This window comes from Rhopalosiphum padi, chromosome 3 (genome assembly GCF_020882245.1).
Source record: "Rhopalosiphum padi isolate XX-2018 chromosome 3, ASM2088224v1, whole genome shotgun sequence".
In the NCBI taxonomy this organism is placed as follows: Eukaryota; Metazoa; Arthropoda; class Insecta; order Hemiptera; family Aphididae; genus Rhopalosiphum; species Rhopalosiphum padi.
The window spans coordinates 18,249,603-18,321,691 of record NC_083599.1 but is presented as its reverse complement, the minus strand read 5'-3'; the positions used below and the strand labels follow the sequence as shown (position 1 = coordinate 18,321,691).

The 72,089-nt window shown below is 32.8% G+C and overlaps 3 protein-coding genes and 1 long non-coding RNA gene across 4 annotated transcripts; 1 reads left to right on the top strand and 3 right to left on the bottom strand.

The window, feature by feature from the left end:
* The first annotated feature begins 4,063 nt into the window (after positions 1-4,063).
* Positions 4,064-5,221, top strand: LOC132924211 (uncharacterized). The gene is made up of 3 exons (XR_009661301.1): positions 4,064-4,100; positions 4,474-4,530; positions 5,027-5,221. It is a non-coding gene; the product is annotated as an uncharacterized LOC132924211 (long non-coding RNA).
* A 14,401-nt stretch (positions 5,222-19,622) lies between these two features.
* Positions 19,623-23,436, bottom strand: LOC132924851 (tigger transposable element-derived protein 4-like). Its single transcript, XM_060989292.1, has 2 exons — positions 23,254-23,436; positions 19,623-20,255 (listed from the first exon to the last, which is right to left on the bottom strand). Exons 1-2 carry the CDS (start codon positions 23,434-23,436, stop codon positions 19,623-19,625), a joined length of 816 nt encoding a protein of 271 aa, XP_060845275.1.
* Positions 23,437-24,292: 856 nt separating this feature from the next.
* LOC132924850 (uncharacterized) lies at positions 24,293-25,057 on the bottom strand. The gene has a single exon (XM_060989290.1). It carries the CDS (start codon positions 25,055-25,057, stop codon positions 24,293-24,295), a length of 765 nt encoding a protein of 254 aa, XP_060845273.1.
* Positions 25,058-25,087: 30 nt separating this feature from the next.
* On the bottom strand, positions 25,088-26,108 carry LOC132924849 (uncharacterized). Its single transcript, XM_060989289.1, has 2 exons — positions 26,053-26,108; positions 25,088-25,895 (listed from the first exon to the last, which is right to left on the bottom strand). The coding sequence occupies exons 1-2, from the start codon at positions 26,106-26,108 to the stop codon at positions 25,088-25,090; spliced, it is 864 nt and encodes a 287-aa protein (XP_060845272.1).
* Positions 26,109-72,089: the final 45,981 nt, after the last annotated feature.

Genomic DNA, 72,089 nt, shown 5'->3' with positions numbered 1-72,089 from the left:
ATTATACAAAAAGATCAAAAACATTTTTTGTTATTCGTTTGAATAGTGTAATTTTGTTTAAATAAATACATAAATGCCTTATACAATTTCATCATACCTAAATCGAGTATGATTGATATTTTTTATGAATATCATTTGAGTAGTTAAAATATTTTTAAAATTATATCATCTCAACAAAAAACTTGTTTGAAAGATGAAAGAATGAAGATTTTAATAACGTTAATCAACTTTAAAATATACCATCTATATTTAATTTCTTACCAGAAATCGCTTTCATAGTTGAGTATCAAAATATTTTTTCTTGTTTTAAGTGTTATTGTATATATTTGTACCCCAAAAAATTAGATAATTGTAAATATATAATTCGTTCTACTTAAAATCTACAAAAATCGATAACACACACAAAAAAGACAATTTTTTTTTTATTGTAGAATTTTAATAACTATTAAACAATAAATATATTTTTTTTAAATTATTATATTTATCAAATATTTATGTTTATAAATTAACAGATTTGACGAGTAAGTTTACTAATATAGTATTTTTTTTTTTTTTTTATTAAGGCCTTTGAGACCATCTTGCCCATTCTTCTTTGTTCTCCGCTACCTCCTTCCAATCCATGTGATCATATTCCACTCCACCAGCACTTAGGAAATCTTTTTTAATTCCATCTTCCCAGCGTAGCCTTGGTCTACCCAGTGGTCTTTTTCTCTTTGGGTTTTCTTGGAGTACTCTTTGAACCATTGAATCTTGCTTCCTAACTGCGTGTCCTGCCCATTCCAACTTACTCCGTTTGATCTCGTTTATTATATTTGGTCTATTGAAAAGCTCCGTCAGTTCTTGATTATGCCTTTTTCTCCATCCTTGAAAATCTTGATCATATATAGGTCCATATATTTTGCGAAGTACCTTCCTCTCAAAAACCACTAATCTGTCCTCCTCAGTCTTTCGTAACGTCCAACATTGTGAACCATACATGACTATTGGTCGTATGATTGTCAAGTACAGCTGAGTTTTAACCTCTTTTGACAGGACTTTCGAGCTTAGTAGTTTGCCTAGTGCATAGAAGTATTTATTTCCCATTTTTTATTCTTTGTTGAATTACAATTTGACATTCATTCTTCTGCGTTACAATCTTGCACAGGTATTTGAAATCTTCCACTCTTTTGAACTCGTACTGACCAACTGTTATGGTTTCGGTTTCCTGAAGGTTGTCTAGTTCCCTACTAACTTTCATGTACTGTGTTTTCTCTATGTTGAGATGTAGCCCTACCTTCTTTGCCGATTCTATTAACCTGCTGCATAAATCTACCACTTTTTGTTCCTCTTCTCCTAGCAAGACTATTGGGAATCGACACCGCCGCGCGGTAGATTAAAAATGGCGGACGGAACTGGGCATGTAGTCCATCCAGCGCGGTGGCAACAAGCTGTAGTTCAGCGGACTCAGGGTCGTATAAAGCAGTTAAAGCACAAGACAGAGTATTGAATGTCTCAAATCTCAATATATCTTACAATTAAATAATTAAATATAATAATACCATCATTGGTTATAAATTCTAGTATTTATAATCAATTATACTATTAATAATATTATTAGTATTATAAGATGGGTACCATTAAAATTTCGTAAAATGGTAATCCATCAAGTTTTATTTTAATATTTTGACGTTATATTATACGCATATAATACCAATTGAAAATTAAATTCTCATCAATGAGGCCTAATACAAATTTAGCGTAAAATAGTTAAAAATAAACTATTATCGTCATACACTTTGGATATTATTCTATTATATAAAAATAGATATCATTATACAATTTTATTATACTATTTTACAAGTCTATGTTTATTGTCAATTAGTTGGTTGTTTTCATTTTTCATTTTGTTTTTCATTAAAAACTTTTGTCAGTACTATATTTTAAGTACTTATATCATAGATTCATAATATAAATTACTGTATCTATGCTTAAAAGCAAAACGGACACAATTACTCTTTAAACTCACAATTACGTTTATACATTTACAGTTCCTAAAAGTAAGTTCATAATATTACCTTTAGTATATGCTATTTTACATATTATAAAAATGTATGTATTTCAATTATATAGTTATATTTTATTTAATATTGTCCAGTCGACACAGATATATACCTAAATATATTCACTTTACAAGTATATTTTTGTACAAAATCTTATGAATTAAATAACTGTATTTTTTGTTATATAATTTAACATAAAATATCGAATTATATTGTATATTACCTAATATTTTAATTATATAAAATATTTTGTTTTTAACACTCATTAACTAATTACGTTTGTTCATTCACAGAAATTGAAGGTAAGCTCTTAATATTACCTTTAGTATGCATTTTTACATATTGTAACAATTTATAAAAAATTATTTACCTATTTCAATTATATAGTTATATTTAATTTAATATTGTTCAGTTGATACTTAAAGAATAAGTTATAAGTTTATAACCACAAATATTGAAAAAAAAAATAATAATTTAATTTATTCATACTGTGATTAATTTGATTTAATATATTGTTTATTATTTTTAGAATGCATAAGTACAATTTACGATTTATTTTATATTAAATATTTTTCAACTTTACGAGCAATGATGTGAAAGTTTTTTTTATTATTTTTAATGAATCATATTATGGATCTTTTGAAATTTGTTTTAAATTAGCTATTGTTAAAATAGGAACATTATCTAAAGAATATTTATATACATAATGGGTACAATATGTATTACTATATTAGTTTACTATATACCGTACTATAGTTGATGGGCAACCATACTATCTTAAATCACGATTGACATACGTTCATAGATAATACAATTTTAATGAAAATCGACTGCAGTCATTAACAGTTCGCATATAATGAAAGCATTCTTTCACACCAATGCTTAAGAAAGATCGTATGGTATCTTTCACACTTATTATAAAATAATAATCAAATCAATTTTCAACAGAATCGATACGTAAATCATTTTTTTGGCGTAAGTATAACATAATTAGTTTACTAATTTCTTATACAAATTTCAAATTTAATACAACTTAACTACCTATTATATACTACTGAAAATTAATAACTGTATGTAACCATATACAGTGTCAGACATTTTATAATATTATGTTTAAATTGTTTCTCACAAATTTACAAATTTCAGTTTTACCCTCATTTTTTTAAACTATTTTGAGCTAAAAATGCGGTGTTTACTAGTTATAGACTAAAAATGGTTTTGTTATTATTATCTTTGAATACATTTTTACTTTATAAAATCCTTCAAAAATATTACATAAAATTATCCATGCATTATCGATAGTAAAAAAAATGTATTACCTTTGTTAATTTAATTATAGGTTATTATAAAATGCAAACATTTTAGGTACCTATACAATAAATATCGGAATAATATTAAAATCGAATTAAATATTTTAAAGAAAAAAAAATACAGTTGTATTAGCAATTGTAAGAGCATGAAAATGGATAATACCCAGCGGAAAGCATAGTATACTACTTTTGGAAAAATTATTATTAACCTTGCCATTTACACAAAGCAGTCACTGAATTACCTCACTTAACTAGGTTAAAATAAAATGTCTGAGCCAGTCATCTTAATCTAATATTCAATTTAAAATCAAATAGATTCTATTAGACTTTTATAGGACAATTATTAATTCTTTTGTATTTTTTAGCAATATCATACAAGAATATCGTGAGAGTATTTGATTTCGGTAAAAAATAATAATTATATCATTTTATACTTTTATAGTGCATAATATAATTTTGTTAAATACAATCGTACTTACAACTTTAAATCCTAAGCAACAATTTGCTGAATCATAGCAAAACAGTTAATTAAATTTATTTTAATTTAATTTATTAGAGAATAAAGCTGAATGGAGGACAGGTATTTATAAAAAATTTAAATTAAAGTAATAATAACCTTATGTTTAGTATAATGGCGAATTGATAACATTAGAAATAAAAAAAATATTTAGTTCTAAGCAGTAGGTACATTTATTAAAGTATATTTTCTTTGTTACAGATATCTTTAAGGAGACCGTTGATGGATTTTCAAGTAAGTTTTATTTTAATATAATTTTTTTTGTGTATTGTGTTCTACTACATTTTGATAATCAGTACTGCATTATATAAAATTTAAGGTCTTACATCGATTTTCCTAATATTGGAAAAGTTAATTAATTAAAACTATAAATAAAACACACATTCACCTCGTAAATATATAATATAATATAAATATATATTATATATAATCACTATATTGTAGTGTAGTTCATAAACAAAAAATTGACGTCTATTTTATTGAACATAATAATATTTTTAATAACAAATATTTAATCTAAAAAAAAAATTAAAAATGGAATATAAATAAATGTAATTTCACTATTCAAAGTACGTACCTAATTATTATATATGATGCTTTGTTTTAGAGTTTCAAAGGATGTACTATGATTATCTCAATGATCATTTAAAAAAAAAGAAGGATGGTACGTATTCTTTTGAAAAATAATTGATAATTTTTATTTGTTTACTATTAAATAAAAAAATAATGGTACAATATATCTGTTTATAATTATTAATTTAAAACTGCCTATAATAAATAATTAATAATTAATAATCTCTATGGAAGTATATATAATTATTGTTTTTACGTAAAGTTGGTATATCGTAAATATAATATATTATATGACAAAATATTAATTTGAATTTTCTTAAAAAGTACCCAATGTAATTTTAGTGAAATTTAAGTTTCTGTGACAAGCATGTGATTTAGAAACTCGCCGGAAAAATGTTTCAAAATTATGTTTTTCATAATTGAATAGAAAACTATAAGATATACTTAATGCTTTCAACATTAAAAAAATAAGGTCTACTCAAATCTTATTGGTTAATTTCTAAGTTATTTTTAGCTCAATAACTAAAACATATTAATAATTATAGAGGCTATAAAATTTAATCTTGTTTTTTTATTATTATTTGCAGTAGCAAAAGATTTAGGTATTAGAGAATGGTGTAAAGTTCGATGCAAACCCACCGAACAGTTATTTAAAACATTTAAAATAAAAGAATATAATGTTTTACCACAGAAAATTGTCAATAACTAGTTATATTGTAATTGTATTAATCTATTACCTTTTATTGTATTTTAAAATATATAACATTAAGAAAAAAATTAGTGAATTCAATCCTAGTGTGTATTAAGTATGCTTCAATTATAATAAATGGTTAAAATAAATTATACATTTACTATGAGTATTCAATTCAAATATAATATAATATTTAGAATAGGAATTAAACAATTTTTATAACCATTCATTTATTAAAATAGCTTGTTTTAATTTAAAAAATATAGATTATACACATGTCTTATAACATAACTCGTTTTTTATAAACTTTTAAATAAACTTATACAAAATTAAATGATTAAAATAATACGTCCTTAAAAATAAAAATAAATCCTAGAAACCCACTGGTGTGTATTCAACAACTTTGTTTCTGTAGTGTTAAAATTAAAGTTTTTTGAATAATAATAAAAGAACTGTTTATATATTATAGCCTATTTGATGTGACGTTTATCGGTTCGTTATAATATCTTCACTCTACACATCGTTAGATATAATACTCTACTCTTACAATATTATAAAATATAATATAGCCAACCGTAAAACGATTTTTAAATAGTAATATTATTGTCTTGTGCTTTATAAATAAATATCTTTAAATTAATATCAGTGTTTATAAACGTGAAAAAATACTTTACACTAATATCTATAATATTGTGTATCAACGTATTTCCTTTTAATATCACCAATTAGCAGCTGCATGCAGTTGTATCGCCATTAATGCTAAAGTGTTATAAATCGAATACCCAAATATGATAATATTGATATAATAATATTATGTTAATAAAATATAAAATATAGACATAGAGTATATTATTTTTTCGAACGCGGTCATGTTTCCCGCGACATGAGGAACCTAACCTAACCTAACCGGTTCCCCCAAGATGGTGTGACTGTGAGACGAAAGTTCGCGAAGTTGTCAACGCCGCCGCTTCGTTACGCGTCGCAGCCAACACTACTTACCGGTTGATCGTCGCTTTTCACTTTTTTTCCGGCGTTCGGACTTTGCGGAACCTTTTCCGCCCGTCCGTATTCGTCGTGCCTATTGCACAGTGCAGGGTGCGCATTTTATTTGTGTCACATATCATACAAACCGTGTGGTTTGAGTGCCGGTGGCCCATCGTCATAGATATAATATACGTGAACAGTTATATACGCGCGTGACCCGACGGCAATATTGTACGTCTCTCGCCGTAATCTGTCGGAGTGCCGCCGACGTCCTTACACGTGAAGTCGCTGTCGCATTAGCAGCGTGTAGGACCGCGGTAACAACTCAGCCGCAGTCACCGTTTGTTATATATTTGTTTATAAGAAATATAATTAAATTGATGTATTTCTACTTTGAACATTATACTATTGACTATAAATACTTAGTATTTTATTAATTAGTATTAATTAATTTATTGATTATACTAATGACAGGAAATGGCGTCGGGAAAGTGGCGTCCCCATCGCCCAGGGCACTTTTGTTTAGTTCTCTGCAGTAGCCCTACCCTGATCTTAATTGGTTGGGGTAGTCTGGTCCTCCAGGTCGGGGGTTGGTTGAGCGTAGGGTTAACAACCCTACCCCGTAAAAAGTATACTGTTATGATACCATCACTAAATCAGCCTCGGACACAGAGAAACGGATTACAGACTGGACACGGAAAACGGACAACGGACAACGGAGTTTAAGATAGCGACCTGGAATGTAATGAGTCTTTTTAGAACTGGAGCGTGTCAAAATCTAGTGGAAGTATAAGATGTATATAAAATCAAAGTAGCAGGTATTCAAGAAGTAAGGTGGGCTGGAAAAGGACAGCTAAAAGTAGGAAAGTATATTATATACTTTTCAGGAATGGAAGAGAGACACCAGTTTGGGTGTGGATTTGCCGTACACGAAACCATAGAACCGCACATAAAGGAATTCAACCCTATATCAAAGAGATTAGCGGTATTAAGAATTGACACTAAGCCTATAAATATTTCCTTGATATGCACATATGCACCAACGGAAGCAGCTGATGAGGATATAAAGGACACCTTCTATGAGGACCTGATCCAAGTATATGACAAATTGCCAGGGAATGCAATTAAGATAGTACTGGGCGACTTCAACGCTAAATGTGGAAGAGAAATTCAGTTTTCCCATACGTTAGGGAAAGAAAGTCTTCATGATATAAGCAATGGGAATGGGCTTAGGCTAATATCATTCGCAACAGGAAAATATATGATGATAAGTAGCACAATGTTCCCACATAAAAAAATCTATAAAGGTACACGGAAGTCACCAGATGGCGTTACAATTAACCAGATAGATCTCGTTCTCATCCAAAAAAGGTTCCGCTCATGCATTAGAGACGTACGTAGTTATAGGGGAGCGGACTGTGATACGGACCATTTTCTAGTCGTAGCGAATTTTAAACTAAAATTACAAAGTCAGAAACGACTGGAGAGCAAAAATAATGTACCGTATAATTTGGAGCTCTTGAAGGATGACAAAATACAACAAGAATTTTCAATTAAGATGAGAGAACATGTTGAGAATATTGAAGAAGAGGATATAGAAGAGGAATTGAGTAAGATAAGTAACGCTATTAAAAAAGTTGCAGAACAAGTAATTGGTAGACTAAAAAATGGGAAGAAAAAATGGTATAACGAGAAATGCAGGGAAGCGATAGAGAAACGACGTATGGCTCGGGATAAATACGTAAAATTTAATGACGCGAACACGAAAATTATATATGAAGTAGAGAGAAAAAATTGCAAGGAGTTATACAAAGAGAAAAAAGAAACTTCTTAAATGGTATACTACAGGAAGCTGAAAAAGACCGTTCGAAAGGTAGTATAAGGAACTTCTTTAGAACCATCAGGCAATACAAATCATTCAACCCAAGCTTTAAAGCTATTAAAAATCGTGATGGAGAAATAATTATGGAACCAGAGCTAAAAGCTATAAGGTGGGAAGAATACTTTAAAGAACTATTGATTGTGGAGGTACCAGTAAATCCATTAGTAGGTAAAACCTTCCAAAAAGCCGAACCAATGCTGAATGAAGTAACTCAAGATGAAACTGATAAAGCGATAGCTAGCCTAAAAAACTGGAAGGCACCTGCATACCTGTTCGGACAGCATACCATCAGAGCTAATCAAATATGGGGGCAAACAGCTACATTATGCCATTTTCAAAATATGCCAGAAGATTTGGAGAGATAAACGTGTGCCATCAAGTTGGAACGAAGCGATACTTATACCATTACATAAAAAAGGGGACAAAACAATTTGCGAAAATTACAGAGGTATCTCATTACTAAATTCAGCTTACAAAATATTCTCGAAGATACTGTTGAACCGGCTAGAGCCTTACGTGGAAGAGAACCTAGGAGAATACCAGTGCGGTTTTCGGAAAGGGAGATCAACGATCGAGCAGTTATCAGTAATTGGTCAAATAATTGAGAAAAAATACGAATACAGGCAAAACATTTGGCAGTTATTTATTGACTTCAAGAAAGCCTATGACAGTGTACATTGGGAAAGTCTGTACAATATAATGGATGAAGTTGGAATCCCAAGGAAGTTAATAGGTTTAACCAAAATGTGTATGGAGAATACACAATATCAAATAAGAGTAGACAATACATTGTCGGAAGCATTTGAAGTAAACACTGGCTTAAAACAAGGAGATGCACTGTCTCCAATGTTATTTAATTTAGCGTTGGAGAAAACAATTAGAGAAATGCAGAAAGAGTCAACAGGCATAACAATAGGGGAGCGAAAAATTCAGGTGCTTGGGTTTGTGGACGACGTAAACATTTTGGGAAAGTCGTTAAACGACACCATAAGAGCAGCCCAAGTCTTGGAACAAGCAGCCGGTAAAATAGGATTAAAAATTAATAGGGAAAAAACGAAGATAATGAAATTATTAGAGAATGAAGAGAATACGGGCGATGATGATGAAGCCGTAGTGTTTGAAAAAGTTAACGAGTTTCAGTATTTAGGAATCATGCTGAGTGTCAAAAATAATCGGTCAAGAGAGATCGGAATAAGAATTACAAAGGCTGAAAGGGCAGCATTCCCACTAAGTAAGTTTCTGAAATCCAAATTATTCTCAAAGAAAACAAAGGCAAGGTTGTACACGGCTATAATAAGGCCCACGTTAACCTATGGATGCGAAACCTGGACAACCACTAGTAACACAGAACGGAGACTAAGGACGTTTGAAAATAAAATATGGAGAATAATTTGTGGTCCTGTCTATGATAACAGAACAGGTTTGTGGAGTAGAAAATTCAATCGGGAACTACAGGATGAGTTAGAACTGGCACCAGTCACTAGTTTCATAAGTGGCCAGCGAATACAATGGCTTGGTCACGTAATGCGCAGAAATGAAGAAGAGACGGTTAGAAAGGTGCTGGAATGGAGGCCTACGGGAAAGAGGCCTCGCGGACGGCCTAGGAAAAGATGGTTGGATACAGTAGAAGAAGACCTCAAGAAAATAGGAGTACGGGAGTGGAGGACATCAGTTCAGAACAGGGAAGAATGGAGGCAGATCGTGATGGCGGCAAAAACTCTCCAAAAGTATTAAATGCCAGCAGAAGAAGAAGAAGAATGACAGGAAGTCATTACGGTCGGTATCATATATTTAATTTATATTGTAATAATAAGATGTCCCATACGCATCAACTATATTTAAACTGGTGTGTTAGTAAAATATTCAGTGTGATAAATTGTACAAATAAATTTAATGGTTTAAAAATTAAACAACCAATCATATTCATATAATCTAATTTCAAAAAGAAAGAAAAAGTACGAAAAAGTCACACATTCCGCATACGTTTCATTAACTATATTGACTGCTTCTAGTTTGGATCATAGACCGCCGTGAAGTTGGCCCTTACACTTAATTAAAACAATTTTTGCATAGTGCCAAAATTTTGCAAGTAATTAACAAGAATTTGCAAGTCCACTCCCGGAATTTGTAAGTCAAAACCTCACCCCTACGAATTTTCAAAGTTTTCACCCCAGCCCTTATTTGTTGTCCGAAACCTTCGAAACCGGTATCAAAAAACTCGTTATAATTAGCAAGAATTTGCAAGTCCACTCCCGGAATTTGCAAGTCAAAAACCTCACCCCTACGAATTTTAAAAGTTTTTACCATTGCCCAATGTTAAGTAATTTTAATTGAATTTTTTAAATCGAACCGAATTTTAAATTATTTTTTCGAGCTCGAACCGAACCGAACCTTCATATTTTCTACCGAACCAAGCCGAACTGAACCTAGAATCATTTTAAGTCGAACTCAATACTTTTTATCATTATTATTATAAATGGTACATAAAGTGCCCATTAAAGCTTATAACTTTCTATCACCAATAGTCTAATTATTTCTCAATAATGATTATCAATTTTTATTTTTTTTTTTTATAACTTTTGAAAAATTGTACAGATATTTGTTTTTGAACTATCGTGGCCAGTAAGTCTGGTTTGACAAATATATTCAAGTTCGATTTTTGAACAGTAAAAGATGTTTGATAGTTCGGTTCGAATTTTGAACCGAACCGAACATCAAGAATTCGGTTCGGTTCGGTTCGTGATTCGAATAGTTCGACCCATCATTATTATTTACCAATATTATCTCCGTGGAAAATAAATATATCCAAATGCGATTTTTACAATAATAAATATGGAAATTCTGATTGAATAGCATTCAATTTTTTTTTTCAAAAATTTTAAAATTATTAAAATATTTTTTATGTAATTAGGTGTATATATAAATTATCAAATTAGCTATTTTGTTGATCGTATTTTTTTAAAACATTTCAAAATAAAAAAAAATATTGAATAAAAATCGACTTTTTACTAATTAGACAATTATTCTGAGAATAATAGTTTTATTATTATGTTTACATAGCAAAATAATTGCATAATTTAATCAATCTCGATTGGAATGCTGATTTTATTTTTATGATAATCTGTAAATATCTAATTATTAGTAAAGCTTTCAGTTAAGATTAAAATCTGCAATGATTGTATTCACATTTGCTACTATCACTTATCAAATATGAAAATATTTTTGTCCGATACAATTCCATCATCATCAACATCATAAACAATTTACATACTAAAATGCTTGTAAGCTAAAAACTTATTTATTATTAAATGTTTAGAGTTTAGTTAATTGGTGTATATAAAAAAAAGTAATTATAAACGCAATTGGTTAACTTCCGTAATAATTGTGTATCCCGATCGTATACAACCATCGTTTAATGTTATCAACAGATTAATGTCTCCAGGCACGTACACAGAATAAAATTTCGGGGGGGGGGGGGGGTTTACAAAATATAGCAATACAAATTGTACAGCAACATAATAAAACAATGTCTTCCTACTTAGGTACTCATTATTTTTAATTTTTTAATTATTATGCTACATTTTCAAACTTTATTATGTATGTCATTTGTTCAGTGTTCAGAAGTAAGTATATTTAGGAAATAGGAATATTAGGAATAATAATAGTAATAAAAATAAATAAAACTTTAAATAATATGTACCTATTATGAACAGAACAGAAATGTATTTGATTATTATATGCACATACAATTACCTAGGTATATTAACATTTTAAGTATAGATAGAAGAAAAAAAATCAAACAATTTATATATTTTATATAAAAAAAAAATACAAACTAAAGTATAAAATCCCATTTTCGTGGTAACATTGCAAATCTATCGATAATTTCTTCTACATTTAAATCAACATTTCGGTATATGTTTAGTAAAGCCAATCCAGTAAGTCTCGTTTCTCCCATATTGTTTCGTAAGTATGTTTTAAGTCTCCGTAGAGTTGAGAATGACCGTTCAGCAGTAGCAGTTTTTTAACAGGTAATGTGGCCAAAATTGTCAAAAGACTGTGAATGTTTGGGAAAAAATCATAAGACATTGCAGACAAAGTAGTCAATGATGTAGTTGGACGGTCTCTATCAGATACATTTTTCCATTTAGCTAGCCATATTTTAATTTCTGCGTCAAATGTTTCATAATTAGGTAAAATATCTTTATAAAAAAGCGCTACCTCTTGAAAATCTTTTATATCAGTTGTATTTTTAAGAAAATTTGGAATAAGTGATTGTAGTTTGGCCATTACATGATGATGATTAGTAAATCTATCTTGTAATTGACAAATAAAATGATCCAAAAACGGTAAAAATATTGATCTTTTGTAATACTGTTCCGGAGAATCAGATGGAATATTGTTACGTGCAGTTTGTCGACCTACAGTTCTTGGTACCTCAATAATTCCTTCTAACATAGACTCTTCTACATTAGAAAATATTTGTTTAAACTCATCATCGCCATTTTCTCGAATTTCTTTAAATATTTGACATACATCTGTTACTCGCTCATAACAATATGACAAATCAATATTTACTTTTTGTAGTGCTATAGATAGTGGTAAAGTTAAAGAAAAAAACTTCTCAATCACATGTAAAGCTATGATAAAAACTGAGTTATTAATGGAAGTTGAAAGCTGAAAAGCTGTACGTGATGTTTCTATATTTGAACACTCTTCTAATTTTTTTAATGCATAATAAATAGCTTTATATAATTCTTTAAATCTAATTAAGCTTTCATGTCGATCTACCCATCGCGTTTCACACATTTTTATTAGAGTTTTTGTTCGACTTTGTGGGACATATTCATTAATACATTCAATCAGTGTTTTTGTTCTTTGCGATGAAGCTCGGAAAAATGTTATTACTGAAGATACAGTTCCAATACAGTTTCTAATTGATACGATTTTACATGAACTTCCTACATCCAAATTCAAAGAATGAGAAGCGCAATGCACATAAAGCGCATGTGGAACAGCCTCTAAAATATAAAAATTAAATTATAAAATTGTGTAGGTAGGTATCTAGTGTTACCTCAGAGTGTTATTTTACCTCTGATGTATTGTTGGACGCCATTGAACTGCCCACTCTTCGATGCAGCACCATCATAACCTTGTCCTACAAGAAATTTTTTTTCGAGTCCGAATTTCTCTAGCAACTGAAGTATAGAAGTAGATAATCCTTTACCAGTCATATCATGAACAATTGAAAATTCAAGAAAATCTTCCATAATACAGTTTGACACACCGTCAACGTATCGTACACAAAAAGACATTTGTTCTAACCGAGATACGTCTTGTGTTTCGTCTACTAAAATAGAAAAATATTTTGTATTTCTGATATTTTTTAATATATTTTCTTGTATTAAATTGCCACAAATAGTAATGATTTCATTTTGAACATTAGGACTCGTGTAAGATGCAAAAGAAGTTGCGTTTTTTAAATGTTTGTCTAAAATAGGATCAGTCAATGATTTAAATCTTAATAAAGATCTAAAATTCCCGTCATTTGTTTCTATACTTTCATCATGTTTTCCATTACTTTAATAAATTCTTCAGAGCGAATGATTGAAAGCTTATGATACTCAAAGTTTGAATGACGATTAAAACGTTCAATGGCATCCTTCCATTTTGTAAAAGGTTTTATAATCAAAACACCTAATTTTTGATGGATCCCTTTACCAACACTGTTATTGGAAAATAGTACACAGCATTTACACAGGGCACCTTGCACTTTTTCTGAGTAAACAAGCCAAGGAAAACGGATTAACCAATCGAATTGAAATTTCAGCCGCCTTTGTTGTTCGATGGGAAATTGGTAATTTTTGGGCGGTGTCCATGGACTTTTTAATAACTCGTACTTTTTTGCATCATTTATATTATTAGAAGCTGATAAAAATAATCCAATATCCAGAGAATAATTTTTTAACGATTCATTATCTATATTTGTATCAAGTTGGGTCTGCAAAGCGTTTGGTACATCAACTTCGGTTGCAATATTTTCAATACTACTCGATTCACTTTCAGTTTCTTCATTATTTTTAATTTTTTTTACACCAAAATTGAATAAAGATGGTTGATCACTATTTCTTTTCATTGTAAAAAAATAATAATAAAATATATAATATTTAATAAATTTGGTTAATCAGTTTTCATAAGTTAGAACTCGCAAAAATAACCAAAACACTATCGCACTCGTTACCGTTCTAATACCGAACACAGACTAAAACTAAACGATCGTCATCGTTTAATGATTTTATTATTGTAGACTGTAGTTTAGAAATTCAATAGAAATTTTTGTTTCGATCGAGTAGGTACGGAAATAAGATAAGATAAGATTATCCTAAAAGTATGAGTTTTCTAGGTATATCGCAAATCGCAACTATACAGTTCTGTGTTCGAACGTAGTTCTCAGTAATCACCTCGATCATTCAACTATAATACTCTAATATAGGTATAAACGTGTATTTCATACCCGACTAATAAACAGAGAAAACTAGTCACAAACAGCTAATTATAAAAATATTTTATAATAATAGGAATATAATAAATTTGACTTAATTTTTAAAGAAATTATTTCGGGGGGGGGGGGGGGGGGGGTGAACCCCAAACCCCCCCCTGTATACGTGCCTGAATGTCTCGATTTTTGAAAACAGGTAAAATTGCGTTATCCTCAATTTATAAAAATGTTGAAACACTTTTTGTCTTCTTTTTGCATAGTTCATCGAATAATGAATATTTAATACATTTTTTTGAATGCTGGAGCCTGTGATTTTATTTCTGAAATTTTTTCCCAATAAGTAAATTTTACAAAATTAAGTTATTTAATTTATTTTCTGATTTTATTAATTGAAATTACATAATAACAAATAATAATTAAAGTCAGTTATAAAAAAAATGTAATGAATCTTTCCTAAAAGCTTACTTTAATATGGCTTTTTTAATCCAGATTGATTAAATCATGCAATATTCGTATTTTTTCAGGTAACATAACTATTATTGTTAGAAGTTCAAAAAATAATTTGCTCTTACTAATTTTTTATTCAATTTTAATTTATTTTTTTTTATTTTGAACTATTTTAAAATTTATAAATAACAAAATAGTTACGTAAAAATTTAAAAAATTTAATTACATACATTTTTTTTTATAATTTTATAATTTTTGAAAAAAAAAGTTGAATGTTATGCCATTCAATTAATATGTCCATACTTATAAATGTAAAAAAATGGATTTAAATATCTATTTAAATTTCTACTGAATTACTAAGGATGATATGGGACTTTTGGGACATATTCTATACAAAAAAATAATAATGTTTACGAAATATTTAATACAACATTTATTTTGAAATGTTACGAGTATATTATGTTAGGTATGTATTTTTTTTTTTTTGTAATAATATTTAGGATTTGTGATTTATTATTTAAAATTTAACATTTTTTATTATGCATAACAATATTCTACTTCTAAAAATGTATATTGTCGTTCATAAATTAGTTAGGGGCATTTTAAATATTAAAATAATTAAATAATTATAAATTTTGTATAGCAATCCCGACGTGGAAAAAAACCTAACGTTAATTATGATTCAGTGTTTGAAATCCTTAGTAAAAAAGCAAAACATATCTTGGATTCTAATGGAGTTCATTCACCATACTCAAGTACAATTCGAAATAAAATTAGTGATGAACTAAAACAAAAAATGTCAGCTGAATCAACGTTTTACAAGATCGCCATTCTTGGAAAACTAAACTATTAAATATTCTCGGTATAACAATTCATCAAAGTCCCCCTGAAATTGAAGAAGATGTGCTTGAAAGTTCTACAAATTTGGATATTAAAAGTGATTCTGTTTCGGACAACAAGTAAGGGCTGAGGTGAAAACTTTTAAAATTCGTAGGGGTGAGGTTTTTGACTTGCAAATTCCGGGAGTGGACTTGCAAATTCTTGCTAATTATAACGAGTTTTTTGATACCGGTTTTGAAGGTTTCGGACAACAAGTAAGGGCTGCGTGAAGTTAGCCCTTCTTTGGTTCCACCCCTAATAAATTCTTTGTTATAGACTTGCAAATTCTGGGACTGGACTTGCAAATTCTTGCTAATTACTTGCAAAATTTTGGCACTATGCAAAATTTGTTTTAATTAAGTGTAAGGGCTAACTTCACGAACGTGGATCATAGCATCATACAAGATTTTCAAGGAAGAAAATAATACGTTAAATAATAAAAAATTGTATGTATAATATCTTCAAAATCAAATACTTTTATTATATACCTTTATAATATATTATTAAATACAACTTAATGAACAAAATAACAAATAAAAAAAAATTAAAATAGTTAGGTTCTTTCACAGTTTTGATTTATTGTACTATTCAGTCTCAAAAGTTATGTCATCATCATCAACAGTATTATTTATAAAATCATACATATTTGGTGTCATAGAGTTAAGCATTTCTTTGGATAGTTTAAACTTATAACACTAATATAGTTTTATACACTCACTAGAATTAATAAGACCATTTAATATATCAGTCATTAATTTATTCATTTAGTTTTGTTTTAATCAAATTAACTTTAGAAAATAAACGCTCACAGGCATAATTTGATTGTGGTAAAGATAATATTGTTAAAATAAACTCAGATAAATTAATAAAAAGCTGTTCATATGGTTTCAAGTAAATCCAAAAATTATCCACATGTTTAGTTTTAATAATGTCTAATATATTTAATTCAAATGTGTAACTTATAAGTTTCCTCCATTCATCATCAATGAGTTGTATCTGATTGGTTTCATTTACAATTCTGGGAAATAATGAAATGAAGGGCAATAAAGAATTTTCATGTACATTGCCCAATACATTTTTTGGTGAAATCTGTGGTAAGGATTTTAAAATTAAATCATTAAAATTATACCTTTTTTTATCTCAACACATGCGGTTATTATAAATGACTTACAGCGATTCAATGTGTCCAAAACCATATCATTATTATTAGACATCTCTGGTTTCTGTTATAAAATATATACACCAACGCCCAAATAAATGTCTTTCAATGGCTTGAAAAAAGAAGTATTGTTGGGATCTACATCAAAGGGATTAATCACTTGTCTATAATATGAATAAAGTAATTCTTTGTATAACTCTGATATTCTACCATGAAGTGTATCTTAGGTTTATCACTTTGAAAAATCTTATTTAGTATTGTAAATTTTGGAAGAAAATAATTTAAAAATGTATAGTATATTAACATAGATGGATCATGCAAAGATTTATAAATATGTTCAGCTGCCTTTAATCTATCATTTACCCAATGAGAAGTAAAAAAAGTTTCAATGCTTGCCATTGCTCCAGTATCCTATTAACTACCATTGCCAATGACAACCACTGTGTTTGTGATGGTTTAAGTATTCTGTGTGGTTCAAATTCACAAAACTCTTGAAACTCTCGAAATTGTGACACTCGTTTGTAGCTTGACTTGAAATAGTTGTAAATATCACGACAGAGGTCTTCGCATTGCCTTGGTAATGCTTTACAGGCAGAACTAGCGCACAAGTGTAAACTGTGGCATATGCACTTTTGGATAAATATTCAAGAAGAAACATACAAGAACATACAAGTAGATAAACAGATATTTTTCAATCTAAAATTCAAAAATCTTACCTGGGTACAACTCTTTGAATCTACTTGAAACAGAGTTCCATTGTCCCATCATGGAGCTACAGCCATCTGCAGCAAATCCTAAATCAAATATTTAAACTTTAATATAATTGTATTAACCACCTAACTAGGGTAATTATAATAATTATAATGCACAGTAATTGTAAATATTATGTATGGTTGTTTAAAAAAATACTATACCTGTAATATTCTCAAGTGGTACATTGTCAACAACAAATGATGCTGTTAGTTCGTTAAATATCGTTTCCGCTGTTGCACCAATATTAGCACTTTCGGAGTCCGTGAATAGCTGTATTAATTTCCCAAATTTTGTTTCAAGTTTATCTAATTTTGAATCAAAGTATTTTACACAAATGCATAGACTTTTAACTGTACCAATATCTGTACTTTCATCTATGATGACGCTAAATTTGCATGTTTTTAATTTGTCTGTGAGTGCTTCGTGATGATATTTTTTACAATTGCAGCTGTTTTAGTACGACCCATGCTTAAGTTTGAGGCAATTTTAGAATCAACGAAAATTTCTTTGCAAAGAGCAGTTAAATGATCCATGATATTAAAAGACAAATTATGCTCAGAAATGAAACCACTTACTAATATCTCGGCTTTCTTTGTGTCGTCAATCAGTTTTTTTTTTGAACTGTCATTAAAATAACACGGTATTGGTTTTTCACATTTTTCAGTTGATCGAATTATAACTTGGTGGTTTTTAGATGTCATATGTTTTTTTATTACTGTTAATTCAGTATTACACAATTTACATTTACCTTTATAATTATCGTTTTGTACTTACACCAACCAATTTTTAAATTCGGTTTTTTGAATCCATTCGTTGCGAAACTTTTGCTTTTTGTGACTTAGTTTGACTGAACCTTCATTTCTCGATCGCTTAACTTTATATTAATATATTATTTATAATAAATTACATATTATATAGGTATATACTAGCTAAAATACCCGGCTTTGTCCGTGTGTAGTTTTTGCTTTCTCAAAATAAAATTCTTAAATCAACATACATTGTTGTGTTTTAAAGAAGAAAAAAATGTATTTTATAATTTATACAATTTAGCGATTTAGCTAGTAGGTGTTTACGCCTCGGAACAATTCAAATACACACACAAAAAAAAAGTAAGGTTGCAAGTACAGTAGAAATCGGTTATAACGAGTTTCAAGGGCCAACTAGTTTTTCTCGTTATAACCGGTAACTCGTTATATGCGGTTAGAACGAACATTCGTTGAAACCGATTAAAAGCGGAAATACAAAAATAAAACCGACTTTTTTTATTTTAGATAAAAAATTTTTATTTGAGATTAATTTATACATGCACGTACATACATTATTTATACATTTATTATTAACTATTATAATTGGAGATTTAATACATACATAATTATAAAACACTAGAATTGATTTAATTTTTATTTAATTTCTTAAAATAATCTTTGATCGAACTTTGCTTCGTGTTAGAGTTGATCGATGTTTCTAAAAAAGACAACGCTTTTCTTTCAGCATCTGTACCTTCATATTTTGTGTAATAAAATCTTTCTAGTGTCCTCAATGCAGCACGAGCTTCGGATATTGACGGCACAGTTTCAAACTCATCATCAAGCTCTTCAATATCAGTATCATTATCTAGCTCAACTTGTTGGTTGGCTATGACATTGTCGACTATATCTTCATCTGTTTGAATTTCTGACGTTATTAGGTCGTCATTAATCTGTAAGTAGTCCTCGTCGATGTTATTAATCAATCCACTGTCTGCTTGTAGCTGTATAGTATCGGTCGTAACGTCACAAAAACCTGCATGCCGAAAACAATTAGCAATCCCGGTCGATGTTACATTACGCCAAGCTTTATCCAGCATTATTATGGCATCCAAAACAGTTACTTTTGATTCAATTTGATTTTCAATATTCAATATCCTCAATCATTTTCAGTACCAACTGATTCCGGTAATGAGCTTTAATGTTCCTTATAACGCTCTGGTTCATCGGTTGAAGTACAGCAGTAGTGTTGGCGGGCAAAAATACGAGTTTAATAAATTTCAAATGCTGCAATGATGGGTGTGCTGGACAGTTGTCCACCAACAGTAGAATTTTTTTTTTCTTACGGCGTAATTCATCATCCCAATAATTAAGAGCCTTTTCAAAAATTGCTGAGGTCATCCAAGCTTTGGTGATATTTTCATAAAATACGGGAAGTGATGAAACTCCTTTAAAACACCTAGGACTTTTCGATTTTCCAATAACAAGGAGTTTTCTTTTATCAGTTCCGGTCATATTGGCTGCCACTAAAACTGTTATTCTGTCTTTGGATAATTTTCCACCCGAGCATTTTTCCCCCTTGAAGCGAAGAGTTTTACCACGAGTTAATTTGAAAAAAAGGCCCGCTTCATCGGCATTATAAATTTCATCATCACAGTAACCTGCTCGAAGGGACGGCCAAACGTTAGCCAACCAGTTAGAGCAGATATCAGTATTAACTGCAGATGACTCACCTGAGATCTTGCCGAAACCAATGTTGTGCCGCTGTCGGAAACGCTGAATCCAAGATGCAGAGCATTTGCTCTAGCTGTTCATGCAGTAGCTGGAAACCCTCGGGCCGCCGTGCCGTACCGTATTCTTGTTATCGGCCGACTGCTATTGTTATTAATATATGAATTTAGATATATAAATTACACCGATTTCAACCCTTTAAAATCAAAATTTTGAAAATCGGGCGATGTGGTGACACTCAGGAAGGTATTTGGAACAACTCTGTGAAAAAAGTTAAATAGCGTCGTCACAAAATGGGAACATAAAAAAGGACTGTTCTTTTATATATAGATTATTATTTTCTATTTAATGTAGTAAAAAATGTATAATAAATTATAATTGAATCTGGGTATGTATGAATAATAATAAGTATTATAAAAAAAATAAAATAATGATAATAAATAAAAAAAACCTATAGTTTATATGTTCATTAATACGTATCAAACATAATTGTGGGAGCAGCGGGTTACATAATAATCCATATAAATAAAAAAAAAATTGTACAAAAGATAAAACTTGTTATTTAATACAGTAGAATAAAAATCTAGAAAAATTGTACCCTGAAATTGTATAACTAGAAACAAACAAAAAGCTAAGAATTGAAACCAGTTTAAAAAAAACCGGGTTCTTTTGTTTTAACAACTGGTCATATAATACAGTTTCAAAGTCTTTACAAGAACTATTACTTTCCCACCATTATTTTACACTAATTTTTATAACATAGTATTCCAAAAGGTAATAAAAATATTTAATTAATATTAATTTAAACATTACAAATATATATGATACACATAATTATAATTTAATTAAAAAATGATTTTTAAAATTTAAAAATAAATATTTGTAAGGGATTTTTCAACATAGGATGTGTGGTCAGTGTTATTTATATTGGAGTAAGGAGTGAAATTGCTTTCTAACTGCGAGGAGGCAAACAGGTTTGATTTTTCGGAGTTAGTATTGGCGAAGGTTCTATCCGGATATCTATTAGGCGGGATTGCATTTTTTTGGTTAAAAATTCTTTTAGTAGCTTTCCAAATACAGTTGTTTGAGTTGGTTAAATTGTGTATGTATTGATGATATGTTTCTGTATTGTGTCTGCGTAGAAAGTTTTTAAATGAACATGTCATAGAATTGTAGTGGGTTTTTTCAAAGGTAAGGTGCCAACGATTTCTAGCTCGACGTTTTTCGGAATAGAACTTAGAGATGTAATCAAGGAGAATATTCATATTGCGAGTGGTAGACAGAGAAGTTGAAGAGTCGAGTGCGGTCTGTATTAAATATTTTCTTTACATAGTAGGTACTTGCAAAAGTTTTCTAAAATGTCAGAACTACATCAAAAACAAGAAAAAAGAACAACATTAAGGCTTCTGTTGACTGTTACCAAGGTTTGTATTATATTATAATATATTTATATGATGGCTGTCGCCACCGCTACTTACGGTACTTCTTTGAAGTGGATTTCATTGATTTCTTTTTCTGCTATCTGTACGTATAATACTCAATATTATTAGTTCAAAATATTAGCTGATATTAGAATTTCCACAGCTATTTCTGGTAGATATGGAATTTTTGGAATTTGAATTTTACAATCTGGGGTAGATATTTTATAGTTATATTTATTGACCATCAGTTGTTAATTATTATAATACTATATTATTATGTTAGCCCTGGTCGTGACTACAACAATTTAAAGTAGAAGAATTTTTTTGTTTGATATACTTGATTTTAAATATAATGATCTTCCATTCTAAATACTCGTAACAAAAATTAAAGTAGGCAGTAAAAGAAGTTGAAAATTATGTAGTCTTTAATTAATATAATAAATTTAGTATTATAAATACAATCGTTAATTTATATTTTTAGAAGTAGATGGTTTTGGTTCTTCTATTTCAACGAGTACCATTCATAGGAACTGAAAATTTTTAGCAATAATTACACGAGGAACGCCGGCTGACCAAATTGATGAATGCTTGAAAAATTCTTATCATTTAAAACTACAGAAATTATAATGCTAAAAAAAATATGAGGGTATTTTTAACGCATAATCCTACATTGAAAGCTTTTTCAGAACAATTAATACTCCTAGGTAATGGAAAATGGCCTGAAAATTCAGATGGAACAATTGAATTCCCAACTAATTTCTACAATATTGTCAATATCAATAGAATCTTTGATAAAAAACATATTCCCTGATATACAAAAATATTATACCAATCATGAATGGTCTTGTGAAAGAGCCATTCTTGCCCTAACAAATACTAAAGTAAATATTATTAATAAAGATATATTGAACTCTCTCCCGGAAAAATTCAAACATACAAATCAATCGATACTGTATGGAATCCCGATGATACAGTACACTACCCTATGGAATTCTTAAATTCCTTGGAAATATCGGGTTTGCCTACTCATATTTTAACTTTGAAAATTGGAGCATCTATTATGCTTTTAAGAAATATTAATCCGCCACAATTATGCAATGGAACGCGATTATTTGTAAAAGCTTCAAATAACAATATGATAGAAGCTAGAAAATCTTTACATATATATAACCTAACCTAACCTTTTTTTTTTTTACGACGGTATCGTAAGGGGGCCGGAGACACCCTGAGGCATTTCGTCAGCTCCCCCCACATCGTTTATTAACAATAAATTACAATTATAATATATACATGACAATGATATTATAGTTTATTTACAAGTAGTAGTTGGCCCTACGCCAACTAAGAAACGGCCTTCGGCTCACAACAAAGCGGCTTAACTAGAGAGTTAATCTTGACGTTGCCGCTCCCTCTCCTCGGCTTCCCTCTTCGTCAGCACCTCCTTCACGAACTACTCTACCGCCGTCCAGTTGCTCCTTGACTCCAGCATCTTCCCCACAACGGTCTCGGGAATGAATGGGTCGTTGATTTCAGCCTTCAGCTCCATTCTCCGACGTCACCACCTGTCACACAGGAAGAACGCGTGCTCCACGTCGTCCACTGGCGCGAGACAGTCCACACACATAGGGTTGTCCAGCTTCCGAATCCGGTGCAGGTACTGGCCGAAGCATCCGTGTCCCGACAGGAACTGCGTCAGGTGGAAGTTCGTCGTCAGCCCGTGGCTCCTGGCGCACCAGGCACGGACGTCCGGGATCAACCGCCTGGTTCAGCTTCCTTTTTCCTCCGTCGACCATCTCTCCTGCCATGCCTCAATGGTGACGGTTCTCGGATCGTTGCCTCCTGTGGGGGCCAAGGGAGCCCGTCTCCGGTCGAACACTCTGCCTCTCTCTCCCTTGCCAGGAGGTCTGCGGGTGGCGTTGATGCGATCACGTTTGTGGCCGCCTCGGAGACGGTGCGGTACGCGCAGACGCAACGAAAAATAACTCTCCGTTGAGCTCTGTTCAGGGCCCTGACGTTCCCTGGCACGAGCTCCAGCGTATGCGCCCAGCTAGGGGCTCTGTACAGGAGCACGGAGTGCACCACCGACGACAGGAGCCGCCGTCGGTCCTCTCGGGGTCCGCCCACATTCGGCATGATCCTGGCCAGCTGGTTCCCGATCTCCGCTGCTCTGGCTGCCGCTTTCTTCACCTGGCCCTTGAACAGCATCGACTTGTCCACCACCATCCAGAAATAGGTTATCGAGAGTCGAGAGTCGAACGTCTCTGCCGCACAGTCTGATCGCGGGCTGGGTGTACTTGTACCTCGACGTGAAGAGGACGGCTTCCGTCTTCCCCACCGCGATCTGAAGGCCGAGGTCGGTGATCCGCTGCTCCACCAAGGACAGTGCCTCGTTCGTCACGGATTCCAACTCCTGGGTCGACTTGGCCCTGGTGACCAACATCGTGTCATCTGCGAATCCCAGCAGCTTGGCTCCGCTGGGCAGCTCGGTTCTCAGGACGGCGTCAAATGTAGCGTTCCATAGGAGGGGGCCCACGACGGAACCCTGGGGCACGCCTCCGGAAATCACGATCTCCAGCGTACCGCCCTCCGCGCAGTTTGCGTGCACCGTTCCCGTTCTCCCGGGAGGCCCCGCGCTCTGCGTCCTGCCAGTCCTGGGAGCCGTCATGTTCGAGCCACTCGGCCAGGAACAGTCCAGCGAGGAAGGTGTCGTTGGCGACATCGCCCGCGGTGTTCCAGACGCGTGGGGCGACGGTGGTCGCGGGAGTGGCTCTGTCTTGGTCGCGTCCAGGAGTCAGGGAGAACCTGATGTGATGTGATGTGATGGTGGTCGCTGTTATTGAACACCAACTCCAGTACTCTCCAGTCTGTGATGTGAGCTGCCAAGGAGTCGCAGGACAGGGTGACGTCGACGATGGATCCGGCGCCTCTCGAGAAGGTCGGAGTTGAGCCCGAGTTCGCGATGACCAGACCGAGGGACTCGATCAGCAGCTCCAGTTCTTCTCCTTTTCTGTTGTCGACCCAGTCGCCCCACGCAGCAGATCTCGCGTTGAGATCCCCGGTGACGAGGACGGGGACTTCCTGTTGAACGGTCCTGATGCTGTCCTTGAGACGGCGGAGCAGGTCCTGGAAGTCTTCGATGGGCTTGTTGGGCGACGCGTAGCAGCTGTACACCTGGACGCCGTTTAGTCGAGCTGACACAAACTCAGGGTCGCTGATGACGTTAGCCACTGTTACTCCCGTGTTCGCGACATAGATGGCTGCCTTCCGTTGTCCGGCGCTCGCGTGCCAGGCACTGGAGTTTGGATCCGCCTTGTAAGGGTCGCTGATCAGGGCGACGTCGACTTTCTCTTCAACCATATACTGCGTGACGAGGTCTTGTGCCACGCGACAATGGTTGAGGTTGCACTGTACGAAGTTGAGTCCCATCACACCGCTCTGCTCGCTTCTGCAGGCGTCTCACGTCTTGAGGTCTTGAGGCTGCTGCGTCTGCTTCTGTTGGGCGCAGTCCTTCACCAGGTGGTCTTCCTTCTTGCACCTGTGACAGCGACGGGGTTTGGCCTCGCCCCGGCACTCGGCAGCTAGGTGTCCTTTGCCTTGGCAGCGGAAGTAGGTTGGTTGGTTGTTAGTCAACAGCTTGACCCTGCACCTGGTCCACTCCACGGTGACCGCTTTCTTCTCCGCCAGCGTGATGACGTCCTTGAGCGGCAAGTGCAGGCTCGCGACGAACTCCCCTCTTCCTCCGGAGTTCTTGCGGATGGTCACGTTCTCGGAGGTGACTCCGGTGACTCCCGCCTGCGTGACACCAGCAACGACGTTCTCTGCCTCTGCCCATTCTGGAACTCCCAGCAGTAGAACGGGCGTACAGGGCTCGGGTAACCTGACCCTGGCCGCGTCTTCTACCACCTCACGGATCTTCCCGGCTAGCAGCGTGGCTTTTTCATTCCCCTCGACCTCGAGGAGAATACTGCCCGCCCTGGTCTTTCTTGTCGTCAGGACCTTGACGCCAAGAGACTGAAGGTTGATCAAGCCCGATACCTTCTTCATCACGGAGGCTAGAGAGCCTCCTTCAGCCGGGCGGTCAATGGTGACCGCCATGGATCGCGAAGCCCGCTTCCGCAGGAGAGCCACTAGGTCGGTGGCCGAGTGTGGTTGTCGGGCCGGCTTCGGTGGCCTCTTCTTTTTCACGACCTCGCTCCAGGTCTGCTGCTGCTGGGGCTGCATCTGCATCTGCTGCTTCTGTTGCCGCTGCCGTTTCTGATCCAACCTGACCTAACCTAACCTTTTTTTTTTTTTTTTAGACAATCGCTAAACAGGGAGGGAATTAGATTTCCCCATTACTGCCTCCCTACCAGCATCATTTATTCAATGAAAAACACTACAATTTATACAATATTATAAAAAAGTATAACAAATTTATTTACATCAGACTGGGAGCCGCCAACTGCCTCTCCCTTTCTAGCTCTTCTTTAACACTCATGATGTCTTCGACCATATGGTTGAACAGTTCCCTTTTCTTAGCAGCTGATGCGAGGATCCTCCTCCTGGGTTCTCTTTCCACTGGCAACTCGGCTGCAGCTGGTCCGCACAGTAAGTCGGCGACGTCCGATCGACAGCGCCAGCTCGCGTCGCTGGAGGTTCCAAAACATGCATACAAATAGTGTATACTCGACGTCGTCCACCTCCGCCGGGCAGTGATAGCAGGCCGGACTTTGCGCCTTGCCCATCGACCACAGATATTTCTGAAAACACCCGTGGCCGGTGAGGGCCTGGGCCATGTGATAACTCACAGTCTTCGGTCCTCGGTACCACCACCTTGACGAGTCGAAAATGAGCCTCTTTGACCACTCCGCCTTGGGGGTCGCCACCCAGAGTTCCTGCCATCACTGTACTATATCCGCCGTGATTTCCCACTTGGTCGGGGAAGCACCGGCACTCTTCGTCAACGCAATTCTTCTTCTACTGTCAGCCTGTAGAGTGACAGGGGGTATTCTGGCCAGCACGAGGGAAGCCATGTCCGAAACCGTTCGATAACACACGCGACCCTCAGTGCAGCCACCCTCTGTGCTTGCAGAAGGAGATTCTTGCTCTTCTGCGTCTCCGAAAACCGCTCCGACCAGATTACTGCTCCGTAGAGCAGCCGGCTATGAATCACGCTTATTAACAAACTCCTTTTCGATTGGGATGGGCCACCGACGTTAGGCATAAGCCTCGACAGGGCAATCGCTGCCTTCCTCGCTCCCGCTGCCACCGTACCGATGTGTTCCACGAACGATAGTCTGGTGTCCAGCCGTTTTCCCAAGTACCTTATCGAGCGTTTGACCGGGACTTGGCATCCTTGGATGTACAGGTCGGGCTAGCGGAAGGAGTGCTTGTTCGTCAGAACGACGCACTCTGACTTCTCGGGTGCCAGGTGCAGACCGTTGGAGGACATCCAACCGGCGATGTCTTCTAATGTCGGATTCACGATTTGCTCGATGAGCTCGGCGTTATGGGCGACTGCCACTACTGCCACATCATCCGCAAACGCAATTATGCGTACGCCATCTCGTACCGGTAGTCGCAGAACGCCGTCATAAAAAATATTCCATAAGAACGGTCCCATGACCGATCCTTGAGGAACGCCACATGTAACGGGCATGCGCAGGTCCTCGTACACCACCAAACTCCTATCGTGCATGTAGGATCTTATGATCTTAATCAAATACTCCGGGGTAGCAGATCTCCGCAGAGCCTCGTCGATCAGGTGCCACGGAGCCGAGTTAAAAGCGTTTTTAACGTCCAGGGATACGAGTACGCACAGGTGCCTGTCCTGCACTGGGCCGCGTTTAGCACTTTGCGCCACTTTCAGGACGTCTTCGACCGCGTCTGTGGTAGACTTTGCCCGTCTGAATCCGTACTGCGTGCCGCTTATTGCTCCGACGTTAGCGACGTGCGACTCGAGTCTGTTAAGCAGCACCCTCTCAAAGACTTTGCCAGCCCCGTCTAGAAGGCTAATAGGCCGGTGGCTGGATGGAAGGTCCGGCGGTTTGCCTTGCCCTTTATGCAGCAGAACCAACTTTGCGCGTTTCCATCTCGACGGGAAGTCACCGTTTGTGAGACACGCGTTGTAGCAGTCTACATAGGTCTCTGGAAATCTGGCGAATGCGAACCGAATTATCTCGTTCGGCACAAGGTCTGGATCCGGCGCCTTACCTGATGGTAGTCTTTTAACCGCGCGACCCACTTCCTCAGTAGTGATCGGAGGGATCGGTATAGATTCGTCAGAAGGGTCGACTAGGAAAGCGGTAACCTCCGCAACCAAGGGGACGTCCCTCCAAACCGGAGGGGAGGGTGACGGAAACAGGCCGCGGGCCACGTTGATGGTCACTTCCCTGTCCAAAGCTGGGGAACGACGTCCAAGTCTTTTGGTTACGAGCCTATACGGGACGCCCCATGGATCGTTTTCAACAGATAGGCACAGTTCTGTCCAACACTTCTCCTGCGCACTCCGTATAGCGCGCATTAGCTCCGCTCTAGCGCTAAAGTAGGACTCCCTTTCAGCCTCGCGTGATGTCTGTGACGACCTGCGCCCAGAACGTTGGTATATCCTGCGGTCCGCTATAGCGGTCTTGCGTAAGCCCGCAATCTCGCTATTCCACCAGTGGACTGGCCTCCTCGTTCAGGACGGCTCTGCGCGGCATCGTTGCCTCACACGCGGTCGTCAGGAGCTGGTCGAGACAGTAGGCGTGACAGTCGAGGGGGAGCACCCACTAGGTCCCAGAAGACGCCAAGCACATCCTAGTTGAGTTTTTTGATCGACCACCCGGGAGATTGGGCTCTTGCCGGGCCGCTTGAGGAGCGACTAGCATTCGGTGCTGTTACATTATAGGTGACGTACATATGGTCGCTAGCAGAGTAATCTTCCAGCACCTTCCAATCCTTGACCAGTTGGTGGTTATTCGGCGAGGGCTTTGCCAGAGTTACGTCGCTGACTGAAGCAGCATTTACCCGCCTGTACGTCGGCACGGAGCCCGTGATACAGAATAACAACCCAAGTGATGCCGCAAGGTCGTAGAGGAGAGATCCTCGCTGGTCATCTGTGGCGGACCCCCATTCGGCAGAGTAAGAGTTGAAATCACCGGCCACGATGAGGTTCTCCCGGGGACTTGATACATTCCATATCGACGACTCGAGGCCACCGAGGAAAGCGTCAAACTCTGGAATGGTGCAATTGGGGCTGCAATAGCAGCTGTAAAACAGTATGCCATTGACTCTTGCTCGGTCCAGCCCGGTCCAGCGCCGTGGTTAGTAATAGCCGGAAGAGGATTGCCCGTCACAAAGATGGCACACTTTCTGTCGGCACTCTCAATCCACCGCTCTTCGTCACCCATCGGTCGATGGTAGTCACTGATGACGGCAATTGTTGCGTCGACCTCAGTGATGGTCTGCAGGAGCAGCTGTTGTGCAGCCCAACAGGGATTCAAGTTTATCTGGATCACGTTAAACCCGGCCGGAGGGACCGCTCTCGAGGGATTACGGTGGTTTGAACACATCATGGTGTTTTCGCCCCAGCCGCGCCCACCACCTTGGCGAAAGCACTGACCGCCGAGGCAGGAGCACTGCAAGCTGCCGCCTTGTGTCCGGCCTCGCCGCAGCGCTGGCAACACTCCGTCCTGTCCGTACCATCGCATGCCTTTGACGTATGTCCAAACGATAAGCAGCGGAAACACCGAGCTCTGCTGTCGCCCTGTCTGACCCTGCAGTTGACCATTCCGACTCGTATACGGCCCTGTAGCAACACATTACGAATACAATGCCGTAGGGACTATAACGAGAGCAGTCTGAGTACCACCGTAGCGCTTCCTTAGGCTAATCGTCCTCACAGCATCTCGGTTGGCACCCGTTGCCATCACCACCGCTTCAATCAACTCTTCTTGGCTTGCCCACTGATCCAGGTCCCTGATCTCCTGCAGCGCCTTTTGTTGAAGAGTTCGCACTTCGATGTCTTCTCCAGCGGACCTCGACACCTCAGCCCGAACTGCTTCTACTTGTTCTGGATCACCTTTGATCTCGATCAGAAGGTTTCCAGATTTCGTCTGTCTCATCCCCACTTCATGGTCACCGATGACGTCTCGGTTCGTTGTTCCACGGATTTTGTGGACAAGCGCCGGGAATTCCTCCTAGCCAACCTGGACCAAAATTGCGGGTGGCCGCGTTCTTACTCGTTGCTGCCTAGCAGCCGGTGGCGGGCACGTAGTTGGCCCTGATGCTGATATCACGTCGGCAACATTCTTGTTTAAAGATTTCGTAGTAGGTGGTTTTCTCCTGACCACCTCGGTCCAGGTTCCACCGACCTCCTTACTGTTACTCAGCCTTTGAGCATCCCTTATTTCCTTGACTTCTTTCCTCAGTTCGTTTAGCCCTTGGGCGATTCCCCTAAGCGTAGAATTGGTGCTGCTACAGTTTTCAAATGCCGAAGCTACCCTCAGGCAGATCCTTCTTTGGATTTTGAGCAGTGTAGTCCAACCTGTTTTACACATATCTTGTGCCCATATAGGAGCGCCGTACAGCAGAATAGAGTGCACAAAGTTGCTGAGTAGCTTCCTCTTCCGCAATTTCGCAGCGCTTATATTGGGCATTATTCTAGCCAAATTTTGCATAACTTTGCCAGCTTTTGCCGCAACTGCTTTTGCGTGTGCTGAAAATGACCACTTGCTGTCGAGCTGTAGCCCAAGGTATTTCAGGTTCTTGCAAGTGGTTACTTGGTGGCCATCGATAGTGATGCGCATGTCGTTGTACGTACTGGTGTTAGTGATTATCATTGCGAGTTGCAGTTCTGCATTGGCAAGCCAGACCTTGACTTAATTGGCTGAGATGGTTAGCAGTTGTTCCAGCTCGATACTGTCTCTGGCTTCGGCCACCAGGGTGACGTCGTCCGCAAATGCGAGGAACTTGACTCCAGTGGGGAGTATAGTCCTCAAGAGCCCATCGTATAGTATGTTCCACAAGGTTCGCCCGAGGACCGAACCTTGTGGGACTCCGCATGTGACTTCGATCTCTGTGGTACCCTCGTTGTCTGTTTCAATAACTAGTCTACGGTTGTCTAGATAACTGCTGATAAATTTGTTACAGGTAATCAGGAATGTCTTTCTCGTGTACTGCCTTCATAATTGCATCCCAGGGGGCAGAATTGAAGGCATTTTGATGTCCATCGTGAGGATACCTACTTTTAATCTTGTTGTCTTGATAATCGCTCTCAATGCGTTCAGCGCGTCCGTTGTTGATCGACCCTTGCGGAAACACAAATTGCATATCGTCCAGGCCTCCAGTATTCTCTAGATGGCGCCGCAAACGGGTGTCCAGAATTTTTTCAAACAGCTTTCCCAGGCAGTCTAATAGGCATAGGGCCTGTAGGAAGATGGTTTGCTTTTGTCGCCTTTTCGTATGAGTAGCAGCCTGGCTATCTTCCCCTCCGCTAGGCAGGAGTTATAGACGCTGAGTAATACATTGTGGTTGTGGGCAACGATTGCTTTCACCACTTCGTTCGGGATACCGTCGGTTCCTGGGGCTATTTTGTTCCTCAGTCGGCTTACTACGGATTTTAGCTCCGTGAGGTCTATTCTCCAATGGGCTTCATCCAGCAACGTGTTATGGTACCCAGAAATAGTGTCACTTCTTTGGTGTTGTGGGAATAATCCGTTGACGATGTGCGCAATGCGTCCTGTGACGTTGAGTTCCGGGATAGAAGGGGTCTCGACAACTTACCCATAACTAGTTTGTAAGGTAGTCCCCAGGTGTCGTGTTCTAAAAGATCACAGAGCTTCCTCCATGCGTCTTCCTTAGCCCTCTTTATAGCGTGTACTAGACTTCTCCTCGCTGCCTTCGCATTCTCTTCTTCAGCTGTGCTATTTCTGGGTCCGGTCCGTTTCCTCTTTCCTTGGAAGACCCTACGCAGATGGTTGGCTGTATTTCGGAGTGTGCTGATTTCAGAGGTCCACCAGTGGACTAGTTTTCAAGCTCTCTTACTGGCTGGGGTTACAGTACGGCAGGCATGAATTGCTTCTGTGAGGGCCAGAGCACCTTATTCGGCTTCCTTACAGGATGTAACTTAGTAAAAACTTTCAGTGGTAAGTGCTGATTCCAGTATTTTGAAATTTATTTACGGGAATCTAGATTTCTGTGCATCATTTTTTGCAGCGCCGAGATATACGTCGAAGTCTATATAGAAATGATCACTTAACGAAGATCACTTTATCACTTTAAGAAGTCCAAGTATTCAGGGAACGTGGAGTTGCGTGACCAGTAGCACGAATAGAATCTAATTCCATGCGCAGAGACCCAACTAAAACCCGCTTCCCCGGTACCTTCATCTTCAAGTCATAATCGTAAAATATTTACGATTGCGGCTTTGCCCATTGTGTCCATGTACCAGTTTGGACCTCCGTCTTGGTTAGGTTCGCTTGCGAATATGAAGTCGGATGACTTCTCAGCTGCTACTTGATGTAGCAGAGCCTGAGCTGAATTCCAGCAGTTCAAGTTGATTTGAATGGATTTAATCATTTGTTTGGTTTTCTAGGGTACTGCCAGTTATGACTGTATACCTATCCCCGATTTTAGGTATAGGCTTATGTCCGGACAATGTCAGTTTGTAAGCCACACACTTACCACTGCCCGGAAAGTGATCATTAGCTTCTTTAATGTCCTGACAGGCCAATCGGAATTTATTTACATCATCTTCTGCTATCGGTGCGTATAATTCTCATCATTATTTGTCCAAAATACTAACGGTTATTAGCATTTCCACTGATTTTTCTCGCAGAAATGGAATTTTTGGAATTTTAATTATACAATCATGGATAGATATGATCATTAAAAAGTACTTGCACAACTTTCTAAAATTAAGAACTACAACAAAATCAAGAAAATTTCATAACATTAGGTGTTCATTAACATGTTTTGTATTATACTATAATAAATTTATATGATGACACTCGACACAGCTATTTACGGTACTTCTCTGAAACGGAATTTATTGACTACATCTTCCGATATCTGTGCGTGTAATTCTCAAAATTATTTGTCCAAAATACTAGCAAATATTAGCATTTTCAGTGCCTTTTCTCGAAGAAATGGAATTTTTGGAACTTGAATTATACAATCTTGGATAGATATGATCTTTAAAAAGTACTTGCACAACTTTCTAAAATTGAGAACTACAACAAAATCAAGAAAATTTCATAAAATTAGGTTTTCATTACCATGCTTTGTATTATAATATAATAAATTTATATGATGACACTCAACACAGCTATTTACGATACTTCTCTAATCGGAATTTATTTACTTCATCTTCTGCTATCTGTGCGTATAATTCTCGACATTATAAGTCCAAATGCAAGCTGATATTAGCATTTCCACTGCCTTTTTTCGTAGAAATGGAACTTTTGGATTTTTAATTATACAATCATTGATAGATATGATCTATAAAAAGTACTTGCACAACTTTTCTAAAATTGAGAACTACAACAAAATCCAGAAAAAGGCATAATATTATGGTTTTATTACCAAGTTTTGTATTATACTAAAATTAATTTATATGATGACTGCTACCCTTGCTATTTTCGGCACTTCTCTGAAGCGGAATTTGTTTACTTCATCTTATGCTATCTGTGCGTATAATTCTCAACATTATTAGTCCAAAATGCAAGCAGATATTAGCATTTCCACTGCCTATTCTCGTAGAAATGGAATTTTTGGAATTTGAATTATACAATCTTGGATAGATATTATCTTAACAGAATGCTTGCTCCACTTTTTTAAAATTGAAATCTACAACAGTCAATCAAAAGGCATAAAATTGGAGCTTTATTTGAGTGTTACCGTGTTTTGTATTATGTAATATTATATTCATATGGTGACTCTTACCACTGCTATTTACGGTAGTTGACTGAATCGGAATTCATTTGCTTCATCTTCTGCTATCTGTGAGTATAATTCTCAACATTATTTGTCCAATATATTAGCAGATATAAGCACTGCCACTGCCTTTTCTCGTAGAATTTAAATTTTGAATTTGAATTATACATTCTTGGATAGGTATTTACATTACACATTAGTCGCACAACTTTTCTAAAATTGTGAACTACAACAAAATCCAGAAAATGTCATAACATTAGGGTATCATTACCAAGTTTTGTATTATACTATAATAAATCTATATGATGACTCTCACCACTGCTATTTACGGTAGTTCTATGAATCGGAATTCATTTACTTCATCCTCTGCTATCTGTGAATATAATTCTCAACATTATTTGTCCAATATACTAGCGGATATTAGCATTTCCACTGCCTTTTCTCGAAGAAATGAAATTTTTGGAACTTGAATTATACAATCTTGGATAGATATGATCTTTAAAAAGTACTTGCACAACTTTCTACAATTGAGAACTACAACAAAATCCAGAAAAAGGCATAATATTATGGTTTTATTACCAAGTTTTGTATTATACTAAAATTAATTTATATGATGACTGCTACCCTTGTTATTTTCGGCACTTCTCTGAAGCGGAATTTGTTTACTTCATCTTATGCTATCTGTGCGTATAATTCTCAACATTATTAGTCCAAAATGCAAGCAGATATTAGCATTTCCACTGCCTATTCTCGTAGAAATGGAATTTTTGGAATTTGAATTATACAATCTTGGATAGATATTATCTTAACAGAATACTTGCTCCACTTTTTTAAAATTGAAATCTACAACAGTCAATCAAAAGGCATAAAATTGGAGCTTTATTTGAGTGTTACCGTGTTTTGTATTATGTAATAATATATTAATATGGTGACTCTTACCACTGCTATTTACGGTAGTTGTCTGAATCGGAATTCATTTGCTTCATCTTCTGCTATCTGTGAGTATAATTCTCAACATTATTTGTCCAATATATTAGCAGATATAAGCACTGCCACTGCCTTTTCTCGTAGAAATTTAATTTTTGAATTTGAATTATACATTCTTGGATAGGTATTTACATTACACATTAGTCGCACAACTTTTCTAAAATTGTGAACTACAACAAAATCCAGAAAATGTCATCACATTAGGGTATCATTACCAAGTTTTGTATTATACTATAATAAATCTATATGATGACTCTCACCACTGCTATTTACGGTAGTTCTATGAATCGGAACTCATTTACTTCATCCTCTGCTATCTGTGAATATAATTCTCAACATTATTTGTCCAATATACTAGCGGATATTAGCATTTCCACTGCCTTTTCTCGAAGAAATGAAATTTTTGGAACTTGAATTATACAATCTTGGATAGATATGATCTTTAAAAAGTACTTGCAAAACTTTCCAAAGTTGAGAACTACAACAAAATCCAGAAAATGTCATAAAATTAGGGTATCATTAACAATTTTTGTATTATACTATAATAAGTTTATATGATGACGGCTACACTTGCTAATTTCGGCAGTTCTCTGAAGCAGAATTTGTTTCCTTCATCTTATGCTGTCTGTGAGTATAATTCTCAACATTATTTTTCCAATATACTAGCAGATTTTAGCATTTCCACTGCCTTTTCTCGTAGAAATGGAACTTTTGGATTTTTAATTATACAATCTTGGATAGATATGATCTTTAAAAAGTACTTGCAAAACTTTCTAAACTTGAGAACTACAACAAAATCCAGAAAATGTCATAACATTAGGGTATCATTACCAAGTTTTGTATTATAGTATAATAAATTTATATGATGACACTCAACAAAGCTATTTACGGTACTTCTCTGAATCGGAATTTATTTACTTCATCTTCTGCTATCTGTGAGTATAATTCTCAACATTATTAGTCCAAATGCAAGCACATATTAGCATTTCCACTGCCTTTTCTCGAAGAAATGGAATTTTTGGAACTTGAATTATACAATCTTGGATAGATATGATCTTTAAAAAGTACTTGCAAAACTTTCTAAAGTTGAGAACTACAAAAAAATCAAGAAAATATCCTAACATTAGGGATTTATTAGCAAGTTTTGTATTATACTAAAATAAATTTATATGATGACGGCTACACTTGCTAATTTCGGCACTTCTCTGAAGCGGAATTTGTTTACTTCATCTTATGCTGTCTGTGCGTATAATTCGCAACATTATTAGTCCAAATGCAAGCACATATTAGCATTTCCACTGCCTTTTCTCGAAGAAATGGAATTTTTGGAACTTGAATTATACAATCTTGGATAGATATGATCTTTAAAAAGTACTTGCAAAACTTTCTAAAGTTGAGAACTACAACAAAATCCAGAAAATATCATAACATTAGGGTTTTATTAGCAAGTTTTGTATTATACTAAAATAAATTTATATGATGACGGCTACACTTGCTAATTTCGGCACTTCTCTGAAGCGGAATTTGTTTACTTCATCTTATGCTGTCTGTGCGTATAATTCTCAACATTATTAGTCCAAATGCAAGCACATATTAGCATTTCCACTGCCTTTTCTCAAAGAAATGGAATTTTTGGAACTTGAATTATACAATCTTGGATAGATATGATCTTTAAAAAGTACTTGCAAAACTTTCTAAAGTTGATAACTACAACAAAATCCAGAAAATGTCATAAAATTAGGGTATCATTAACAATTTTTTTATTATACTATAATAAGTTTATATGATGACGGCTACACTTGCTAATTTCTGCACTTCTCTGAATCGGAATTTATTTACTTCATCTTCTGCTATCTGTGAGTATAATTCTCAACATTATTAGTCCAAATGCAAGCACATATTAGCATTTCCACTGCCTTTTCTCGAAGAAATGGAATTTTTGGAACTTGAATTATACAATCTTGGATAGATATGATCTTTAAAAAGTACTTGCAAAACTTTCTAAAGTTGAGAACTACAAAAAAATCCAGAAAATATCATAACATTAGGGTATCATTACCAAGTTTTGTATTATAGTATAATAAATTTATATGATGACACTCAACACAGCTATTTACGGTAGTTCTATGAATCGGAATTCATTTACTTCATCCTCTGCTATCTGTGAGTATAATTCTCAACATTATTTGTCCAATATACTAGCAGATATTAGCATTTCCACTGCCTTTTCTCGAAGAAATGGAATTTTTGGAACTTGAATTATACAATCTTGGATAGATATGATCTTTAAAAAGTACTTGCAAAACTTTCTAAAGTTGAGAACTACAAAAAAATCCAGAAAATGTCATAACATTAGGGTATCATTACCAAGTTTTGTATTATACTATAATAAATTTATATGATGACTCTCACCACTGCTATTTACGGTAGTTCTATGAATCGGAATTCATTTACTTCATCCTCTGCTATCTGTGAGTATAATTCTCAACATTATTTGTCCAATATACTAGCAGATATTAGCATTTCCACTGCCTTTTCTCGAAGAAATGGAATTTTTGGAACTTGAATTATACAATCTTGGATAGATATGATCTTTAAAAAGTACTTGCATAACTTTCTAAAGTTGAGAACTACAACAAAATCCAGAAAATGTCATAAAATTAGGGTATCATTAACAATTTTTTTATTATACTATAATAAGTTTATATGATGACGGCTACACTTGCTAATTTTTGCACTTCTCTGAATCGGAATTTATTTACTTCATCTTCTGCTATCTGTGAGTATAATTCTCAACATTATTAGTCCAAATGCAAGCACATATTAGCATTTCCACTGCCTTTTCTCGAAGAAATGGAATTTTTGGAACTTGAATTATACAATCTTGGATAGATATGATCTTTAAAAAGTACTTGCAAAACTTTCTAAAGTTGAGAACTACAACAAAATCCAGAAAATGTCATAACATTAGGGTATCATTACCAAGTTTTGTATTATACAATAATAAATTTATATGATGACTCTCACCACTGCTATTTACGGTAGTTCTATGAATCGGAATATATTTACTTTATCTTCTGCTATCTGTGAGTATAATTCTCAACAATATTTGTCCAATATACTAGCAGATATTAGCATTTCCACTGCCTTTTCTCGTAGAAATGGAATTTTTGGATTTTTAATTATACAATCTTGGATAGATATGATCTTTAAAAAGTACTTGCAAAACTTTCTAAAGTTGAGAACTACAAAAAAATCCAGAAAATATCCCAACATTAGCGATTTATTAGCAAGTTTTGTATTATACTAAAATAAATTTAAATGATGACGGCTACACTTGCTAATTTCTGCACTTCTCTGAATCGGAATTTATTTACTTCATCTTCTTCTATCTGTGAGTATAATTCTCAACATTATTAGTCCAAATACAAGCACATATTAGCATTTCCACTGCCTTTTCTCGAAGAAATGGAATTTTTGGAACTTGAATTATACAATCTTGGATAGATATGATCTTTAAAAAGTACTTGCAAAACTTTCTAAAGTTGAGAACTACAACAAAATCCAGAAAATGTCATAACATTAGGGTATCATTACCAAGTTTTGTATTATACTATAATAAATTTATATGATGACTCTCACCACTGCTATTTACGGTAGTTCTATGAATCGGAATTCATTTACTTCATCCTCTGCTATCTGTGAGTATAATTCTCAACATTATTTGTCCAATATACTAGCAGATATTAGCATTTCCACTGACTTTTCTCGAAGAAATGGAATTTTTGGAACTTGAATTATACAATCTTGGATAGATATGATCTTTAAAAAGTACTTGCACAACTTTCTAAAGTTGAGAACTACAAAAAAATCAAGAAAATATCATAAAATTAGGGTATCATTACCAAGTATTGTATTATACTATAATAAATTTATATGATGACTTTCACCACTGCTATTTACGGTAGTTCTATGAATCGGAATATATTTACTTCATCTTCTGCTATCTGTGAGTATAATTCTCAACATTATTAGTCCAAATGCAAGCACATATTAGCATTTCCACTGCCTTTTCTCAAAGAAATGGAATTTTTGGAACTTGAATTATACAATCTTGGATAGATATGATCTTTAAAAAGTACTTGCAAAACTTTCTAAAGTTGAGAACTACAAAAAAATCCAGAAAATATCCCAACATTAGCGATTTATTAGCAAGTTTTGTATTATACTAAAATAAATTTAAATGATGACGGCTACACTTGCTAATTTCTGCACTTCTCTGAATCGGAATTTATTTACTTCATCTTCTTCTATCTGTGAGTATAATTCTCAACATTATTAGTCCAAATACAAGCACATATTAGCATTTCCACTGCCTTTTCTCGAAGAAATGGAATTTTTGGAACTTGAATTATACAATCTTGGATAGATATGATCTTTAAAAAGTACTTGCAAAACTTTCTAAAGTTGAGAACTACAACAAAATCCAGAAAATGTCATAACATTAGGGTATCATTACCAAGTTTTGTATTATACTATAATAAATTTATATGATGACTCTCACCACTGCTATTTACGGTAGTTCTATGAATCGGAATTCATTTACTTCATCCTCTGCTATCTGTGAGTATAATTCTCAACATTATTTGTCCAATATACTAGCAGATATTAGCATTTCCACTGACTTTTCTCGAAGAAATGGAATTTTTGGAACTTGAATTATACAATCTTGGATAGATATGATCTTTAAAAAGTACTTGCACAACTTTCTAAAGTTGAGAACTACAAAAAAATCAAGAAAATATCATAAAATTAGGGTTTTATTAGCAAGTTTTGTATTATACTAAAATAAATTTATATGATGACGGCTACACTTGCTAATTTCTGCACTTCTCTGAAGCGGAATTTGTTTACTTCATCTTATGCTGTCTGTGCGTAAAACTCTCAACATTATTAGTCCAAATGCAAGCACATATTAGCATTTCCACTGCCTTTTCTCGAAGAAATGGAATTTTTGGATTTTTAATTATACAATCTTGGATAGATATGATCTTTAAAAAGTACTTGCAAAACTTTCTAAACTTGAGAACTACAACAAAATCCAGAAAATGTCATAACATTAGGGTATCATTACCAAGTTTTGTATTATACTATAATAAATTTATATGATGACTCTGACCACTGCTATTTACGGTAGTTCTATGAATCGGAATTCATTTACTTCATCCTCTGCTATCTGTGAGTATAATTCTCAACATTATTTGTCCAATATACTAGCAGATATTAGCATTTCCACTGCCTTTTCTCGAAGAAATGGAATTTTTGGAACTTGAATTATACAATCTTGGATAGATATGATCTTTAAAAAGTACTTGCACAACTTTCTAAAGTTGAGAACTACAAAAAAATCAAGAAAATATCATAACATTTGGGTTTTATTAGCAAGTTTTGTATTATACTAAAATAAATTTATATGATGACGGCTACACTTGCTAATTTCTGCACTTCTCTGAAGCGGAATTTGTTTACTTCATCTTATGCTGTCTGTGCGTAAAATTCTCAACATTATTAGTCCAATTGCAAGCACACATTAGCATTTCCACTGCCTTTTCTCAAAGAAATGGAATTTTTGGAACTTGAATTATACAATCTTGGATAGATATGATCTTTAAAAAGTACTTGCAAAACTTTCTAAAGTTGAGAACTACAACAAAATCCAGAAAATGTCATAAAATTAGGGTATCATTAACAATTTTTGTATTATACTATAATAAGTTTATATGATGACGGCTACACTTGCTAATTTCGGCAGTTCTCTGAAGCGGAATTTGTTTCCTTCAGCTTATGCTGTCTGTGAGTATAATTCTCAACATTATTTTTCCAATATACTAGCAGATTTTAGCATTTCCACTGCCTTTTCTCGTAGAAATGGAACTTTTGGATTTTTAATTATACAATCTTGGATAGATATGATCTTTAAAAAGTACTTGCAAAACTTTCTAAACTTGAGAACTACAACAAAATCCAGAAAATGTCATAACATTAGGGTATCATTACCAAGTTTTGTATTATAGTATAATAAATTTATATGATGACACTCAACAAAGCTATTTACGGTACTTCTCTGAATCGGAATTTATTTACTTCATCTTCTGCTATCTGTGAGTATAATTCTCAACATTATTAGTCCAAATGCAAGCACATATTAGCATTTCCACTGCCTTTTCTCGAAGAAATGGAATTTTTGGAACTTGAATTATACAATCTTGGATAGATATGATCTTTAAAAAGTACTTGCAATACTTTCTAAAGTTGAGAACTACAACAAAATCCAGAAAATGTCATAACATTAGGGTATCATTACCAAGTATTGTATTATACTATAATAAATTTATATGATGACTTTCACCACTGCTATTTACGGTAGTTCTATGAATCGGAATATATTTACTTCATCTTCTGCTATCTGTGAGTATAATTCTCAACATTATTAGTCCAAATGCAAGCACATATTAGCATTTCCACTGCCTTTTCTCAAAGAAATGGAATTTTTGGAACTTGAATTATACAATCTTGGATAGATATGATCTTTAAAAAGTACTTGCAAAACTTTCTAAAGTTGAGAACTACAAAAAAATCAAGAAAATATCATAAAATTAGGGTTTTATTAGCAAGTTTTGTATTATACTAAAATAAATTTATATGATGACGGCTACACTTGCTAATTTCGGCACTTCTCTGAAGCGGAATTTGTTTACTTCATCTTATGCTCTCTGTGCGTATAATTCTCAACATTATTAGTCCAAATGCAAGCACATATTAGCATTTCCACTGCCTTTTCTCAAAGAAATGGAATTTTTGGAACTTGAATTATACAATCTTGGATAGATATGATCTTTAAAAAGTACTTGCAAAACTTTCTAAAGTTGAGAACTACAACAAAATCCAGAAAATGTCATAAAATTAGGGTATCATTAACAATTTTTTTATTATACTATAATAAGTTTATATGATGACGGCTACACTTGCTAATTTTTGCACTTCTCTGAATCGGAATTTATTTACTTCATCTTCTGCTATCTGTGAGTATAATTCTCAACATTATTAGTCCAAATGCAAGCACATATTAGCATTTCCACTGCCTTTTCTCGAAGAAATGGAATTTTTGGAACTTGAATTATACAATCTTGGATAGATATGATCTTTAAAAAGTACTTGCAAAACTTTCTAAAGTTGAGAACTACAACAAAATCCAGAAAATGTCATAACATTAGGGTATCATTACCAAGTTTTGTATTATACTATAATAAATTTATATGATGACTCTCACCACTGCTATTTACGGTAGTTCTATGAATCGGAATTCATTTACTTCATCCTCTGCTATCTGTGAGTATAATTCTCAACATTATTTGTCCAATATACTAGCAGATATTAGCATTTCCACTGACTTTTCTCGAAGAAATGGAATTTTTGGAACTTGAATTATACAATCTTGGATAGATATGATCTTTAAAAAGTACTTGCACAACTTTCTAAAGTTGAGAACTACAAAAAAATCAAGAAAATATCATAAAATTAGGGTTTTATTAGCAAGTTTTGTATTATACTAAAATAAATTTATATGATGACGGCTACACTTGCTAATTTCTGCACTTCTCTGAAGCGGAATTTGTTTACTTCATCTTATGCTGTCTGTGCGTAAAATTCTCAACATTATTAGTCCAAATGCAAGCACATATTAGCATTTCCACTGCCTTTTCTTGAAGAAATGGAATTTTTGGAACTTGAATTATACAATCTTGGATAGATATGATCTTTAAAAAGTACTTGCAAAACTTTCTAAACTTGAGAACTACAACAAAATCCAGAAAATGTCATAACATTAGGGTATCATTAACAATTTTTGTATTATACTATAATAAGTTTATATGATGACGGCTACACTTGCTAATTTCGGCAGTTCTCTGAAGCGGAATTTGTTTCCTTCAGCTTATGCTGTCTGTGAGTATAATTCTCAACATTATTTTTCCAATATACTAGCAGATTTTAGCATTTCCACTGCCTTTTCTCGTAGAAATGGAATTTTTGGATTTTTAATTATACAATCTTGATAGATATGATCTTTAAAAAGTACTTGCACAACTTTCTAAAGTTGAGAACTACAAAAAAATCAAGAAAATATCATAACATTAGGGTTTTATTAGCAAGTTTTGTATTATACTAAAATAAATTTATATGATGACGGCTACACTTGCTAATTTCGGCACTTCTCTGAAGCGGAATTTGTTTACTTCATCTTATGCTGTCTGTGCGTATAATTCTCAACATTATTAGTCCAAATGCAAGCACATATTAGCATTTCCACTGCCTTTTCTCAAAGAAATGGAATTTTTGGAACTTGAATTATACAATCTTGGATAGATATGATCTTTAAAAAGTACTTGCACAACTTTCTAAAGTTGAGAACTACAAAAAAATCAAGAAAATATCATAAAATTTGGGTTTTATTAGCAAGTTTTGTATTATACTAAAATAAATTTATATGATGACGGCTACACTTGCTAATTTCTGCACTTCTCTGAAGCGGAATTTGTTTACTTCATCTTATGCTGTCTGTGCGTAAAATTCTCAACATTATTAGTCCAATTGCAAGCACACATTAGCATTTCCACTGCCTTTTCTCGAAGAAATGGAATTTTTGGAACTTGAATTATACAATCTTGGATAGATATGATCTTTAAAAAGTACTTGCAAAACTTTCTTAAGTTGAGAACTACAAAAAAATCAAGAAAATATCATAACATTAGGCTTTTATTAGCAAGTTTTGTATTATACTAAAATAAATTTATATGATGACGGCTACACTTGCTAATTTCGGCACTTCTCTGAAGCGGAATATGATTACTTCATCTTATGCTGTCTGTGCGTATAATTCTCAACATTATAAGTCCAAATGCAAGCACATATTAGCATTTCCACTGCCTTTTCTCGTAGAAATGGAACTTTTGGATTTTTAATTATACAATCTTGGATAGATATGATCTTTAAAAAGTACTAACAAAACTTTCTAAAGTTGAGAACTACAACAAAATCCAGAAAATGTCATAACATTAGGGTATCATTACCAAGTTTTGTATTATACTATAATAAATTTATATGATGACTCTTACCACTGCTATTTACGGTAGTTCTATGAATCGGAATTCATTTACTTCATCCTCTGCTATCTGTGAGTATAATTCTCAACATTATTTGTCCAATATACTAGCAGATATTAGCATTTCCACTGCCTTTTCTCGAAGAAATGGAATTTTTGGAACTTGAATTATACAATCTTGGATAGATATGATCTTTAAAAAGTACTTGCAACCTTTCTAAAGTTGAGAACTACAAAAAAATCAAGAAAATATCATAACATTAGGGTATCATTAACAATTTTTGTATTATACTATAATAAGTTTATATGATGACGGCTACACTTGCTAATTTCGGCAGTTTCTCTGAAGCGGAATTTGTTTCCTTCAGCTTATGCTGTCTGTGAGTATAATTCTCAACATTATTTTTCCAATATACTAGCAGATTTTAGCATTTCCACTGCCTTTTCTCGTAGAAATGGAACTTTTGGATTTTTAATTATACAATCTTGGATAGATATGATCTTTAAAAAGTACTTGCAAAACTTTCTAAACTTGAGAACTACAACAAAATCCAGAAAATGTCATAACATTAGGGTATCATTAACAATTTTTGTATTATACTATAATAAGTTTATATGATGACGGCTACACTTGCTAATTTCGGCAGTTCTCTGAAGCGGAATTTGTTTCCTTCAGCTTATGCTGTCTGTGAGTATAATTCTCAACATTATTTTTCCAATATACTAGCAGATTTTAGCATTTCCACTGCCTTTTCTCGTAGAAAATGGAACTTTTGGATTTTTAATTATACAATCTTGGATAGATATGATCTTTAAAAAGTACTTGCAAAACTTTCTAAAGTTGAGAACTACAACAAAATCCAGAAAATGTCATAACATTAGGGTATCATTACCAAGTATTGTATTATACTATAATAAATTTATATGATGACTTTCACCACTGCTATTTACGGTAGTTCTATGAATCGGAATATATTTACTTCATCTTCTGCTATCTGTGAGTATAATTCTCAACATTATTAGTCCAAATGCAAGCACATATTAGCATTTCCACTGCCTTTTCTCAAAGAAATGGAATTTTTGGAACTTGAATTATACAATCTTGGATAGATATGATCTTTAAAAAGTACTTGCAAAACTTTCTAAAGTTGAGAACTACAAAAAAATCAAGAAAATATCATAAAATTAGGGTTTTATTAGCAAGTTTTGTATTATACTAAAATAAATTTATATGATGACGGCTACACTTGCTAATTTCGGCACTTCTCTGAAGCGGAATTTGTTTACTTCATCTTATGCTGTCTGTGCGTATAATTCTCAACATTATTAGTCCAAATGCAAGCACATATTAGCATTTCCACTGCCTTTTCTCAAAGAAATGGAATTTTTGGAACTTGAATTATACAATCTTGGATAGATATGATCTTTAAAAAGTACTTGCAAAACTTTCTAAAGTTGAGAACTACAACAAAATCCAGAAAATGTCATAAAATTAGGGTATCATTAACAATTTTTTTATTATACTATAATAAGTTTATATGATGACGGCTACACTTGCTAATTTTTGCACTTCTCTGAATCGGAATTTATTTACTTCATCTTCTGCTATCTGTGAGTATAATTCTCAACATTATTAGTCCAAATGCAAGCACATATTAGCATTTCCACTGCCTTTTCTCGAAGAAATGGAATTTTTGGAACTTGAATTATACAATCTTGGATAGATATGATCTTTAAAAAGTACTTGCAAAACTTTCTAAAGTTGAGAACTACAACAAAATCCAGAAAATGTCATAACATTAGGGTATCATTACCAAGTTTTGTATTATACTATAATAAATTTATATGATGACTCTCACCACTGCTATTTACGGTAGTTCTATGAATCGGAATTCATTTACTTCATCCTCTGCTATCTGTGAGTATAATTCTCAACATTATTTGTCCAATATACTAGCAGATATTAGCATTTCCACTGACTTTTCTCGAAGAAATGGAATTTTTGGAACTTGAATTATACAATCTTGGATAGATATGATCTTTAAAAAGTACTTGCACAACTTTCTAAAGTTGAGAACTACAAAAAAATCAAGAAAATATCATAAAATTAGGGTTTTATTAGCAAGTTTTGTATTATACTAAAATAAATTTATATGATGACGGCTACACTTGCTAATTTCTGCACTTCTCTGAAGCGGAATTTGTTTACTTCATCTTATGCTGTCTGTGCGTAAAATTCTCAACATTATTAGTCCAAATGCAAGCACATATTAGCATTTCCACTGCCTTTTCTTGAAGAAATGGAATTTTTGGAACTTGAATTATACAATCTTGGATAGATATGATCTTTAAAAAGTACTTGCAAAACTTTCTAAACTTGAGAACTACAACAAAATCCAGAAAATGTCATAACATTAGGGTATCATTAACAATTTTTGTATTATACTATAATAAGTTTATATGATGACGGCTACACTTGCTAATTTCGGCAGTTCTCTGAAGCGGAATTTGTTTCCTTCAGCTTATGCTGTCTGTGAGTATAATTCTCAACATTATTTTTCCAATATACTAGCAGATTTTAGCATTTCCACTGCCTTTTCTCGTAGAAATGGAACTTTTGGATTTTTAATTATACAATCTTGGATAGATATGATCTTTAAAAAGTACTTGCAAAACTTTCTAAACTTGAGAACTACAACAAAATCCAGAAAATGTCATAACATTAGGGTATCATTACCAAGTTTTGTATTATAGTATAATAAATTTATATGATGACACTCAACAAAGCTATTTACGGTACTTCTCTGAATCGGAATTTATTTACTTCATCTTCTGCTATCTGTGAGTATAATTCTCAACATTATTAGTCCAAATGCAAGCACATATTAGCATTTCCACTGCCTTTTCTCGAAGAAATGGAATTTTTGGAACTTGAATTATACAATCTTGGATAGATATGATCTTTAAAAAGTACTTGCAAAACTTTCTAAAGTTGAGAACTACAACAAAATCCAGAAAATGTCATAACATTAGGGTATCATTACCAAGTATTGTATTATACTATAATAAATTTATATGATGACTTTCACCACTGCTATTTACGGTAGTTCTATGAATCGGAATATATTTACTTCATCTTCTGCTATCTGTGAGTATAATTCTCAACATTATTTGTCCAATATACTAGCAGATATTAGCATTTCCACTGACTTTTCTCGAAGAAATGGAATTTTTGGAACTTGAATTATACAATCTTGGATAGATATGATCTTTAAAAAGTACTTGCACAACTTTCTAAAGTTGAGAACTACAAAAAAATCAAGAAAATATCATAAAATTAGGGTTTTATTAGCAAGTTTTGTATTATACTAAAATAAATTTATATGATGACGGCTACACTTGCTAATTTCTGCACTTCTCTGAAGCGGAATTTGTTTACTTCATCTTATGCTGTCTGTGCGTAAAATTCTCAACATTATTAGTCCAAATGCAAGCACATATTAGCATTTCCACTGCCTTTTCTTGAAGAAATGGAATTTTTGGAACTTGAATTATACAATCTTGGATAGATATGATCTTTAAAAAGTACTTGCAAAACTTTCTAAACTTGAGAACTACAACAAAATCCAGAAAATGTCATAACATTAGGGTATCATTAACAATTTTTGTATTATACTATAATAAGTTTATATGATGACGGCTACACTTGCTAATTTCGGCAGTTCTCTGAAGCGGAATTTGTTTCCTTCAGCTTATGCTGTCTGTGAGTATAATTCTCAACATTATTTTTCCAATATACTAGCAGATTTTAGCATTTCCACTGCCTTTTCTCGTAGAAATGGAACTTTTGGATTTTTAATTATACAATCTTGGATAGATATGATCTTTAAAAAGTACTTGCAAAACTTTCTAAACTTGAGAACTACAACAAAATCCAGAAAATGTCATAACATTAGGGTATCATTACCAAGTTTTGTATTATAGTATAATAAATTTATATGATGACACTCAACAAAGCTATTTACGGTACTTCTCTGAATCGGAATTTATTTACTTCATCTTCTGCTATCTGTGAGTATAATTCTCAACATTATTAGTCCAAATGCAAGCACATATTAGCATTTCCACTGCCTTTTCTCGAAGAAATGGAATTTTTGGAACTTGAATTATACAATCTTGGATAGATATGATCTTTAAAAAGTACTTGCAAAACTTTCTAAAGTTGAGAACTACAACAAAATCCAGAAAATGTCATAACATTAGGGTATCATTACCAAGTATTGTATTATACTATAATAAATTTATATGATGACTTTCACCACTGCTATTTACGGTAGTTCTATGAATCGGAATATATTTACTTCATCTTCTGCTATCTGTGAGTATAATTCTCAACATTATTAGTCCAAATGCAAGCACATATTAGCATTTCCACTGCCTTTTCTCAAAGAAATGGAATTTTTGGAACTTGAATTATACAATCTTGGATAGATATGATCTTTAAAAAGTACTTGCAAAACTTTCTAAAGTTGAGAACTACAAAAAAATCAAGAAAATATCATAAAATTAGGGTTTTATTAGCAAGTTTTGTATTATACTAAAATAAATTTATATGATGACGGCTACACTTGCTAATTTCGGCACTTCTCTGAAGCGGAATTTGTTTACTTCATCTTATGCTGTCTGTGCGTATAATTCTCAACATTATTTTTCCAATATACTAGCAGATTTTAGCATTTCCACTGCCTTTTCTCGTAGAAATGGAACTTTTGGATTTTTAATTATACAATCTTGGATAGATATGATCTTTAAAAAGTACTTGCAAAACTTTCTAAACTTGAGAACTACAACAAAATCCAGAAAATGTCATAACATTAGGGTATCATTACCAAGTTTTGTATTATAGTATAATAAATTTATATGATGACACTCAACAAAGCTATTTACGGTACTTCTCTGAATCGGAATTTATTTACTTCATCTTCTGCTATCTGTGAGTATAATTCTCAACATTATTAGTCCAAATGCAAGCACATATTAGCATTTCCACTGCCTTTTCTCGAAGAAATGGAATTTTTGGAACTTGAATTATACAATCTTGGATAGATATGATCTTTAAAAAGTACTTGCAAAACTTTCTAAAGTTGAGAACTACAACAAAATCCAGAAAATGTCATAACATTAGGGTATCATTACCAAGTATTGTATTATACTATAATAAATTTATATGATGACTTTCACCACTGCTATTTACGGTAGTTCTATGAATCGGAATATATTTACTTCATCTTCTGCTATCTGTGAGTATAATTCTCAACATTATTAGTCCAAATGCAAGCACATATTAGCATTTCCACTGCCTTTTCTCAAAGAAATGGAATTTTTGGAACTTGAATTATACAATCTTGGATAGATATGATCTTTAAAAAGTACTTGCAAAACTTTCTAAAGTTGAGAACTACAAAAAAATCAAGAAAAATATCATAAAATTAGGGTTTTATTAGCAAGTTTTGTATTACTACTAAAATAAATTTATATGATGACGGCTACACTTGCTAATTTCGGCACTTCTCTGAAGCGGAATTTGTTTACTTCATCTTATGCTGTCTGTGCGTATAATTCTCAACATTATTAGTCCAAATGCAAGCACATATTAGCATTTCCACTGCCTTTTCCTCAAGAAATGGAATTTTTGGAACTTGAATTATACAATCTTGGATAGATATGATCTTTAAAAAGTATGCAAAACTTTCTAAAGTTGAGAACTACAACAAAATCCAGAAAATGTCATAAAATTAGGGTATCATTAACAATTTTTTTATTATACTATAATAAGTTTATATGATGACGGCTACACTTGCTAATTTTTGCACTTCTCTGAATCGGAATTTATTTACTTCATCTTCTGCTATCTGTGAGTATAATTCTCAACATTATTAGTCCAAATGCAAGCACATATTAGCATTTCCACTGCCTTTTCTCGAAGAAATGGAATTTTTGGAACTTGAATTATACAATCTTGGATAGATATGATCTTTAAAAAGTACTTGCAAAACTTTCTTAAGTTGAGAACTACAAAAAAATCAAGAAAATATCATAACATTAGGCTTTTATTAGCAAGTTTTGTATTATACTAAAATAAATTTATATGATGACGGCTACACTTGCTAATTTCGGCACTTCTCTGAAGCGGAATATGATTACTTCATCTTATGCTGTCTGTGCGTATAATTCTCAACATTATAAGTCCAAATGCAAGCACATATTAGCATTTCCACTGCCTTTTCTCGTAGAAATGGAACTTTTGGATTTTTAATTATACAATCTTGGATAGATATGATCTTTAAAAAGTACTAACAAAACTTTCTAAAGTTGAGAACTACAACAAAATCCAGAAAATGTCATAACATTAGGGTATCATTACCAAGTTTTGTATTATACTATAATAAATTTATATGATGACTCTTACCACTGCTATTTACGGTAGTTCTATGAATCGGAATTCATTTACTTCATCCTCTGCTATCTGTGAGTATAATTCTCAACATTATTTGTCCAATATACTAGCAGATATTAGCATTTCCACTGCCTTTTCTCGAAGAAATGGAATTTTTGGAACTTGAATTATACAATCTTGGATAGATATGATCTTTAAAAAGTACTTGCACAACTTTCTAAAGTTGAGAACTACAAAAAAATCAAGAAAATATCATAACATTAGGGTTTTATTAGCAAGTTTTGTATTATACTAAAATAAATTTATATGATGAAGGCTACACTTGCTAATTTCGACACTTCTCTGAAGCGGAATTTGTTTAATTCATCTTATGCTGTCTGTGCGTATAATTCTCAACATTATTTGTCCAATATACTAGCAGATATTAGCATTTCCACTGCCTTTTCTCGAAGTAATGAAATTTTTGGAACTTGAATTATACAATCTTGGATAGATATGATCTTTAAAAAGTACTTGCAAGACTTTCTAAAGTTGAGAACTACAACAAAATCCAGAAAATGTCATAACATTAGGGTATCATTACCATGTTTTGTATTATACTATAATAAATTTATATGGTGACACTCAACACTGCTATTTACGGTAGTTCTATGAATCAGAACTCATTTACTTCATCCTCTGCTATCTGTGAGTATAATTCTCAACATTATTTGTCCAATATACTAGCAGATATTAGCATTTCCACTGCCTTTTCTCGAAGAAATGGAATTTTTGGAACTTGAATTATACAATCTTGGATAGATATGATCTTTAAAAAGTACTTGCAACCTTTCTAAAGTTGAGAACTACAAAAAAATCAAGAAAATATCATAACATTAGGGTATCATTAACAATTTTTGTATTATACTATAATAAGTTTATATGATGACGGCTACACTTGCTAATTTCGGCACTTCTCTGAAGCGGAATTTGTTTACTTCATCTTATGCTGTCTGTGCGTATAATTCTCAACATTATTAGTCCAAATGCAAGCACATATTAGCATTTCCACTGCCTTTTCTCAAAGAAATGGAATTTTTGGAACTTGAATTATACAATCTTGGATAGATATGATCTTTAAAAAGTACTTGCAAAACTTTCTAAAGTTGAGAACTACAACAAAATCCAGAAAATGTCATAAAATTAGGGTATCATTAACAATTTTTTTATTATACTATAATAAGTTTATATGATGACGGCTACACTTGCTAATTTTTGCACTTCTCTGAATCGGAATTTATTTACTTCATCTTCTGCTATCTGTGAGTATAATTCTCAACATTATTAGTCCAAATGCAAGCACATATTAGCATTTCCACTGCCTTTTCTCGAAGAAATGGAATTTTTGGAACTTGAATTATACAATCTTGGATAGATATGATCTTTAAAAAGTACTTGCAAAACTTTCTTAAGTTGAGAACTACAAAAAAATCAAGAAAATATCATAACATTAGGCTTTTATTAGCAAGTTTTGTATTATACTAAAATAAATTTATATGATGACGGCTACACTTGCTAATTTCGGCACTTCTCTGAAGCGGAATATGATTACTTCATCTTATGCTGTCTGTGCGTATAATTCTCAACATTATAAGTCCAAATGCAAGCACATATTAGCATTTCCACTGCCTTTTCTCGTAGAAATGGAACTTTTGGATTTTTAATTATACAATCTTGGATAGATATGATCTTTAAAAAGTACTAACAAAACTTTCTAAAGTTGAGAACTACAACAAAATCCAGAAAATGTCATAACATTAGGGTATCATTACCAAGTTTTGTATTATACTATAATAAATTTATATGATGACTCTTACCACTGCTATTTACGGTAGTTCTATGAATCGGAATTCATTTACTTCATCCTCTGCTATCTGTGAGTATAATTCTCAACATTATTTGTCCAATATACTAGCAGATATTAGCATTTCCACTGCCTTTTCTCGAAGAAATGGAATTTTTGGAACTTGAATTATACAATCTTGGATAGATATGATCTTTAAAAAGTACTTGCACAACTTTCTAAAGTTGAGAACTACAAAAAAATCAAGAAAATATCATAACATTAGGGTTTTATTAGCAAGTTTTGTATTATACTAAAATAAATTTATATGATGAAGGCTACACTTGCTAATTTCGACACTTCTCTGAAGCGGAATTTGTTTAATTCATCTTATGCTGTCTGTGCGTATAATTCTCAACATTATTTGTCCAATATACTAGCAGATATTAGCATTTCCACTGCCTTTTCTCGAAGTAATGAAATTTTTGGAACTTGAATTATACAATCTTGGATAGATATGATCTTTAAAAAGTACTTGCAAGACTTTCTAAAGTTGAGAACTACAACAAAATCCAGAAAATGTCATAACATTAGGGTATCATTACCATGTTTTGTATTATACTATAATAAATTTATATGGTGACACTCAACACTGCTATTTACGGTAGTTCTATGAATCAGAACTCATTTACTTCATCCTCTGCTATCTGTGAGTATAATTCTCAACATTATTTGTCCAATATACTAGCAGATATTAGCATTTCCACTGCCTTTTCTCGAAGAAATGGAATTTTTGGAACTTGAATTATACAATCTTGGATAGATATGATCTTTAAAAAGTACTTGCAACCTTTCTAAAGTTGAGAACTACAAAAAAATCAAGAAAATATCATAACATTAGGGTATCATTAACAATTTTTGTATTATACTATAATAAGTTTATATGATGACGGCTACACTTGCTAATTTCGGCAGTTCTCTGAAGCGGAATTTGTTTCCTTCAGCTTATGCTGTCTGTGAGTATAATTCTCAACATTATTTTTCCAATATACTAGCAGATTTTAGCATTTCCACTGCCTTTTCTCGTAGAAATGGAACTTTTGGATTTTTAATTATACAATCTTGGATAGATATGATCTTTAAAAAGTACTTGCAAAACTTTCTAAACTTGAGAACTACAACAAAATCCAGAAAATGTCATAACATTAGGGTATCATTACCAAGTTTTGTATTATAGTATAATAAATTTATATGATGACACTCAACAAAGCTATTTACGGTACTTCTCTGAATCGGAATTTATTTACTTCATCTTCTGCTATCTGTGAGTATAATTCTCAACGATATTAGTCCAAATGCAAGCACATATTAGCATTTCCACTGCCTTTTCTCGAAGAAATGGAATTTTTGGAACTTGAATTATACAATCTTGGATAGATATGATCTTTAAAAAGTACTTGCAAAACTTTCTAAAGTTGAGAACTACAACAAAATCCAGAAAATGTCATAAAATTAGGGTATCATTAACAATTTTTGTATTATACTATAATAAGTTTATATGATGACGGCTACACTTGCTAATTTCGGCAGTTCTCTGAAGCGGAATTTGTTTCCTTCAGCTTATGCTGTCTGTGAGTATAATTCTCAACATTATTTTTCCAATATACTAGCAGATTTTAGCATTTCCACTGCCTTTTCTCGTAGAAATGGAACTTTTGGATTTTTAATTATACAATCTTGGATAGATATGATCTTTAAAAAGTACTTGCAAAACTTTCTAAACTTGAGAACTACAACAAAATCCAGAAAATGTCATAACATTAGGGTATCATTACCAAGTTTTGTATTATAGTATAATAAATTTATATGATGACACTCAACAAAGCTATTTACGGTACTTCTCTGAATCGGAATTTATTTACTTCATCTTCTGCTATCTGTGAGTATAATTCTCAACATTATTAGTCCAAATGCAAGCACATATTAGCATTTCCACTGCCTTTTCTCGAAGAAATGGAATTTTTGGATTTTTAATTATACAATCTTGATAGATATGATCTTTAAAAAGTACTTGCAAAACTTTCTAAATTTGAGAACTACAATAAAATCAAGAAAATATCATAACATTAGGCTTTTATTAGCAAGTTTTGTATTATACTAAAATAAATTTATATGATGACGGCTACACTTGCTAATTTCGGCACTTCTCTGAAGCGGAATATGATTACTTCATCTTATGCTGTCTGTGCGTATAATTCTCAACATTATTAGTCCAAATGCAAGCACATATTAGCATTTCCACTGCCTTTTCTCGTAGAAATGGAACTTTTGGATTTTTAATTATACAATCTTGGATAGATATGATCTTTAAAAAGTACTAACAAAACTTTCTAAAGTTGAGAACTACAACAAAATCCAGAAAATGTCATAACATTAGGGTATCATTACCAAGTTTTGTATTATACTATAATAAATTTATATGATGACTCTTACCACTGCTATTAACGGTAGTTCTATGAATCGGAATTCATTTACTTCATCCTCTGCTATCTGTGAGTATAATTCTCAACATTATTTGTCCAATATACTAGCAGATATTAGCATTTCCACTGCCTTTTCTCGAAGAAATGGAATTTTTGGAACTTGAATTATACAATCTTGGATAGATATGATCTTTAAAAAGTACTTGCACAACTTTCTAAAGTTGAGAACTACAAAAAAATCAAGAAAATATCATAACATTAGGGTTTTATTAGCAAGTTTTGTATTATACTAAAATAAATTTATATGATGAAGGCTACACTTGCTAATTTCGACACTTCTCTGAAGCGGAATTTGTTTAATTCATCTTATGCTGTCTGTGCGTATAATTCTCAACATTATTTGTCCAATATACTAGCAGATATTAGCATTTCCACTGCCTTTTCTCGAAGTAATGAAATTTTTGGAACTTGAATTATACAATCTTGGATAGATATGATCTTTAAAAAGTACTTGCAAAACTTTCTAAAGTTGAGAACTACAAAAAAATCAAGAAAATATCATAACATTAGGCTTTTATTAGCAAGTTTTGTATTATACTAAAATAAATTTATATGATGACGGCTACACTTGCTAATTTCGGCACTTCTCTGAAGCGGAATTTGTTTACTTCATCTTATGCTGTCTGTGCGTATAATTCTCAACATTATTAGTCCAAATGCAAGCACATATTAGCATTTCCACTGCCTTTTCTCGTAGAAATGGAACTTTTGGATTTTTAATTATACAATCTTGGATAGATATGATCTTTAAAAAGTACTAACAAAACTTTCTAAAGTTGAGAACTACAACAAAATCCAGAAAATGTCATAACATTAGGGTATCATTACCAAGTTTTGTATTATACTATAATAAATTTATATGATGACTCTTACCACTGCTATTAACGGTAGTTCTATGAATCGGAATTCATTTACTTCATCCTCTGCTATCTGTGAGTATAATTCTCAACATTATTTGTCCAATATACTAGCAGATATTAGCATTTCCACTGCCTTTTCTCGAAGAAATGGAATTTTTGGAACTTGAATTATACAATCTTGGATAGATATGATCTTTAAAAAGTACTTGCACAACTTTCTAAAGTTGAGAACTACAAAAAAATCAAGAAAATATCATAACATTAGGGTTTTATTAGCAAGTTTTGTATTATACTAAAATAAATTTATATGATGAAGGCTACACTTGCTAATTTCGACACTTCTCTGAAGCGGAATTTGTTTAATTCATCTTATGCTGTCTGTGCGTATAATTCTCAACATTATTTGTCCAATATACTAGCAGATATTAGCATTTCCACTGCCTTTTCTCGAAGTAATGAAATTTTTGGAACTTGAATTATACAATCTTGGATAGATATGATCTTTAAAAAGTACTTGCAAAACTTTCTAAAGTTGAGAACTACAAAAAAAATCAAGAAAATATCATAACATTAGGCTTTTATTAGCAAGTTTTGTATTATACTAAAATAAATTTATATGATGACGGCTACACTTGCTAATTTCGGCACTTCTCTGAAGCGGAATATGATTACTTCATCTTATGCTGTCTGTGCGTATAATTCTCAACATTATTAGTCCAAATGCAAGCACATATTAGCATTTCCACTGCCTTTTCTCGTAGAAATGGAACTTTTGGATTTTTAATTATACAATCTTGGATATATATGATCTTAAAAAAGTACTAACAAAACTTTCTAAAGTTGAGAACTACAACAAAATCCAGAAAATGTCATAACATTAGGGTATCATTACCAAGTTTTGTATTATACTATAATAAATTTATATGATGACTCTTACCACTGCTATTAACGGTAGTTCTATGAATCGGAATTCATTTACTTCATCCTCTGCTATCTGTGAGTATAATTCTCAACATTATTAGTCCAAATGCAAGCACATATTAGCATTTCCACTGCCTTTTCTCGAAGAAATGGAATTTTTGGAACTTGAATTATACAATCTTGGATAGATATGATCTTTAAAAAGTACTTGCAAAACTTTCTAAAGTTGAGAACTACAACAAAATCCAGAAAATGTCATAAAATTAGGGTATCATTAACAATTTTTGTATTATACTATAATAAGTTTATATGATGACGGCTACACTTGCTAATTTCGGCAGTTCTCTGAAGCGGAATTTGTTTCCTTCAGCTTATGCTGTCTGTGAGTATAATTCTCAACATTATTTTTCCAATATACTAGCAGATTTTAGCATTTCCACTGCCTTTTCTCGTAGAAATGGAACTTTTGGATTTTTAATTATACAATCTTGGATAGATATGATCTTTAAAAAGTACTTGCAAAACTTTCTAAACTTGAGAACTACAACAAAATCCAGAAAATGTCATAACATTAGGGTATCATTACCAAGTTTTGTATTATAGTATAATAAATTTATATGATGACACTCAACAAAGCTATTTACGGTACTTCTCTGAATCGGAATTTATTTACTTCATCTTCTGCTATCTGTGAGTATAATTCTCAACATTATTAGTCCAAATGCAAGCACATATTAGCATTTCCACTGCCTTTTCTCGAAGAAATGGAATTTTTGGATTTTTAATTATACAATCTTGATAGATATGATCTTTAAAAAGTACTTGCAAAACTTTCTAAATTTGAGAACTACAATAAAATCAAGAAAATATCATAACATTAGGCTTTTATTAGCAAGTTTTGTATTATACTAAAATAAATTTATATGATGACGGCTACACTTGCTAATTTCGGCACTTCTCTGAAGCGGAATATGATTACTTCATCTTATGCTGTCTGTGCGTATAATTCTCAACATTATTAGTCCAAATGCAAGCACATATTAGCATTTCCACTGCCTTTTCTCGTAGAAATGGAACTTTTGGATTTTTAATTATACAATCTTGGATAGATATGATCTTTAAAAAGTACTAACAAAACTTTCTAAAGTTGAGAACTACAACAAAATCCAGAAAATGTCATAACATTAGGGTATCATTACCAAGTTTTGTATTATACTATAATAAATTTATATGATGACTCTTACCACTGCTATTAACGGTAGTTCTATGAATCGGAATTCATTTACTTCATCCTCTGCTATCTGTGAGTATAATTCTCAACATTATTTGTCCAATATACTAGCAGATATTAGCATTTCCACTGCCTTTTCTCGAAGAAATGGAATTTTTGGAACTTGAATTATACAATCTTGGATAGATATGATCTTTAAAAAGTACTTGCACAACTTTCTAAAGTTGAGAACTACAAAAAAATCAAGAAAATATCATAACATTAGGGTTTTATTAGCAAGTTTTGTATTATACTAAAATAAATTTATATGATGAAGGCTACACTTGCTAATTTCGACACTTCTCTGAAGCGGAATTTGTTTAATTCATCTTATGCTGTCTGTGCGTATAATTCTCAACATTATTTGTCCAATATACTAGCAGATATTAGCATTTCCACTGCCTTTTCTCGAAGTAATGAAATTTTTGGAACTTGAATTATACAATCTTGGATAGATATGATCTTTAAAAAGTACTTGCAAAACTTTCTAAAGTTGAGAACTACAAAAAAATCAAGAAAATATCATAACATTAGGCTTTTATTAGCAAGTTTTGTATTATACTAAAATAAATTTATATGATGACGGCTACACTTGCTAATTTCGGCACTTCTCTGAAGCGGAATTTGTTTACTTCATCTTATGCTGTCTGTGCGTATAATTCTCAACATTATTAGTCCAAATGCAAGCACATATTAGCATTTCCACTGCCTTTTCTCGTAGAAATGGAACTTTTGGATTTTTAATTATACAATCTTGGATAGATATGATCTTTAAAAAGTACTAACAAAACTTTCTAAAGTTGAGAACTACAACAAAATCCAGAAAATGTCATAACATTAGGGTATCATTACCAAGTTTTGTATTATACTATAATAAATTTATATGATGACTCTTACCACTGCTATTAACGGTAGTTCTATGAATCGGAATTCATTTACTTCATCCTCTGCTATCTGTGAGTATAATTCTCAACATTATTTGTCCAATATACTAGCAGATATTAGCATTTCCACTGCCTTTTCTCGAAGAAATGGAATTTTTGGAACTTGAATTATACAATCTTGGATAGATATGATCTTTAAAAAGTACTTGCACAACTTTCTAAAGTTGAGAACTACAAAAAAATCAAGAAAATATCATAACATTAGGGTTTTATTAGCAAGTTTTGTATTATACTAAAATAAATTTATATGATGAAGGCTACACTTGCTAATTTCGACACTTCTCTGAAGCGGAATTTGTTTAATTCATCTTATGCTGTCTGTGCGTATAATTCTCAACATTATTTGTCCAATATACTAGCAGATATTAGCATTTCCACTGCCTTTTCTCGAAGTAATGAAATTTTTGGAACTTGAATTATACAATCTTGGATAGATATGATCTTTAAAAAGTACTTGCAAAACTTTCTAAAGTTGAGAACTACAAAAAAATCAAGAAAATATCATAACATTAGGCTTTTATTAGCAAGTTTTGTATTATACTAAAATAAATTTATATGATGACGGCTACACTTGCTAATTTCGGCACTTCTCTGAAGCGGAATATGATTACTTCATCTTATGCTGTCTGTGCGTATAATTCTCAACATTATTAGTCCAAATGCAAGCACATATTAGCATTTCCACTGCCTTTTCTCGTAGAAATGGAACTTTTGGATTTTTAATTATACAATCTTGGATATATATGATCTTAAAAAAGTACTAACAAAACTTTCTAAAGTTGAGAACTACAACAAAATCCAGAAAATGTCATAACATTAGGGTATCATTACCAAGTTTTGTATTATACTATAATAAATTTATATGATGACTCTTACCACTGCTATTAACGGTAGTTCTATGAATCGGAATTCATTTACTTCATCCTCTGCTATCTGTGAGTATAATTCTCAACATTATTTGTCCAATATACTAGCAGATATTAGCATTTCCACTGCCTTTTCTCGAAGAAATGGAATTTTTGGAACTTGAATTATACAATCTTGGATAGATATGATCTTTAAAAAGTACTTGCACAACTTTCTAAAGTTGAGAACTACAACAAAATCCAGAAAATGTCATAAAATTAGGGTATCATTAACAATTTTTGTATTATACTATAATAAGTTTATATGATGACGGCTACACTTGCTAATTTCGGCAGTTCTCTGAAGCGGAATTCGTTTCCTTCAGCTTATGCTGTCTGTGAGTATAATTCTCAACATTATTTTTCCAATATACTAGCAGATTTTAGCATTTCCACTGCCTTTTCTCGTAGAAATGGAACTTTTGGATTTTTAATTATACAATCTTGGATAGATATGATCTTTAAAAAGTACTTGCAAAACTTTCTAAAGTTGAGAACTACAAAAAAATCAAGAAAATATCATAACATTAGGCTTTTATTAGCAAGTTTTGTATTATACTAAAATAAATTTATATGATGACGGCTACACTTGCTAATTTCGGCACTTCTCTGAAGCGGAATATGATTACTTCATCTTATGCTGTCTGTGCGTATAATTCTCAACATTATTAGTCCAAATGCAAGCACATATTAGCATTTCCACTGCCTTTTCTCGTAGAAATGGAACTTTTGGATTTTTAATTATACAATCTTGGATAGATATGATCTTTAAAAAGTACTAACAAAACTTTCTAAAGTTGAGAACTACAACAAAATCCAGAAAATGTCATAACATTAGGGTATCATTACCAAGTTTTGTATTATACTATAATAAATTTATATGATGACTCTTACCACTGCTATTAACGGTAGTTCTATGAATCGGAATTCATTTACTTCATCCTCTGCTATCTGTGAGTATAATTCTCAACATTATTTGTCCAATATACTAGCAGATATTAGCATTTCCACTGCCTTTTCTCGAAGAAATGGAATTTTTGGAACTTGAATTATACAATCTTGGATAGATATGATCTTTAAAAAGTACTTGCACAACTTTCTAAAGTTGAGAACTACAAAAAAATCAAGAAAATATCATAACATTAGGGTTTTATTAGCAAGTTTTGTATTATACTAAAATAAATTTATATGATGAAGGCTACACTTGCTAATTTCGACACTTCTCTGAAGCGGAATTTGTTTAATTCATCTTATGCTGTCTGTGCGTATAATTCTCAACATTATTTGTCCAATATACTAGCAGATATTAGCATTTCCACTGCCTTTTCTCGAAGTAATGAAATTTTTGGAACTTGAATTATACAATCTTGGATAGATATGATCTTTAAAAAGTACTTGCAAAACTTTCTAAAGTTGAGAACTACAAAAAAATCAAGAAAATATCATAACATTAGGCTTTTATTAGCAAGTTTTGTATTATACTAAAATAAATTTATATGATGACGGCTACACTTGCTAATTTCGGCACTTCTCTGAAGCGGAATATGATTACTTCATCTTATGCTGTCTGTGCGTATAATTCTCAACATTATTAGTCCAAATGCAAGCACATATTAGCATTTCCACTGCCTTTTCTCGAAGAAATGGAATTTTTGGAACTTGAATTATACAATCTTGGATAGATATGATCTTTAAAAAGTACTTGCACAACTTTCTAAAGTTGAGAACTACAACAAAATCCAGAAAATGTCATAAAATTAGGGTATCATTAACAATTTTTTGTATTATACTATAATAAGTTTATATGATGACGGCTACACTTGCTAATTTCGGCAGTTCTCTGAAGCGGAATTCGTTTCCTTCAGCTTATGCTGTCTGTGAGTATAATTCTCAACATTATTTTTCCAATATACTAGCAGATTTTAGCATTTCCACTGCCTTTTCTCGTAGAAATGGAACTTTTGGATTTTTAATTATACAATCTTGGATAGATATGATCTTTAAAAAGTACTTGCAAAACTTTCTAAAGTTGAGAACTACAAAAAAATCAAGAAAATATCATAACATTAGGCTTTTATTAGCAAGTTTTGTATTATACTAAAATAAATTTATATGATGACGGCTACACTTGCTAATTTCGGCACTTCTCTGAAGCGGAATATGATTACTTCATCTTATGCTGTCTGTGCGTATAATTCTCAACATTATTAGTCCAAATGCAAGCACATATTAGCATTTCCACTGCCTTTTCTCGTAGAAATGGAACTTTTGGATTTTTAATTATACAATCTTGGATAGATATGATCTTTAAAAAGTACTAACAAAACTTTCTAAAGATGAGAACTACAACAAAATCCAGAAAATGTCATAACATTAGGGTATCATTACCAAGTTTTGTATTATACTATAATAAATTTATATGATGACTCTTACCACTGCTATTAACGGTAGTTCTATGAATCGGAATTCATTTACTTCATCCTCTGCTATCTGTGAGTATAATTCTCAACATTATTTGTCCAATATACTAGCAGATATTAGCATTTCCACTGCCTTTTCTCGAAGAAATGGAATTTTTGGAACTTGAATTATACAATCTTGGATAGATATGATCTTTAAAAAGTACTTGCACAACTTTCAAAAGTTGAGAACTACAAAAAAATCAAGAAAATATCATAACATTAGGGTTTTATTAGCAAGTTTTGTATTATACTAAAATAAATTTATATGATGAAGGCTACACTTGCTAATTTCGACACTTCTCTGAAGCGGAATTTGTTTAATTCATCTTATGCTGTCTGTGCGTATAATTCTCAACATTATTTGTCCAATATACTAGCAGATATTAGCATTTCCACTGCCTTTTCTCGAAGTAATGAAATTTTTGGAACTTGAATTATACAATCTTGGATAGATATGATCTTTAAAAAGTACTTGCAAAACTTTCTAAAGTTGAGAACTACAAAAAAATCAAGAAAATATCATAACATTAGGCTTTTATTAGCAAGTTTTGTATTATACTAAAATAAATTTATATGATGACGGCTACACTTGCTAATTTCGGCACTTCTCTGAAGCGGAATATGATTACTTCATCTTATGCTGTCTGTGCGTATAATTCTCAACATTATTAGTCCAAATGCAAGCACATATTAGCATTTCCACTGCCTTTTCTCGAAGAAATGGAATTTTTGGAACTTGAATTATACAATCTTGGATAGATATGATCTTTAAAAAGTACTTGCACAACTTTCTAAAGTTGAGAACTACAACAAAATCCAGAAAATGTCATAAAATTAGGGTATCATTAACAATTTTTGTATTATACTATAATAAGTTTATATGATGACGGCTACACTTGCTAATTTCGGCAGTTCTCTGAAGCGGAATTCGTTTCCTTCAGCTTATGCTGTCTGTGAGTATAATTCTCAACATTATTTTTCCAATATACTAGCAGATTTTAGCATTTCCACTGCCTTTTCTCGTAGAAATGGAACTTTTGGATTTTTAATTATACAATCTTGGATAGATATGATCTTTAAAAAGTACTTGCAAAACTTTCTAAAGTTGAGAACTACAAAAAAATCAAGAAAATATCATAACATTAGGCTTTTATTAGCAAGTTTTGTATTATACTAAAATAAATTTATATGATGACGGCTACACTTGCTAATTTCGGCACTTCTCTGAAGCGGAATATGATTACTTCATCTTATGCTGTCTGTGCGTATAATTCTCAACATTATTAGTCCAAATGCAAGCACATATTAGCATTTCCACTGCCTTTTCTCGTAGAAATGGAACTTTTGGATTTTTAATTATACAATCTTGGATAGATATGATCTTTAAAAAGTACTAACAAAACTTTCTAAAGATGAGAACTACAACAAAATCCAGAAAATGTCATAACATTAGGGTATCATTACCAAGTTTTGTATTATACTATAATAAATTTATATGATGACTCTTACCACTGCTATTAACGGTAGTTCTATGAATCGGAATTCATTTACTTCATCCTCTGCTATCTGTGAGTATAATTCTCAACATTATTTGTCCAATATACTAGCAGATATTAGCATTTCCACTGCCTTTTCTCGAAGAAATGGAATTTTTGGAACTTGAATTATACAATCTTGGATAGATATGATCTTTAAAAAGTACTTGCACAACTTTCTAAAGTTGAGAACTACAAAAAAATCAAGAAAATATCATAACATTAGGGTTTTATTAGCAAGTTTTGTATTATACTAAAATAAATTTATATGATGAAGGCTACACTTGCTAATTTCGACACTTCTCTGAAGCGGAATTTGTTTAATTCATCTTATGCTGTCTGTGCGTATAATTCTCAACATTATTTGTCCAATATACTAGCAGATTTTAGCATTTCCACTGCCTTTTCTCGTAGAAATGGAACTTTTGGATTTTTAATTATACAATCTTGGATAGATATGATCTTTAAAAAGTACTTGCAAAACTTTCTAAAGTTGAGAACTACAAAAAAATCAAGAAAATATCATAACATTAGGCTTTTATTAGCAAGTTTTGTATTATACTAAAATAAATTTATATGATGACGGCTACACTTGCTAATTTCGGCACTTCTCTGAAGCGGAATATGATTACTTCATCTTATGCTGTCTGTGCGTATAATTCTCAACATTATTAGTCCAAATGCAAGCACATATTAGCATTTCCACTGCCTTTTCTCGTAGAAATGGAACTTTTGGATTTTTAATTATACAATCTTGGATAGATATGATCTTTAAAAAGTACTAACAAAACTTTCTAAAGTTGAGAACTACAACAAAATCCAGAAAATGTCATAACATTAGGGTATCATTACCAAGTTTTGTATTATACTATAATAAATTTATATGATGACTCTTACCACTGCTATTAACGGTAGTTCTATGAATCGGAATTCATTTACTTCATCCTCTGCTATCTGTGAGTATAATTCTCAACATTATTTGTCCAATATACTAGCAGATATTAGCATTTCCACTGCCTTTTCTCGAAGAAATGGAATTTTTGGAACTTGAATTATACAATCTTGGATAGATATGATCTTTAAAAAGTACTTGCACAACTTTCTAAAGTTGAGAACTACAAAAAAATCAAGAAAATATCATAACATTAGGGTTTTATTAGCAAGTTTTGTATTATACTAAAATAAATTTATATGATGAAGGCTACACTTGCTAATTTCGACACTTCTCTGAAGCGGAATTTGTTTAATTCATCTTATGCTGTCTGTGCGTATAATTCTCAACATTATTTGTCCAATATACTAGCAGATATTAGCATTTCCACTGCCTTTTCTCGAAGTAATGAAATTTTTGGAACTTGAATTATACAATCTTGGATAGATATGATCTTTAAAAAGTACTTGCAAAACTTTCTAAAGTTGAGAACTACAAAAAAATCAAGAAAATATCATAACATTAGGCTTTTATTAGCAAGTTTTGTATTATACTAAAATAAATTTATATGATGACGGCTACACTTGCTAATTTCGGCACTTCTCTGAAGCGGAATATGATTACTTCATCTTATGCTGTCTGTGCGTATAATTCTCAACATTATTAGTCCAAATGCAAGCACATATTAGCATTTCCACTGCCTTTTCTCGAAGAAATGGAATTTTTGGAACTTGAATTATACAATCTTGGATAGATATGATCTTTAAAAAGTACTTGCACAACTTTCTAAAGTTGAGAACTACAACAAAATCCAGAAAATGTCATAAAATTAGGGTATCATTAACAATTTTTGTATTATACTATAATAAGTTTATATGATGACGGCTACACTTGCTAATTTCGGCAGTTCTCTGAAGCGGAATTCGTTTCCTTCAGCTTATGCTGTCTGTGACTATAATTCTCAACATTATTTTTCCAATATACTAGCAGATTTTAGCATTTCCACTGCCTTTTCTCGTAGAAATGGAACTTTTGGATTTTTAATTATACAATCTTGGATAGATATGATCTTTAAAAAGTACTTGCAAAACTTTCTAAAGTTGAGAACTACAAAAAAAATCAAGAAAATATCATAACATTAGGCTTTTATTAGCAAGTTTTGTATTATACTAAAATAAATTTATATGATGACGGCTACACTTGCTAATTTCGGCACTTCTCTGAAGCGGAATATGATTACTTCATCTTATGCTGTCTGTGCGTATAATTCTCAACATTATTAGTCCAAATGCAAGCACATATTAGCATTTCCACTGCCTTTTCTCGTAGAAATGGAACTTTTGGATTTTTAATTATACAATCTTGGATAGATATGATCTTTAAAAAGTACTAACAAAACTTTCTAAAGATGAGAACTACAACAAAATCCAGAAAATGTCATAACATTAGGGTATCATTACCAAGTTTTGTATTATACTATAATAAATTTATATGATGACTCTTACCACTGCTATTAACGGTAGTTCTATGAATCGGAATTCATTTACTTCATCCTCTGCTATCTGTGAGTATAATTCTCAACATTATTTGTCCAATATACTAGCAGATATTAGCATTTCCACTGCCTTTTCTCGAAGAAATGGAATTTTTGGAACTTGAATTATACAATCTTGGATAGATATGATCTTTAAAAAGTACTTGCACAACTTTCTAAAGTTGAGAACTACAAAAAAATCAAGAAAATATCATAACATTAGGGTTTTATTAGCAAGTTTTGTATTATACTAAAATAAATTTATATGATGAAGGCTACACTTGCTAATTTCGACACTTCTCTGAAGCGGAATTTGTTTAATTCATCTTATGCTGTCTGTGCGTATAATTCTCAACATTATTTGTCCAATATACTAGCAGATATTAGCATTTCCACTGCCTTTTCTCGAAGTAATGAAATTTTTGGAACTTGAATTATACAATCTTGGATAGATATGATCTTTAAAAAGTACTTGCAAAACTTTCTAAAGTTGAGAACTACAAAAAAATCAAGAAAATATCATAACATTAGGCTTTTATTAGCAAGTTTTGTATTATACTAAAATAAATTTATATGATGACGGCTACACTTGCTAATTTCGGCACTTCTCTGAAGCGGAATATGATTACTTCATCTTATGCTGTCTGTGCGTATAATTCTCAACATTATTAGTCCAAATGCAAGCACATATTAGCATTTCCACTGCCTTTTCTCGTAGAAATGGAACTTTTGGATTTTTAATTATACAATCTTGGATAGATATGATCTTTAAAAAGTACTAACAAAACTTTCTAAAGTTGAGAACTACAACAAAATCCAGAAAATGTCATAACATTAGGGTATCATTACCAAGTTTTGTATTATACTATAATAAATTTATATGATGACTCTTACCACTGCTATTAACGGTAGTTCTATGAATCGGAATTCATTTACTTCATCCTCTGCTATCTGTGAGTATAATTCTCAACATTATTTGTCCAATATACTAGCAGATATTAGCATTTCCACTGCCTTTTCTCGAAGAAATGGAATTTTTGGAACTTGAATTATACAATCTTGGATAGATATGATCTTTAAAAAGTACTTGCACAACTTTCTAAAGTTGAGAACTACAAAAAAATCAAGAAAATATCATAACATTAGGGTTTTATTAGCAAGTTTTGTATTATACTAAAATAAATTTATATGATGAAGGCTACACTTGCTAATTTCGACACTTCTCTGAAGCGGAATTTGTTTAATTCATCTTATGCTGTCTGTGCGTATAATTCTCAACATTATTTGTCCAATATACTAGCAGATATTAGCATTTCCACTGCCTTTTCTCGAAGTAATGAAATTTTTGGAACTTGAATTATACAATCTTGGATAGATATGATCTTTAAAAAGTACTTGCAAAACTTTCTAAAGTTGAGAACTACAAAAAAATCAAGAAAATATCATAACATTAGGCTTTTATTAGCAAGTTTTGTATTATACTAAAATAAATTTATATGATGACGGCTACACTTGCTAATTTCGGCACTTCTCTGAAGCGGAATATGATTACTTCATCTTATGCTGTCTGTGCGTATAATTCTCAACATTATTAGTCCAAATGCAAGCACATATTAGCATTTCCACTGCCTTTTCTCGTAGAAATGGAACTTTTGGATTTTTAATTATACAATCTTGGATAGATATGATCTTTAAAAAGTACTAACAAAACTTTCTAAAGTTGAGAACTACAACAAAATCCAGAAAATGTCATAACATTAGGGTATCATTACCAAGTTTTGTATTATACTATAATAAATTTATATGATGACTCTTACCACTGCTATTAACGGTAGTTCTATGAATCGGAATTCATTTACTTCATCCTCTGCTATCTGTGAGTATAATTCTCAACATTATTTGTCCAATATACTAGCAGATATTAGCATTTCCACTGCCTTTTCTCGAAGAAATGGAATTTTTGGAACTTGAATTATACAATCTTGGATAGATATGATCTTTAAAAAGTACTTGCACAACTTTCTAAAGTTGAGAACTACAAAAAAATCAAGAAAATATCATAACATTAGGGTTTTATTAGCAAGTTTTGTATTATACTAAAATAAATTTATATGATGAAGGCTACACTTGCTAATTTCGACACTTCTCTGAAGCGGAATTTGTTTAATTCATCTTATGCTGTCTGTGCGTATAATTCTCAACATTATTTGTCCAATATACTAGCAGATATTAGCATTTCCACTGCCTTTTCTCGAAGTAATGAAATTTTTGGAACTTGAATTATACAATCTTGGATAGATATGATCTTTAAAAAGTACTTGCAAAACTTTTTTAAAGTTGAGAACTACAAAAAAATCAAGAAAATATCATAACATTAGGCTTTTATTAGCAAGTTTTGTATTATACTAAAATAAATTTATATGATGACGGCTACACTTGCTAATTTCGGCACTTCTCTGAAGCGGAATATGATTACTTCATCTTATGCTGTCTGTGCGTATAATTCTCAACATTATTAGTCCAAATGCAAGCACATATTAGCATTTCCACTGCCTTTTCTCGTAGAAATGGAACTTTTGGATTTTTAATTATACAATCTTGGATAGATATGATCTTTAAAAAGTACTAACAAAACTTTCTAAAGTTGAGAACTACAACAAAATCCAGAAAATGTCATAACATTAGGGTATCATTACCAAGTTTTGTATTATACTATAATAAATTTATATGATGACTCTTACCACTGCTATTAACGGTAGTTCTATGAATCGGAATTCATTTACTTCATCCTCTGCTATCTGTGAGTATAATTCTCAACATTATTTGTCCAATATACTAGCAGATATTAGCATTTCCACTGCCTTTTCTCGAAGAAATGGAATTTTTGGAACTTGAATTATACAATCTTGGATAGATATGATCTTTAAAAAGTACTTGCACAACTTTCTAAAGTTGAGAACTACAAAAAAATCAAGAAAATATCATAACATTAGGGTTTTATTAGCAAGTTTTGTATTATACTAAAATAAATTTATATGATGAAGGCTACACTTGCTAATTTCGACACTTCTCTGAAGCGGAATTTGTTTAATTCATCTTATGCTGTCTGTGCGTATAATTCTCAACATTATTTGTCCAATATACTAGCAGATATTAGCATTTCCACTGCCTTTTCTCGAAGTAATGAAATTTTTGGAACTTGAATTATACAATCTTGGATAGATATGATCTTTAAAAAGTACTTGCAAAACTTTCTAAAGTTGAGAACTACAACAAAATCCAGAAAATGTCATAACATTAGGGTATCATTACCAAGTTTTGTATTATACTATAATAAATTTATATGATGACGGCTACACTTGCTAATTTCGGCACTTCTCTGAAGCGGAATATGATTACTTCATCTTATGCTGTCTGTGCGTATAATTCTCAACATTATTAGTCCAAATGCAAGCACATATTAGCATTTCCACTGCCTTTTCTCGTAGAAATGGAACTTTTGGATTTTTAATTATACAATCTTGGATAGATATGATCTTTAAAAAGTACTAACAAAACTTTCTAAAGTTGAGAACTACAACAAAATCCAGAAAATGTCATAACATTAGGGTATCATTACCAAGTTTTGTATTATACTATAATAAATTTATATGATGACTCTTACCACTGCTATTAACGGTAGTTCTATGAATCGGAATTCATTTACTTCATCCTCTGCTATCTGTGAGTATAATTCTCAACATTATTTGTCCAATATACTAGCAGATATTAGCATTTCCACTGCCTTTTCTCGAAGAAATGGAATTTTTGGAACTTGAATTATACAATCTTGGATAGATATGATCTTTAAAAAGTACTTGCACAACTTTCTAAAGTTGAGAACTACAACAAAATCCAGAAAATGTCATAAAATTAGGGTATCATTAACAATTTTTGTATTATACTATAATAAGTTTATATGATGACGGCTACACTTGCTAATTTCGGCAGTTCTCTGAAGCGGAATTTGTTTCCTTCAGCTTATGCTGTCTGTGAGTATAATTCTCAACATTATTTTTCCAATATACTAGCAGATTTTAGCATTTCCACTGCCTTTTCTCGTAGAAATGGAACTTTTGGATTTTTAATTATACAATCTTGGATAGATATGATCTTTAAAAAGTACTTGCAAAACTTTCTAAACTTGAGAACTACAACAAAATCCAGAAAATGTCATAACATTAGGGTATCATTACCAAGTTTTGTATTATAGTATAATAAATTTATATGATGACACTCAACAAAGCTATTTACGGTACTTCTCTGAATCGGAATTTATTTACTTCATCTTCTGCTATCTGTGAGTATAATTCTCAACATTATTAGTCCAAATGCAAGCACATATTAGCATTTCCACTGCCTTTTCTCGAAGAAATGGAATTTTTGGAACTTGAATTATACAATCTTGGATAGATATGATCTTTAAAAAGTACTTGCAAAACTTTCTAAAGTTGAGAACTACAACAAATTCCAGAAAATGTCATAACATTAGGGTATCATTACCAAGTTTTGTATTATACTATAATAAATTTATATGATGACTCTTACCACTGCTATTAACGGTAGTTCTATGAATCGGAATTCATTTACTTCATCCTCTGCTATCTGTGAGTATAATTCTCAACATTATTTGTCCAATATACTAGCAGATATTAGCATTTCCACTGCCTTTTCTCGAAGAAATGGAATTTTTGGAACTTGAATTATACAATCTTGGATAGATATGATCTTTAAAAAGTACTTGCACAACTTTCTAAAGTTGAGAACTACAACAAAATCCAGAAAATGTCATAAAATTAGGGTATCATTAACAATTTTTGTATTATACTATAATAAGTTTATATGATGACGGCTACACTTGCTAATTTCGACACTTCTCTGAAGCGGAATTTGTTTAATTCATCTTATGCTGTCTGTGCGTATAATTCTCAACATTATTTGTCCAATATACTAGCAGATATTAGCATTTCCACTGCCTTTTCTCGAAGTAATGAAATTTTTGGAACTTGAATTATACAATCTTGGATAGATATGATCTTTAAAAAGTACTTGCAAAACTTTCTAAAGTTGAGAACTACAAAAAAATCAAGAAAATATCATAACATTAGGCTTTTATTAGCAAGTTTTGTATTATACTAAAATAAATTTATATGATGACGGCTACACTTGCTAATTTCGGCACTTCTCTGAAGCGGAATATGATTACTTCATCTTATGCTGTCTGTGCGTATAATTCTCAACATTATTAGTCCAAATGCAAGCACATATTAGCATTTCCACTGCCTTTTCTCGTAGAAATGGAACTTTTGGATTTTTAATTATACAATCTTGGATAGATATGATCTTTAAAAAGTACTAACAAAACTTTCTAAAGTTGAGAACTACAACAAAATCCAGAAAATGTCATAACATTAGGGTATCATTACCAAGTTTTGTATTATACTATAATAAATTTATATGATGACTCTTACCACTGCTATTAACGGTAGTTCTATGAATCGGAATTCATTTACTTCATCCTCTGCTATCTGTGAGTATAATTCTCAACATTATTTGTCCAATATACTAGCAGATATTAGCATTTCCACTGCCTTTTCTCGAAGAAATGGAATTTTTGGAACTTGAATTATACAATCTTGGATAGATATGATCTTTAAAAAGTACTTGCACAACTTTCTAAAGTTGAGAACTACAAAAAAATCAAGAAAATATCATAACATTAGGGTTTTATTAGCAAGTTTTGTATTATACTAAAATAAATTTATATGATGAAGGCTACACTTGCTAATTTCGACACTTCTCTGAAGCGGAATTTGTTTAATTCATCTTATGCTGTCTGTGCGTATAATTCTCAACATTATTTGTCCAATTTACTAGCAGATATTAGCATTTCCACTGCCTTTTCTCGAAGTAATGAAATTTTTGGAACTTGAATTATACAATCTTGGATAGATATGATCTTTAAAAAGTACTTGCAAAACTTTCTAAAGTTGAGAACTACAACAAAATCCAGAAAATGTCATAACATTAGGGTATCATTACCAAGTTTTGTATTATACTATAATAAATTTATATGATGACTCTTACCACTGCTATTAACGGTAGTTCTATGAATCGGAATTCATTTACTTCATCCTCTGCTATCTGTGAGTATAATTCTCAACATTATTTGTCCAATATACTAGCAGATATT

Bases quoted from the DNA above. Each gene is read 5' to 3' on its own strand.
- LOC132924851 (XM_060989292.1), bottom strand. From the start codon at position 23,436: ATGGCAGGAGAGATGGTCGACGGAGGAAAAAGGAAGCTGAACCAGGCG. The intron at 20,256-23,253 runs GTGTGTGGACTG...TCTTGGATTCAG, and splicing joins CGGAAGCTGGACAACCCTAT to CGTTTCCGACAGCGGCACAA.
- LOC132924850 (XM_060989290.1), bottom strand. From the start codon at position 25,057: ATGGGACTCAACTTCGTACAGTGCAACCTCAACCATTGTCGCGTGGCA.
- LOC132924849 (XM_060989289.1), bottom strand. From the start codon at position 26,108: ATGAGTGTTAAAGAAGAGCTAGAAAGGGAGAGGCAGTTGGCGGCTCCC. The intron at 25,896-26,052 runs GTAAATAAATTT...AGGTTAGGTCAG, and splicing joins TTGGCGGCTCCCAGTCTGAT to GTTGGATCAGAAACGGCAGC.